Raw genomic sequence first — 72089 nt, 5'->3', positions numbered from 1 at the left:
CCTTCGGCTCCCCTCCCCCGAGGGGTCCAACCCCTCCTCTGAGACCCAGTCCCAGTCACCCCAAGGGTGTCTTTCAACCCTCTTTCCTGCTCCCCCGAAAAATACTTACAATCCTTTTTCTTCTTTGGGCTTTCATGCACAAGAATTATGGAGCTAAATACGACAGTTTAGGGAGCATTTTCCCTTTCCTTGGCTTTATTTCTCTCCTCCTTGTCCACGGGGTATTTACATGCATCCACTGATTCAGACCTGTCTCGGTTTTAGAAGACAGGTGTCTGCTAGGGAGGGCGGGAGCCTCTCCTGGAATAAAAATGTAGACCCCCTCCCTCCGAATTATTATAATTCTGAAATTAAGGCCTCTCAGGCAGAGATTTGGGAATAGGAATAACAGTTCTTTATTAGTATTTATAACAAGGCAAACAAGCAACAATAACTACAGCATTAGCAAGAAAACAGAACCAGGAACCCTGTGACAGCCTTTTCGGCTGAGACAGGAAGGGATGAAGGAGAGGCTTTGCTTCACAAACCTTTTCGGGCAGGCAGTCCCGGTGCTCCTGCAGGGCTTTGAGGAACAGACGGCGGGAACAGCAGGGATGAGCAGAGATTCGGGGCCGGTGGCTGAGGTATATTAGCAGCTCCGTGGCAGTGGCTGACACTGCCACACGTCCCCGTAGGATGGGGGTGCGAGTCCCACCAGTGAAGAGGGAAGAAGGAGAAGAAGCAGCAGCTCCGTCTGGGTGATAGCGAAATTCCCTTCTCTCCACCGCAACAGCTCTGCTCGCCCCAAGTGTCCTTCTCTGAAGCTGAAGAAGCCTGCCAAACTGTCCCCTACCTCCCCTTTTCCTGCCCCCTTCCCTCCCTGGGCCCAGCCAAACTCTTTGTCTTCTCTCAAGCACTCACCAAGTTCCTGCAGTTAGGTTTTTCTCCGAAATTAATGGGTAAAAATTCCACAGGCAAGCCAGAACTACAAAAAAACACCTAACCCCTAACAACACTAGAAGAAATGGAACGGGGTCTGCTGAAGTCGACAGGGCACACCTTTCCCCCCCTCAGGATCTCCTGGTGGTCTAAGAGGTGAGGTGTTTATCCTGGAGCGAGCACCCAATTTTGAAAAACGACATTCACTGTTCTGGTAAATTTTAAGAAGTTTAATAAAAAAAAAACCAAAAGAAAATAGGTGACAAAGACAATGAAGCAAAGGGTTAAAAACAGCTGGGTGCTTGGCTCTCTTGCCAAGAGTACACCTGGTGTTTTGGAAACACCCTTTATATACCAATTCTATTGCACAGACTTTATGCTTATTCAAACTTTTCCAGGAACTATTTTGCATGGCCACTCCTTGGGTCCGCCTTATTAGAGCATACGCATTTCTTGGTTTGCAATTTTAATTAATTTCTTACCATCTTTTGATTTGGGCTTTTGCTCCTTTCCACAGGCAGTGAGTGCTGATAGCAGCCCGGGCCCCATCATCTGTTCACTGGAGGTTATCCTAACAAGTCAGGCAGTTAAAACATACTATATTGACCTATGCCTAAATTCTTGCTAATAGCAGAAGAAAAAGAAAAACCTACATTCACACAGCAAAGCTGTCGCCCTGAAAACTCAGCTTCTGAGCTTGCTGACATGGTTTTCTAAAGACTTTCCCAGGACAGTAACTGTAAACATAGATATGTGTACATTCTTTCTCTTACACATCTTGTGATGGGCATCTCTCATGGCCAGTGCAGTGAGAAAGTGTTATCCTGTCCATCCAATCCCTGGCCGTGGTCAGAAGCCTATAAATCCTAGGAGGAAAAATAAACTCTCTTCCTTTCACCGCACCTCGACCTGTGTCCGTGTGATCTATTCATCTTCAGCTGCAACACAAAGCCATTCTAACATTTGACATATATAACATTCATCTTAATACTTGCGAAAAACCAACATCACAATATGCATTTGTAACACAAGGAAAGAGAATAAAATACCTTCCCCTAAAGTTTTCCTATAGCCCCCACAGAGGAAGCTGCATGATAAATGCCTAGGCCTGCATAGGGACAACAGCATCCTCACAAGGTAGCAACTGCAGAATCAGCCTTAGGATTAAAACCTGCCAATTCTAGCTCTCCACAACAGACCACAGACTGGTGGGGGGGATCCCCACAATGTAGGAGTTGCAGAATTGGCTTCAGAACTGAAACCTGCCATTTCTGGCTTTTTACAACAAAACACACAAAAAGCAGAGGGGTGTGGTCCCCTTCAAACTGGAGCCTTTCAGCCCTGCACAAATCCCCATGTAGACGAATTAATTAAATCCCCATATTCATTTACTACAATTTCCACAATTCTCTCAGAGTAAGATGCATTCAAACTTCTGAACCTACAGAAGAAACCACAATTTTCACATTTCCTTTGAACAATCAAAAATCTTTTTGACCATTTCCCCCAATCAGGGATAAAAATTAAGGTGGATCGAGAGGCCCCTGTGTTTACTAGGACACACACTTCCTCTCGATCTGGACCCACCTTAAAAGTTAACAAAGGCTCCAGGTTGGTAGGTCCCTGGTAGAATGGGAGCCTTTGACACCCTTAAAAATCCATTTCCACTATCCTCTGGACTTCCTCCTCTTGAGGGTCTAGCTGTTTTTGCAGACATTGTCGTTTTCAGTGTCCCTCTGCCCTGCAAATAGTGCACTGGTTCCTCCCAGCTGCTGTTTGGGTCGGCTCTCCTTTGTAGAGGAGGGAATGCCTCTGCTACTTCCTTGTGGCTGACCCTGCCCCCTCTGTCTCAGGGGACCCCTTGGGCCCTGTAGTTTTTCTCCCTTGGGCCGGAAAAATTCTCCCATCACCTTCGCCTTTCCTCCTTGTGCTCACTCTATTTACCACACACCATATACCAGAGATGGTCCCTGTCATGCCGCATTGTCCAAACAGCTCCTCCCCACTCCAGCGCTCCTGGCGGGCAGGGCCAGCAGCACCACAGGCAGCCGGGGCATCCCGCAGCCTCATGGGCCTGGCGGCCACTGCCACCCCTGCCTGGGGCTGGAGGGGTCAGGCACCGTCCGGCACTGAGTCCCAGCAGCCCCACAGGCCCCCAGCCCCTGCTCCTGGTCCCGCGCCTCCACGCCTGGTCTTGCTGCTCCTTGCTTCAACCATATCTCTCCACACTCCCCTTCAACCAATTCTGTTCCAACACAACACGATCCATCCATCCCCTGTTGTCAAGACTCCTTCTTGACTCCCCTTACTGCCCCCCTTGGCATGAGGTGTCAAGACCCCTTCTCGATTTTCCCTTATTGCCCCCTTTGGGCATCTATATCCTTAATTACCTCTGGGAGAATGTGTAAACAAACTCCACATTCTTCCAAGGGATTCTTCAGCGATATTTTGGATTGTCATCCCTTTTGCCGGGGCCCCTTCCCAACTGCACCCTTGCAACCCTCCATGGGTGCCCTGTTTTACCTGTGCTACCCTCCATGGGTGCCCTCTCAGGCTTGCTTGTGCTACTCTCCATGGATGCCTTCCCAGGTTTGCTCCCCAAAGATCCCATTTTACTCACTGGTGAGATTAGCAGTGGTCCTTTGTCACTGTCGGACACTAAATGATTCACACAGATGCAGCTCAAGGTGTGGTGAAAGAAGAAGTGTTTATTTGTTCTTTCAGTATTTATAGGTTTTCAACCACAACCAGGGATTGGATAGTCAGGTTACCACCTTCCAAACCCCACTGGCCATGAGAGATGTCCATCAAAATACATATCTTTAATGGAATGTATAAACACCTATGTTTATAGTTACTTTCCTGGGAAAGTGGCTAGAAATTATGAAAACAATATCTAAAGTCCTGATTCTCAGGGTGACAGTTCTTCCCTGCAGAGTCTTCATGGACCGCCCTGGTCCGCCACTTGTCTGTCTCCTGGACAGTCTTGGGAACCCAATCGATCGCCTGGTGTCGTCCGCCACCAAGGGCAGCTAATCACCGAAACTGGGTGAGGCGCGCCTTCATCTCCGCTCTCTGCCAGCCGCCCCGGACGGTGGAAATATCCCTAACTGGACCCTCCATTTTGTCAGGAAAATTAACCCACAAACACCCGAAGTTTATGTCCAAAAAGGAGACAGAGGAATCCTTTATTTTATTTGAATAACGGGAGAAGCAATAGGGCATTCCTCTGGAGTCTCTCAAATTTTGGAGGACGCAGCCTCCTTTTTATCCTAATTTCCAGGCCACATGTCCCTTTCTCTTTCCCCACTGGCTGAGGTACTTGAGAGGTACAGACTTCCCGGAATGCCTGATACCCAAGATTCCCCTCTAATGTATAACCCTCCCTCTTAATTTTTAATTCTTATAGAATTTATGGTGTTTCCCCATTGTATCTTTCATCTTTCAATATCCAATATCATTTACCAGCAAACCTACAGATTGTTTGTAAAGGCAAATATCTTTATCCATTTATCAATCAGTGGAATCCTTCCCATTGTTTTTTTTATAGCTCAGTGATAGTTTCATCTATCAGCAGACCCACAGCTTGTTTGTAAAGACAAACCCATCATTCCTCTCAAAGGCTTTGCTGAAGTCCAGGTAGACAACGTCCACAGCCTTTCCTGCATTCACCAGGCTGGTCACCAGGTCATAAAAGATCATGTTGATCCAACACAAGGTGCCCCTCTTAAACCCATGCTGGCTGGGTCTGATCCCCTGGCCATCCTGTAAGTGCTGTGTGATGGCACTCAGGATGATCTGTTCCATAATCTTGCCAGGCACTGAGGTCAGGCTGACTGGCCTGTAGTTACCTGGATCCTCCTTCTGGCCCTTCTTGTGGATGAGTGTCACACTGGCCAGTTTCCAGTCATCTGGGACCTCCCCACTGAGCCAGGTCTGATGGTAAATTATGGACAGTGTCTTTGCAAGCTCATCTGCCAGCTCCCTCATTACCTTAGGATGAATCCCATCCGGTCCCATAAATTTGTGAACATCTAAATATTTCAGCAGGTCTCTGACTGCTTCCTCCTAGATAACAGGGGGGATATTCTGCTCCCTGACACCATCTACCAGCCCAGGAAGACAGTTGTCTTGATGACAACCTGTCTTTCTGTTTTAAACTGAGGCAAAGAAGGTGTTAAGTATTAGGCAGATGCTATGGTAAGGTTACACTGTTTCTGGTGGTCCTTCTCCAGCTGGTTCTTGCTTACAAAGAAGCACGAAAAGTACAGTTAGAAATAGGAAAGCATGTGTTTTAGTTGCAGATAATACATATCCCTTCTGAAAAATGTGGTTATGCTGCTTATGTTGGTTTTCTGTGGAACAGCCTCAATCCCATCCCTGTGGGTTTTTCCTCGCCCTGATAATTTCTTCTGATAACTCCTGTGGCACTTGGTCCAGTGTTGTCTGATCATATGTATCCCATCCCATTAATGATGTGCTGTCTTTGGATCCCCGAATACAAGTTTCTGTCAAGATTTTTACTTGTTTAAGAACAATTTGAAATAAATTTTTGTGTCATGCACTGGTTACAAATATTTTTCCTGCCTGCTCAATTCCCCCTTGGTGTAAACACTGCCTTTGCCATGTGGTGAGCTTTCTTGCCCCTGCTAGGAAAGAAGTCTTCTGGAGGAGATTGTTCCTGTTTGGTCCTCAGTTCTTCATGCTTTCCCATCAACATCCTGCCAGATACACAGTTATTCATTTCTCTTACATAGTTCAAAGTGTATGTTACTTCTCAAAGGTTTTTGTGCCAAATAATTTGTCTGGGGCAATTCACTAGAATCCTACAAGACCCACTGCTGGCTTTCATTGCTGGTTTTAGTGTTTGATATCTGGGTTTTGTTGTTATTCACTTTTTTCTTCTGACTTTCATTTTTCCCAATGGGAGTGCATATATTATCACAGTGCTTTTCTATTATTGTTGCTTGCCTTGTATACTTAGCATTTTTTGAATACATCAGCTCACCCCATGTCACAGTATTGTCACAGTACAGCTGATCTGGACTGGACAAAGTAAATCTGACCATAACACAAATCCAATTCAGCCAGCCTAGTTCATGCCTGAATATGTCCCTGGATAAGTTATAGGGGACCCTCAGCCAGACCCATTCAAGCTGAGAAGAAAGCACACCACTGGCCAGGAAGCTGGGCAGGGAGAGAGTTATCAGCCAATGGCTGTCTAGCCTGGGAAATTTGAATTGGGTATTTGAGTTCTGAATAATAAACAAGACTGTTTGTCTCATGAGCACCTGGAGCATGAGTCATGAATTTTGTCTCCCCACCCACGACTGGCATGTTACAACCCCAGCCTAGCATGTTAGACCACCTGAAAGGACCCTTAGCACCTACTCGGGTGCCTCAGGGGAATGTGGCACATGGATACATGGCTATCTCACACTAAGTGTATGTTTTTGGGGTTTCACTATTAACTGTACCCATTGTGAAGAGGTAACACCAAGGGAAGTTTTCTCCCAACTCTTCATCCAGTTCTTTGGGCCTACCCCACCAGGTTTTGAAGGGGTCAAATATTCTCTAGATGCTAACCCTATTACACAGTGGCTTGCTGTAATTATTATGAGAACTCCCTCCATTCTTGTCCCCGGTAAAGATGTGTCAGCCCCACACAGACCACGGGGGGGGGGGGGGGGAATCTTATATTCAGCATGAACTTAGGTATTTAGACAAAGGAAGCTAAATCTTGCAGGATGTGGTCCTGGGTTTATTGTACTTGAATCGCCCGGGGCAAGAAAGAGAAAGAGGTGTCTCGGGTGCTCTCTCTTAAACTAGGGGTAGGGGGAGGTGAAGAGATACAGGGGGTAACAACCAATGGGATAGAGAAAAGGAAAGGGAGGCCAGGAAGGGACTAACATTATACAGAACCAAGGGTGGGTTTTATCCTCAGGGACATACCATATATCTTAATGCACTGCAACAGTGGCTGGTGCTGCTAATAGGCCTATTATGTTTAGCATTCAGAGATAAGGTGAGATTGCCTTGTGCAACTACTCTAACATCTACCCCAGAGACTAGGGATGCTGCCCCAGAGCCTGACACTGCCTCACAGCCTGACACTGCCCAACAGCCCACATCAGAAAGGAACCACTTGTATTGCATGGGGGTAATGGAGAAGATACCTCAGGCACTGAGGGAATACACTTCCCCAGCTAATGGGAAACCCTCTCCTTCCCTCAAAGAGGGAGAGTGATGGTGGAGCTGTGGAGCCCTCAGGCAGTGCAACAGTCCAAATTCCAGCTGAACCACAAGGGCAGACATAGCCAGCAGTAGTAGCCCCTGTGCAGAGGAGGAAGTATAAGGCCAAATCAGTGCACCCAGTTAATGGTGATGGGGAACCAGGACCCTCGCAAGCAGCAGGGGAGCGGGAGCCTGAAATCACCACTGAGTCCCTGTTGCACACCAGTCTCCGTAATCTGCAAAAAGATATTGTGCAAAGGGGTCGTGAGGCTTATTGACCTGGTTACTTCAGGTTTGGGACCTTATGGGTCCAGGCAAGCAACTGGATAGTGGTGAAGGAATTTGGGATCCTTGACCCAGGAGGTAGGTATTGATCCTGTGTTTGTGAGGGAGCCAGGGCCCCTTTCTCTCTGGGAGAGACTTTTAATGAGTGTAAGAGAGAGGTTTGTTTACAGAGACAGAATGCAGGAGTACCATCATAGAATTCCCTGGAAAACCATTGAGGAAAGGATCCAACACCTGAGAGAAGTGACAGTATGAGAGGTATTCTTTGGAAGGGATGGACAGCATGATAATGACCTTGACAAGGTCAGGTGCACAGGCAAATGTTGCAAAACCTGGCAAATCTAGGGCTGCCCCAATACTCCAGCTTCATTGCAATGATTAATGCCAAGGACAACTGAGAAACAGTGGGTCCTGTAGCCAACAAGCTCAGGAATTATGAGAGTATAGTCAATGGCCCGACACATGCTCACGTCTCTGCTGTGGTTGAGAGTCTCAGAGAGGACATTAGGGAGGTGATGGAAGAGGTGAGGAAGAACAGCTCCCATGTGGCACCAGTGTGAGTCACAGGCCCCAACGTCAGAGCCCGATGCCCCCCAGCTAGAAAGAGGGGATACAACCCACGAGCTGACTGGTGGTTCTTGCTATGTGACCATGGGGAAGATATGAGAAGGTGGGATGGAAAACCCCCTTCTGTCCTGGCAGCATGGGTGCATCAACTCAAGGAAGAACGCACTAACTGAGGGAGTTCTGCTAAAGTGAAGGTAGCCTCAGCCTCCTGTGACTGAGCTGCTAGGTATGACAGAAGGGAGGCGGATATGTCGGATCCCCCTGAAGGAACCTCTAGAATGTATGCCCAAGGAGGGAATGAAAACCAGGGCTAGAGGGGCCCTGCCTGTAGCCAAGTAGAGACACGGGAGAATGTTTTTTTTTGATTGTGTGAATCCAATGGCCTGGCACATCAGAGCCACAGAAATACAAAGCTTTGCTCTATACTAGTGCACAGTGTACCCTAATGCCATCGGGACATGTGGATGCAGAACCCATTTCTATTGCTGGGGTGACAGGGGGATCACAGCAGCTGACCCTGTTGGAAGCTGAGGTGAGCTTGACTGGGAAGGAGAGCCAGAAACAGCCTATTGTGACTGGTCCAGAGGCCCCATGTATTCTGGGAATATATATCCTCCGGAGTGGGTATTTCAAAGACCCAAAGGGATTCAGGTGAGCTTTTGGGATAGCTGCTGTAGAGGCAGAGGGCATTAGGCAATTGAACACTTTGCCTGGACTGTCAGAGAATCCTTCTGCAGTTGGACTCCTGAACACTGATTACTGATCGCCACCTTTACAGTGAACTGCCGGCAGTATCAGACAAATCAGGATGCTGTGATTCCCATCTACAACATGATCCGTGAGCTGGAGAGGCAAGGGGTGGTCAGCAAGGCCCACTAACCCTTCAACAGCCCCATTTGGCCTGTGGGCAAGTCTCATAGGGAATGGAGATTGACTGGACTATCATGGCTTGAATGAAGTGACTCCACCACTGAGGACTGCTCTTCTGGACATGCTGGAGCTCCAGTACGAGCTGGAGTCCAAAGCAGTGAAGTGGTATGCTGTTGGGATGTGACACTGGTAATTGGGTTCTTTTCCCCAGGACTGAGAATGACAAGAGAGAGGCAGTTTTCTCTTGTTCAGACTTGACTGTTTATTCTTTCCTTATCTGTATTACATATATACACAGTACAAGGAGCTACATACACTAAGACAGAGAGGTGCAAAATGGCTAACGAAGAATCTCTTCAAGGTCCTTTATATGTCTATTTGTTCAATTAAAAAATGCCAAGTAAATTATTTTTCTTAGTGACCTGTGTGCTGCACTGCGGTATTTTCTATCCAATCATTTATTATTACCCAAAAATTCCTAGAAGAAGAAGAAGGAAGAAGAAGGAGAAAGGGACAACACCTTAAGTCCTCCATCTTGTTTCTTATTTTCTGAAATAGCTTAAACCTTAAACTCTAACTTTCTTACCCAGTGACTTAAGAAAACTCTTAGACACTCACATTCCCAGTTTCTATACTTAACTTTAACAGCTGTCTCCATGGTGTTATGTGAAACTTAGTGTTCTCTTGGGTGTCAGAGCCAGGCATCACAGATAAGGGCACACATTCTGTACTTCTGACCCCAGCAGTACACCGTTATTGACGTTGCTAGTGCATTTTTCTCCATTCCTTTGGCAGCATAATGCAGGCCTAAGTTTTCCTTCACTTGGAGGGGCATGCATTATGCTTTGGAACTCACTGCCCCAGGGGCGGAAGCACAGTCCCACCATTATCCATGGATTGATCCAGACAGCACTGGAAAAGGGTGAGGCTCTGGAACATCTGCAGTACATCGATGACATCACTGTGTGGGGAAACATGGCAATGGAAGTATTTGAGAAAAGAGAGATCATCCAGATTCTCTTGGAAGCCAGATTTGCCATCAATAAGAGTAAAGTCAAGGGACCTGCTATTATAACTTTGTCCCCAGCCCCTCTGTTACCACTGTCCACCCCACAGTGGGCAGGGAGGCAGGGGAGGTAGTTTTAGCTTGCCAGAGGAGACCCTAAAAATGAGGCTCTTTCCCTTTGCTGAGATGGCAGTTGCAGTATTATTTCTTGGGATCTTTCAGAGTGAAGTTGCAAGGGGGAAAGAGGAAGAGGTATCGAGAGGCACCCCTTTTTCAAGGCAGGGGAAAGGGGTGTGGGGGAATTTACACAACCAATAAGGGGAACTGGGGAGAACAAGATAAGGGAAAGAACTTACAAGTTGTCCTGGGGTGACTCGATGATACTGGTATTCCCAATCGTCTGGTTTATGTTATATATTAAGTTCTGCACCTTTAAGACTGGCTTTGAGAGCAAGAGAAGGGGAAGAAGAAGCGCGCAGTTTGTGTTAAAGAAAAACATCACTCCCACACATCTCGCTCCTGGACTGTGGTGTCTGCAGCACGGACAGACAGCGGGACAGAGCTTCTCTCTGGCTTTTTAGTTAGCTTTAGCTAGCTGAGGCAGAGGAGTTCCCTGGACCTTTGTTTTTTTTCCTTTTCTTGGATCTGTGCAAACCTGCTCTGGACTGAACACCCAGCCAGATCCCAGGAGCTCACGCCTTTGGCCCACCGGGGCCTGGGCCTCGGCACTTTTCCAGCGCTGAAAGGACTGATAAGAACCTGAGCAAGCCGAGCTACACCACATGAAAAGGACTTTTCTTCCTAGACTTGACATCCCATAGAACAGCGAGAGGTTTTATTATTTAATATTATTCAATTTCTGTTAAATAAACAGCTTTTTCCACTTCTCTCCAAGGAATTTTTTTTCCTTTCCCAGACCAGTTGGTGAAGAGGGGGCATTTCCCTGGGGAAATCCCCATTTGGAGTTTTCCTCCCTAATTTGCCCTAAACTAGGACAAATACAGTTTTTGGCGCTCAGTGCGGGGCAAGAGAAAGTGGAAAAACCAGTACGGATTGTTGGTTGTATTTTTAGTTGTATTTATTCTATATCGGGATAAAGCAGTCAGTAACCATGTTGTTTGGATACATACTATCTCTCGGGCTGGAGGCCTTCATGTAGATCTGGTCCCTAGAATTTTTTGAGGTTTTAATACCTGTCTTTTCTCTCTTTCACAGTAGAGGGGCTCGGATTAGAATGGTTATTGTGCTGGGCTTGGTGATAATTATTGATAGGAAGTTCATAGAAAACTGAAGTTTCTGTCAGGTATGTTTGGCTTATGGTTTCTTCGCCCGACCCTGCCTCCCAGTCCCAGTAGCACATTTGAAGAGTTTATTAGTAACTGTACCCAGTTTGTTAGAAGAAGAGCAGAAAATGAGGCTTTTCAGCCTTTTCTTTCCTTCTTCTCCTTTAAATCTGTTGTCCCTCTTTGAAAATATCCAGTTTCCCCTGAGTGTTAAAGATACCACTTTCCTGGTCACTTTCCTGGTAGTTCAGCTGTTGAGCTTCCTCTATATGGTCTGCAACTTCTCTAGAGTGAGGGCTGAGATATCCAGAGGAGCCAACGAGACCCCTGCCCCAGAAGTAGACTCAGGTGTGGGATATCCTGAGTGGTGTAGAGAATGGGAGAGAATGGGCCGAACTCTGAAGAAATTTTCTGATCCCCCAGCCTGGGAATTTTCACGTGAGCAAATTCAGAACTGAGATGAAATAGGGAAATATCTGGAAGAGAATTGTTATGATGATTCTAGGGAGAAAAATCTCATTGCAATAAGCTGGGCCCTAGCGTACGCTTATTGCACGGCACTAGATACTGTAGGGCAGGCAGATAAATCAGCAGCTACCCCAGTCACTCAGGCTGCAACCAAGCTAGCAGCCAAACCAGACAGTGAGCCTAAGCCAGCAGCCAAACCAGACAGTGAGCCCAAGCCAGCAGCCAAACCAGACAGTGAGCCTAAGCCAGTGGCCAAACCAGACAGTGAGCCTAAGCCAGTGTCTGTTGCTCCTACTCGAGAGGCATGAAATTCAAAACCAAAACCAATCGGCCAGTAGATGATGATAATGGTGATGCGGGGGAAGGACCCTCAAGACCAGCAACTGATCAAAAATCAGAAGACACTGGTGAACCTTTCTCCCTGAAGGACCTTCGTGGCCTGAGAAAAGATTACACTCGACGACCTGATGAATCTATAATTAGTTGGTTAGTCCGTCTGTGGGATGCTGCAGGTGAGGTGTCCTGGGTTGATGATGTTAAATTGTATCCCCATTCGTCCACCTAACCCAGACACAGGTTTTGTATTTTTAAAATTCCATCTGAGAGTAAAAGTGAGTGGAAAAGAAGCACCGAGTCTGTTATCAGAGACTGTACTTGCTCCCCCCCCGCATCGGGAGTTTTGACTACAGCACAGACAGACAACAAGACACAGATCGCCTTGGCTTTCCAACTAGCCAGAGCAGAGAGGTCTTCCTGGACTGTTTTCTTTCCCTTTTTCTGAAGCAAATCAAACCTGCTCTGGACTGGCGAATCGGGGGAGCACCGGGAGCTTGCACCCGTGGACTAACCGGGAGCCCAGCCTGGGCAGCGGCATTTTCCAGCGCCAGAGGGACTGATAACAGAGCGAACACCCACAGGAAAGAGACCCTCTGAAGTTTGTCATCTCTTCTGAAGGGCGAGAGGTTTTGTAATTTGATATCATTCATTCTTGTGCTGGGTAGTGCTGTGCCTGTGAAATAAACAGGTTTTTTCCACTTCTCTCAGAGAAATCTCTTCCTGAACCGGTTGGGGGGTGGGAGAAAAGGGCCACGTGGGTTTGCTTCCCTGGGGGGGCCCCCATTAGAGGTTTTCTCCCAAATTTGCCCTAAACCAGGACAAATACATTCATTGGCGCCCAGCGCGTGGCACAAGAGAGTGGAAAAACCCTGTACTGATTGTATTGAAGTGGCAATTACTTTGTATTGGGATAAGATAAAGCAGTCCCTAGCCATCCAGCCATGCTGCTTGAATTAATAATGTCTTTTGGGGTGCAGGCCTTCATGTGTTTCTGGTCGCTAGGCTTTTTTGAGGTTTTAATACCTTTATGGTCCCTTGGTTTATTTTCTTATCCACAACTAGCCCCGGTATTGTCCCTAACACATAGCTTTTACAGTAGAGGGGCACGGATTAGAATAGCTATTGGGCTGGGCCTAGTGATTATGATTTCCAAGAAGTTTATTCAGGTGCTGCAGTCTGTTCCAAATATAAAGGATTCATGGGTATGGTTATGCACCCAGTTTGTTAGAGGAGGAGCAGGAAATGAGGCTTTTCAACCTTTCCTTTCCTTCTTCTCCTCTGAATCAGTTACATCACTATTAACGAGTGTTCAGTTTCCCCTGAATGTTAAGGAGACCATCTTTCTGGCATTTAATCTGGTAAGTTTCCTCTATACAGTCTTCAGCCTCTCTAGAATGAGGGCTGAGATTTCTAGAGGGACTGATGAGACCCCTGAACCAAGCATGGAAAATCCTGAGTGGGGTGGAGAATGGGAGGATATGGGCCAAATCCTGAAGGAATTTTCTGACCCTGTAGGTTGGGACTTTCCACATGAACAAATTCTGAATCCAGCTGAGGTGGGGAAATACCTGAAAGAGAAGTGTCAGGATAATTCCAAAGAAAAAAAGATCATTGCAGTAAGCTGGGCCCTGGCATATGCTTATCACACATTGCTGGATACTGTAGGGCAGCAGACAGGAGAAAAGGGACAGGGAGATAAATCAACAGTTACCCCAATTACTCAGGCTGCAGCCAACCTCCCAGTTACAAAGCTGGTAGCTAAACCAGACAGCAAGCCTCAACCAATGGCTGTTGCTACTAGCACAAGAAGTGGAAAGTGCACAGACAAAACCCATCAACCAGTGGATGATGATGATGATGCAGGAGAAGGACCCTCAATGCCTCCTGACACAAAACCAAGAGTCAAAGCAACTGGCACAAGATCAGAGGTTAATATTGAGTCCTTTTCCCTGAAAGATCTTCGTGGCCTGAGGAAGGACTGCACTCGACGACCTGATGAATCTATAATTAGTTGGTTAGTCCGTCTGTGGGACGCTGCAGGTGAAGCTACAGTTCTGGATGGCACTGAAGCAAGGAATCTGGGATCCCTGTCACATGATCCAGTTATCGACCATGAGATGATGAGGGGGGCTAACCCTCTCAGTCTCTGGGCACGGGTCCTTGAAAGTGTAGCTCAAAGATATCTGTGTGTAGATGAGCTCTACATGCAGCAAACACAGTGGAAAACCATCGAACAAGGGATCCAACGCCTGAGAGAAATGGCAGTGGCAGAGATTGTGTTTTCAGATGAAATACCAACTAAGAATCCAGACTTGGTGCCATGTACATCCGTGATGTGGTGAAAATTGGTACGACTTGGGCCACAAGAATATGCATCTGCTTTAGCAATGATGAAACGGGATGAAAGGGAGGAGACGGTGCTTGATATGGCGAAGAAGCTTCGAGCATACGCAGATGCCGTGCATGGCCCCACACATACAAGAATCGCAGCTGTGGAAACACGTCTGCAGAAATTAGAAGATAAGATAGAGGAGAATCACAAGAAACTTAGAGATGAGATTAAAGAGGACCTTCTCCAAATCTCAGCAGTACAGATCAGAGGTCCTGGCACTCAACGCAGGCGTTCCCCAGATCGGGAGAGGAGGTATACTCCACGAGCTGAGCTGTGGTTCTTCCTGCGTGATTGCGGAGAAAACATGAGGAGATGGGATAGGAAATCTACTGCAGCTCTGGCACAACGGGTGCGTGAATTGAAGGAGGAGAAGAGTCACAAAGGAAGTTCCACCAAAAGGGAAGCAGCTCCAGTTGCACATAGCCGAACTGCCAGGTATGATGATGATGACATGTCCGATCCCCTTGAAGGAACATCCAAGACATATATCAAAGGAAAGAAGGATAACCAGGCTTAGAGGGGCCCTGCCTCTAACCAGGTAGAGGCTAGGGAAAATCGTGGTTTTTGGACTGTGTGGATTCGTTGGCCTGGCACATCAGAACCACAAAGATATGAGGCCTTGGTTGACACTGGTGCACAGTGCACGCTAATCCCATCAAGACATGTAGGGGCAGAATCTGTTTCTATTGCTGGCATGACAGGGGGATCACAGGATTTTACCTTGGTGGAAGCAGATGTGAGCCTGACTGGAAATGAATGAAAGAAGCACCCTATTGTGACAGGCCTGTTGGGGTTCAAGCAAGGCTGGTACCCTGGCTGGAGCCAGCACGGCAGCTATTCCCAGCTGCTCGGTCCATATCCCACTGCATCAATGTGATGGATGGCGAAAATGCCGATTTATTGCAGGGAAACTTAGCATTTTATAGCCTGGGGTCACTGTGTTACTCCCATCTACATACGTCACACCTGGGTGCTATTGGCTAATTAGAAAAGGACTTACTATCCTAAAAAGAGGGGTGGGTTACTAGCTTTCCGTTCCATCCCGAATTCTTCCGCAGCGCCAGGCCCTAACTACAACACAGGCCCAGAGGCTCCATGCATTTTGGGCATAGACTACCTCCAAAGTGGGTATTTCAAAGACCCAAAAGGATTCAGGTGGGCATTTAGAATAGCAGCTGTGAAGACAGAGGGCATCCAGCAACTGAACACCTTGCCTGGACTGTCTGAGAATCCATCTACAGTAGGACTTCTGAAGGTGAAAGAACAGCAAGTACCAATTGCCACCTCAATGGTACACCGCCGACAGTATAGAACAACTCGAGATGCTGTGATCCCCATCCACAAGATGATCAGAGAGCTGGAGAGCCAAGGGGTGGTCAGCAAAACCCACTCACCCTTCAACAGCCCCATCTGGCCTGTGTGTAAATCTGAAGGAGAATGGAGATTGACTGTGGACTATCGTGCATTGGATGAAGTGACTCCACCGCTGAGTGCTGCTGTGCCGGACATGCTGGAGCTCCAGTACGAGCTGGAGTCCAAGGCAGCGAAATGGTATGCCACTATTGACATTGCTAATGCATTTTTCTCCATTCCCCTGGCAGCAGAATGCAGGCCTCAGTTTGCCTTCACGTGGAGGCGAGTGCAGTACACCTGGAACCGACTGCCCCAGGGGTGGAAGCACAGCCCCACCATCTGCCATGGACTGATCCAGGCTGCCCTGGAAAAGGGTGAGGCTCCAGAACATCTACAGTACATAGATGACATCATTGTGTGGGGGAACACAGCAGCAGAAGTGTTTGAGAAAGGAGAGAAAATCATCCAGATCCTCCTGGAAGCTGGTTTTGCCATCAAGAAGAGCAAAGTTAAGGGACCAGCTCATGAGATTCAGTTCCTGGGGGTAAAGTGGCAAGATAGACGGCATCAGATTCCTACTGATGTCATCAACAAAATCACAGCAATGTCTCCACCAACTAATAAGAAGGAAACACAAGCTTTCTTAGGTGCCATAGGGTTTTGGAGAATGCATATTCCTGAATACAGTCAGATTGTGAGCCCTCTTTACCTGGTCACTCGGAAGAAGAATAATTTCCATTGGGGCCCTGAGCAGCAACAAGCCTTTGCTCAGATCAAGCAGGAGATCGCCCATGCAGTAGCCCTTGGCCCAGTCAGAACAGGACCAGATGTGAAAAACGTACTCTACTCTGCAGCCGGGAGCCATGGTCTGTCCTGGAGTCTTTGGCAGAAGGTGTCTGGTGAGACTCGAGGCCGACCATTAGGATTTTGGAGTAGAAGCTACAGAGGGTCCGAGGCCCATTACACCCCAACAGAAAAAGAAATTTTAACAGCCTATGAAGGAGTTCAAGCTGCCTCAGAAGTGATTGGCACAGAAGCACAACTCCTCCTGGCACTCCCACTGCCAGTGCTGGGTTGGATGTTCAAAGCAAAGGTTCCCTCTATCCACCATGCCACCAATGCCACATGGAGCAAGTGGATTGCCCTCATCACGCAGCGCACCCGTATTGGAAACCCAAATCGCCCTGAGATTTTGGAGATAATTACAAACTGGCCAGAAGGTGAAAATTTTGGTCTCACTGATGAAGAGGAGCAGGAACAAGTGACACAGGCTGAAGAAGCTCCACCATATAACCAGCTGCCAGCAGAAGAAACACGCTACGCTCTTTTCACTGATGGTTCCTGTCGCACCGTAGGGATGAACCGGAAGTGGAAAGCAGCTGTATGGAGCCCCACACGACAGGTCGCAGAAGCTGCTGAAGGAGAAGGTGGATCAAGTCAACTTGCGGAACTCAAAGCTGTTCAACTGGCCCTGGACATTGCTGAAAGAGAGAAGTGGCCAAAACTCTACCTCTACACTGATTCATGGATGGTAGCCAATGCTCTGTGGGGATGGCTGGAAAGGTGGAAAAGGGCTGACTGGCAATGCAGAGGAAAGCCAATCTGGGCTGCTGATGAGTGGAAAGACATCGCTACCAGGGTAGAGAAACTGTCTGTGAGGGTCCGTCATGTAGATGCCCATGTCCCCAAGAGTAGGGCTAATGAAGAGCACCGAAACAATGAACAGGTAGATCGGGCTGCAAAGATAGAGGTGTCAAAGATAGACTTAGATTGGCAGCACAAGGGAGAGTTGTTCCTAGCTCGATGGGCCCATGATGCCTCAGGTCATCAGGGTAGAGATGCCACCTATAAGTGGGCACGAGACCGAGGGGTGGATCTAACCATGGACAGTATTTCCCAGTTTATCCATGACTGTGAGACATGTGCCACGATCAAGCAGGCCAAGCGGTTGAAGCTGCTATGGTACGGTGGGCGTTGGTCCAAATATAGGTATGGGGAAGCCTGGCAGATCGACTACATCACACTGCTCACGATGGTAGAAGCCACCACTGGATGGCTGGAAACCTACCCTGTGCCTCACGCCACTGCCCGGAACACCATCCTGGGACTTGAAAAGCAGGTCCTTTTTGAGGCATGGCACCCCTGAGAGGATTGAGTCAGACAATGGGACTCATTTCAAGAACAGCCTTATAAACACCTGGGCTAGGGAGCATGGCATTGAGTGGGTGTACCATATCCCCTACCATGCACCTGCTGCAGAGAAAGTGGAGAGGTACAATGGACTGTTAAAGACTACCTTGAAAGCGTTGGGTGGGGGATCTTTCAAAAATTGGGAGCAGCATCTAGCAAAGGCCACATAGATAGTTAACACCCGAGGTTCCACCAACCAAGCAGGCCCAGCCCAATCTGAGCCCCTGCATATAGTAGACGGAGACAAAGTCCCAGCGATACATCTCAGAGGTTTGTTAGGAAAGACAGTTTGGATCAATTCTTCTTCGAGCACAGACAAACCCATTTGTGGGGTTGTTTTTGCTCAGGGACCGGGTTGCACATGGTGGATAATGCGGAAAGATGAAACAACACAATGTGTACCTCAGGGAGATCTGATGGTTGGGTGAAGATCATGAATGAATGTCCTTGTCTGCATATAATGTATGTGTTGTAGAGTTAAAATATATATGTATATTAATTTTGATAATAAGTTGACGATATGGGGATAAGGGGTGGCATGTCCTGGGGTGACTTTATGATACTGGTATTCCCAGTCGTCTGGTTTATGTTATATATTAAGTTCTGCACCTTTAAGACTGGCTTTGAGAGCAAGAGAGGGGGAAGAAGAAGCGCCCAGTTTGTGTTAAAGAAAAACATCACTCCCACACATCTCGCTCCTGGACTGTGGTGTCTGCAGCACGGACAGACAGCGGGACAGAGCTTCCCTCTGGCTTTTTAGTTAGCTTTAGCTAGCTGAGGCAGAGGAGTTCCCTGGACCTTTGTTTTTTTTTCCTTTTCTTGGATCTGTGCAAACCTGCTCTGGACTGAACACCCAGCCAGATCCCGGGAGCTCACGCCTTTGGCCCACCGGGGCCTGGGCCTCGGCACTTTTCCAACGCTGAAAGGACTGATAAGAACCTGAGCGAGCCGAGCTACACCACATGAAAAGGACTTTTCTTCCTAGACTTGCCATCCCATCGAACAGCGAGAGGTTTTATTATTTAATATTATTCAATTTCTGTTAAATAAACAGCTTTTTTCACTTCTCTCCAAGGAATTTATTTTTTCCTTTCCCGGACCAGTTGGTGGGGAGGGGGCATTTCCCTGGGGAAATCCCCATTTGGAGTTTTCCTCCCTAATTTGCCCTAAACTAGGACACAAGTCTACATTTTTGGGGGTACATTCTTTGGGTCATACCATTTTTCCTAACTGTATTATATCTCACCCTTTCTTATTATATAAAATTTTTGTTGAAGGGTTGTGAGATCATTTTGATACCGATCATGAGTTTGTCCACCAACCGTGATTGACGGGCCGGTCCAGTTGCTTCCAGTCCGCTAGCTCTATGTGGATGGTCTCTGAGGTAGTAGATACTAATTTCTTGAGAGCTTTTAAAACTAAACAACGGACAATCCCGAAGGCTAGCACGATTAGAAACAGAACAACAAAAAACAACAAGATTGCTTTGATTATCGAGATCCACCATCCTGTGAGTCCCCAGCCTTTGAACAGCTCACTAAACCAGTCCTCGGCTTCTTGCTTCACTTGTCCGATCAAGTTCTTCATCTCTTGGAGGGCTCCGTGGACGTTGGGAGCTTTTGAGGACAGGTTTTGGCAGCAAAGTCCTTCAAATTCCTGGCATTCGTGTCCATTCAGCAGCAGCAGAAAATCTATTGCAGCTCGATTTTGGAGTGTGGCCTGTCTGGTAATCTCCTCATCTTCGAGGAGGGAGATGAGGGTGACTGATGTCAAGTTGGCCTGTTTGATCACCCAGCACTCAAGCTATCATAATTCATCTAGTGCCTTGGCAGCTGCAACCCATGGAAGAAATATGGATGCAGCAACCCTTTTTGATTTTGCCCAATGTAATATATCCAAATCACAATTTGAGTCTAAAATATCAGTGCCTCTTTTGTGGATTTCATGAGTCGAATTGCTTTCCTAGTGTCACTCTATTAGGAACAGCTGGGATAAAGCAACACAGACTCTCATGGAGTTGGTTAGGAGAATATCTCGTAGTTTATTACTTCAGTTCTGTTTTATAGACTGATCCGTGGAAAGTACAGAAAGGAAACTCTCATTGGGCAGCAAACCACTACACCACCATCACTGGTCAGTGGTGCACCCTGACTTTCTCCTGCAAAGAAAACAAGGGACAGACAAACAGTACCTGGCAAGGCTGTTTTCTGTCTCTGAGAATTGTTTTGAATACTCCCATGAATTTCTCAGGCTAGCTTCTCAGGCAGGACTGAGAACTATGTGGCCTGTAATTTCTACAGGCTCTCTGTTTCAGAGTTAGACACAGAGTCCACATCCTAGTCCATCTAATAATTTGGGTTTGGTTGGGTGCAAACAGGGACAGCCTCCCAAAAGTGCAAGGCCCCCCACGAAGGCGAGATGGGATTCCTGCCCATGCTTTATCTCCACATATCAGAAATATACCTTTAGGGAGGATTCTTGGATGTGAACGATGAGGATCGTCTGCTATGGCCTGACTTAGCGTACCACACCATTGTTTTGCTTTGTATTCTTTTGGATACTGGATTATGTGATTGTAGTTTTGTGTCTGGCAGTAAGCTGTAAAGGAAGTGAACAGAAAAGGATGCAGGGGAAGAACCACATAGCTTTAATTCTTGGGGCTCTTTATTAGCTCTGGGCAGTACTGGTAACCACTTTTCTATAGGATTTTTCACTGCCACAGCTCACCGTTTACGATTTTCATGTGTTTTATGACTGTGTGTTTTAGGCATTGTATTAAACTTGGTATCACTGAAACTGGCTGTAAATTCTTCAGCCTGCAGGGGAATTCCTACCAGACAGGTAGACATAGGGTCTTTTGCTGCTGCAGTGGACAGGCAGATAGTCTTGTTGAAGTGTGTGTGCCAGGGTCACCCAGATGTTCTGTCATGGCTGAGGGACGATCGAGGCAGTGGTCAGGCTGCTCAGAGCAAGCAGGATAGCTGAGGTAAGGCCCATCATGGGTTTGAGTGTGAGGTAGGTTATTTCTAAAAGAAAAGAAACAAACATTTTTAAAACACATTCACAGTCAATGTAAGCAGGTCAGAGAATAGCCAGAGGTTAGGAAAGTTTCTTCTTGTTTTTCCCGGCGGCGTCTTCTTTTGGAACCCACTGCCACTTGTCTCTTTTCTTCTTCTGCTGGGGCTGGGTTTTTGGGATCAAAAGGCTTTACCCATTTTTGAGGAATCCATCGGGGGCCTGCAGGGGGGGATACACACGCGTAACCACGCCCCCAGGTGACAAGTTCATAGGGGCCCTTGGTTTGCCAAGTTTCAGGGTCCCTGATTAAAACCAGTGGACACTGTGATAATTTAAACTGCTCACCACTGTTAAAACTCCGAGTCACAGGAGGATTCATGTTTTCAAAAGAACAGTTCAGGAAATTGATAGTAAACATAGCTTTACAAAGCTTTTGTTGTGAAGACATGCACACTGTTCCTCTACCCTGCCTGGCTAGGACTTGTTTGAGTGTCTGGTGTGTACGCTCAATCACAGCTTGACCTGTGGGGGAGCGGGGGATGCCAGTTTTACATTCCACTCCCCACTGCTGGACAAATTCCAGGAACTCCTTGGATTTATACACTGGGCCATTATCTGTTTTAATTTCCTTAGGGATCCCCAGCACTGAAAACGCCTGTATTAAGTGTTGTTTGGCATGTACAGATTTTTCTCCTGCATGAGCAGAGGCATACACTGCTCCTGAGTATGTATCAATGCTCACATGTACATACTTGAGGCGACCAAAACTGGGGATGTGAGTGATATCTGTTTGCCACACCTCACAGCTTCCAAGGCCTCGGGGATTAACCCCGATGCCTAATGATGGCACTGCCTGGAGCTGGCAATTGGGACAGGTAGCCACAATGGCTTTAGCCTGACCCTGTGTCAGCTGGAACTGACGCATCTGTCCTGGCACATTTTGATGGCATTGCTGATGACTTAACTTTGCCTGTTGAAACACATCTGGGAGATGTGCCTTTTCAGCTGGGGCAGCAAGGGAATCAGCTTTCCGGTTCCCCTCAACGATTTCACCTGGCAAATCGGAATGCTATCTTATATGCCTCACATAGAAAGGATGTTCTCGATTTGAAATCAAATAAATCAGTTTTGAGAGCAATCTATAGAGATGTTCGTTCTTAATGTCCTTGAGAACTGCCTGTTCTGCTCGGGACACCACTCCTGCTATGTAGGCTGAGTCAGTAACTAAATTAATTGATTCTGAAAACTTCTCAAAGGCTCTTATGGTCGCAGCCAGTTCAGCTATCTGGGGTGATCCTTCTACAAACTCAACATCAGCTTCCCAAAGCTGAGTCTGTGGATTTCTCCAAGTCATCACCGACTTGTGAGAAGTTCCAGATGCATCAGTGAACACTGTGAGAGCTTTGAGTGGCCGTCGGCTCCTTTTCTCACAAGGAATGAGGTGGAATTCCTCATGAAACAATTTGTGTGATGGTGCATGGACCAAAATTTGCCCACTATAGCTATCCAGAGCAAAGTGAAGATTAGCATTGCTCTGCAGCAGGTGCTCAAACATCTCTTTGGTCAGTTTCTCAGGGGAGTGTTTGCCTTCTCCAGAGAGTCTGACTGGAAGGTGAATACACATAAGGTCACAACCTGCCAGTTCCTGCAGCCTTATCCTGGCCTTTTGGATCAGCTGAGCCATCAGCTCTTGTGGCTTGGTGATAGTTTTGGGTCGGTGATGGGAGAGGAAAATCCATTCTATTATTAAGAGTGGATCTCCCTGCCCCTCGGCCCACTGGAATATCAACCCATGTAAGTATGGTAATTTCCCCAGGACAATAAATTTGAAAGGCAGCACAGGTTTGAAGCGATGTGCCTGTCTTTCTGTCAAGGCCCTTTGTGCTTTTTCAATTGCAGTTTTTGCTTCTGGAGTCAGCTCCCTGGGAGACAGTAACTCTCTCTCCCCTTTCAATAAATTGAGCAGGGGGCTCAGGTCTTCATTAGTGAGACCTAGCCATGGTCTGACCCAGTTTAGTGACCCGCATAGGGAATGGAGATCTGCTAGAGTTTTAGGATTGCCAACAATTTCCAATTTTTGTGAAATAACAGTCCATTCACTTATCTTTAAGCCCAAGTATTTCCAAGGTGGCATCATTTGAACTTTGTCTTCCTGCAATTGGAATCCAGCAGAGGTTAAAACTTTAACCACTAGGTCAAGGGTGTCTTGCAGCATGTTGTCATTGGGACAGCACACTAACACATCATCCATGTAGTGCAAAATGATGGCATCTTTTTTTTGCACGCACTGGGGACAGCAGACCCCACATACCACTGGCAGATGAAGGGGCTCACTTTCATCCTCTGAGGTAGTACTGTCCAGTGGTACCGTTTCATTGGGGCTTCCCTGTTAATTGTGGGAATGGAAAAGGCAAACCGTGGTGCATCTTCTGGGTGCAGGGGAATTTGCAAAAAACAGTCTTTAATATCTAGCACTGCTAGTAGCCAATTTTGTGGTAACATAGTCGGGAATGGCATAACTTGTTGAAGAGACCCCATGTCCTCTATTTTTTTGTTTATTTCTCTCAAATCCTGAAGGCGGCGCCACTTATCCTTCCCTCGCTTTTTTATTACGAACACCGGGGAATTCCAAGGGCTGGTTGTTTCTACTATGTGTCCTTTGTCCAATTCTTCTTCTACCAATTCTTCTAGCGCTCCGAGTTTCTGTTTGCTGAGAGGCCACTGGTTCACCCAAATTGGATTATTATCTACCCAAGATAGCTTTTGGACTGGACGCTCTACAGTGGCCTCCATCAAAAATCCTGAGGTGTCTCAGGAATTGTTAATTTTATTCCCCACTGGGACATGGTGTCTCTTCCCCACAGGGGGCACTTGTAATCAGTGACAAAAGGTCAGACACTAGGTAACCTACCCTCTGGGCCTTCAATCTGGACAATAGCTTTAGAGATTTTTGCCAGTTTCATCCCTCCAACACCCTGTATTTTTCCTGCCACGGGTTGCAGTTCCCAATGTGAGGGCCACACTCTTTCAGGTATGATAGTCACATCTGCCCCAGTGTCAATTAACTCTTCTGCATGGAGATGTTCTGATTTATGTGTTAGGTTACACCCCATAATGGGTTTGTCTTCACCCACCACTTCTGCCCAGTAGATTCCTGGTTCTTTGTCATCTACTGGGACATCTGTTGGAAAAGGGATCACCTGGGCTATTATTTGCCCTTTGGCTACATAGAAGGGTGGTTGAGGACATCTTGCCAAGAGAGTGAGGTGTGTTAGGTCTCCCTTAATTGTCATGGGAGCTACCTCAATCTCTATTGGTGTGTGTGCTGCATCTCTAATAACAAAATACCTATTATCCAGTCCAGCCAGGTCTTGTGAATTGTCTTGCAAGTCCACTCCAATGACAGTCCAACGATTAGATCTGAAACAAAAAGCTTTAGAAATTACAAGTCTGAATCGCTTTTGCGGTTGCCAGATCTTATTAGGCAAATGTTCCCCACAATTATGTTTCTGCAGCCTCTCACCTTGCTCCCTTTCCTCCCCTTTTCCCATTAAAATAGAGTCTTTTTTCTGTTTCAGGTCTGTCATTTTTATGTCTCTGTGCTTGACAGAAAACCGCTTAGAATTCAGTTGTTTTTTGATTTGCTACAGCTTCTTTCTGGTGTTTCCCTTATTGATGGGTTTGAGGACAGTTCCTTGCAAAATGTCCTGGCTTCTTGCACTGGAAACAGATGATGTGCTGCAGCTGTTTGGGTGACATCTGTGACTTGTTCATCCCGGGTGTTACAGCTGCTACAGTCCTTGGGTTGAGTGGTCCTGGTTGTCATGTGCACTGTACAGCTCTGCTTTCTTGGCACACATTTGGATCATATCTGCTATGGTAGGTGGAGGATAGATGGGCTGATTTAGAATCACTTTACGGCAGGCCTCGTTGGCATTTCTTTGTGCCATTTCTTTAATCAATTCTGCTTGTGCTGCTGGTTCTTGCACTTGCTGTTGTATCGGTAACCTTAGATGATCTACAAAATGTAAGAAACTCTCTGATGGAAATTGGTTAATATTAACATAACTGATTTGGGTTTCTAATGTAGGTATTTTATTGTAAGCTTTTTCTGCTACTTCACTAATTTTATCTAAAGTAGGTTTTGTTAGCACTTGAACCTGATCTTCAGGCTTAGACCACCTTCCCTCCCCACATAGGTGTTCAAAAGTAATATCATTATTTTCTGCATCTTTTGCATTTTGTATGCTTTGCTTAAGTTCATCTAGGAGGTCCTTTAACGACCTTTTCCACAAACTTTCACCAAAATTAAATTCAGTAGGTATTAGGAGGCACCTGAAGAAATCTTTGATGTCAGCAGGAACTAACTCCTGAGATTTTAAAGTAGCTTTAATAATTCTTTTTAATATTTCACTTTTTTTGCCAAATTCACGTTGTATTTTACATATCTCTCTGATATCATGGTAAGCGAAAGGCTGATATTCCCTATTAGTTATTTTTTTACCAGTAAATATCACAGGTGCAGATGTAGGTATACCCTTATCTTCCCCAGAGCCTGTATCTCCGGGGTTTCCCTGCCCAACCCCACCCCCACCGGGCAATGGGAGCTTTGTCTCACCCCCAGGCTGGTGCAGGGACTTATCTGCCTCTGCAGGGGGCCCAGGGGGCCCTGCCTCACCCCCAGATGGGTGGAGGGTCTCACCCACACCGCCACAGGGGCTGGGCAGGGACACATCTCCCCTCCCTGGGGGCGCAGGGGCAGGACACCCCTTCCCCCGCCCCCCCACGGGGGCAGGGCCACCCCTCTTAGTCCCCCCCTCCCCGTGGGGAGAGGAGGCAGGGGCGTTGAGAGCAAGATTGCAACATTTTGGGGTGTGTTTGTAAGGTGATGCCATGCTTGAGCAGGATATTGCAGGAGGGAGGGAGATGTGAGAAGGAGAGGAGGGGTTATGGGAGGAATAAGGGAAATGGGCAGAGTGAGGTGGCCAGAAAGAGTCATGGGAAAGTGGTGGGAGATACGAGGGGGTTCCTCCACCTGTGTAGCTGGCACATGGCCAACTCCACCTTGGATTTTAGGCACATGGAGGCCCGGGGATTTCATGGTTGGAATATTAGGGTAAGATTCTCTGATAGTCAGCACAAGGCTATCAGAGCTGGGGGGCTGAATGAGACACATGGCTCCAGAAATGGCACTATTACACTGCGTTTCTTGAGTTTCTGGAATTGTTCCATGTATCTTTTTCAGCACAGGAGCAGAGGGTATGGGTAAAAAGGTATGGGATACTGATGAAGGCTGCAATGGCTGGTTTTTTATGTCTTTTTCTCTGTTGATCAATTCTTTTTGAATTGTAAGAAAAATTGGGAGATATTTTGAAGCATTTTTTCTCTTTCCTCTATTTTTAGAGTGAGAATATTGCAAATTTGATTCCATGTAGAGATAGAATTTAGTTCTGACCAATCTATGTGTGGATTGTTATGAGATAACCACACTGTGAAACATTTTAACTTTTTTCTAGAGATTGTAATATTTATAGTACTTAAAAATTCTTGCAATTTGGATTCTAATTTTGGTTGGGGTGTAGACGTGTTAGATCCCATGCCTGTTATTAAAATTGTGTTTTCACAACTCATTTTTATCTTGTTTTACTGCAAAGCAACAAAGCGGTGCAAAGGCAGGCTTTTTTACTACTCCCCCCACGCCCACTGGGTTGAGGTAAGCTCTCGCGGCTGTCGCTGCTGTGCCACGCCGTTGTCCCGTGAAACATTCCACGGCCGGCACCGCGCGGGGGGACCTCGTGCGCCACGGCCACTGGGGCTGCTGCCGCCAGTCGTCCCGCGCCGCCTGGCCTGTGCACTGCGCCTGGTTGCGCGCTGCGCGCTTGCCGCCGCCCCGGCTGTCCCCCGCTGCCTGCAGGGACACATCACCACCACCGGGTTGGGCACGCGCTCAGCTGATCCCCGGCTCGACTCCCACCCCGCTTCTACATTGGCCTGCTGGGCCGGCCAGTGTGACTCACCACGCTTACGTTGCCAAGCAGTAGAAAATGCCTCCTGTGTGGATTGGGTTCCTCTTGGCATGAGGAAGTTACCAATCCAGTCCTTGTAAACTACAATTTAACTTTTCAAGGTAGCTGAGGTGCCCAGGCTTGCGAAACACCTGTGTTTCCAGCTGGTTTTAGGGGGTCGAACCCAGCTTGGATGCCACCTGCTATTATAACTTCGTCCCCAGCCTCTCTGTTACCACTGTCCACCCTGCAGCAGGCAGGGAGGCTGGGGAGGTAGTTTTAGCTTGCCAGAGGAGACCCTAAAAATGAGGCTCTTTCCCTTTGCTGAGATGGCAGTTGCAGTATTATTTCTTGGGATCTTTCAGAGTGAAGTTGCAAGGGGGAAAGAGGAAGAGGTATCGATAGGCAGCTCTTTTTCAAGGCAGGGGAAAGGGGTGGGGGGGAATTTACACAACCAATAAGGGGAACTGGGGAGAACAAGATAAGGGAAAGAACTTACAAGTCTACATTTTCAGGGGTACATTCTTTGGGTCATACCATTTTTCCTAACTGCATTACAACAGGGACCTGCTCTAGAGTTCCACTTCCTGGGAGTGAAATGGCAAGACGGATGATATCAGATATTCACCAATGTAATCAATAAGATCACAGTAATGTCTCCACTGACCACCAAGAAGGAAATGCAAGCTTTCCTAGGTGCCATAGTTTTCTGTAGAATGTACATCCTCAAGTACAGCCAGACTGTGAGCCCTTTCTGCCTGGTTACCCACATGAACAATGATTTCCCTGGGGCCCTGAACAGCAGCAAACCTTCATCCAGATCTAAGAGGCGATCGCTCATGCGATAGCCCTTGGCCCAGTGAGGACAGGACCAGAGGTGAAGAATGTGCTCTACTCTGCAGCTGGGAGCAATGGTCTTTCTTGGAGCTTTTGGCAGAAGGTGCCTGGGGAGACTCGGTGTTGTCCCCTTGGAGTCTGGAGCCAAAGTTACAGAGGGTCCGAAGCAAACTACACCCCAACAGAGTAGGAAATCCCGGATGCCTATGAAGGAGTGCAAGCCGCCTCATGGGTTATCAGCTGTAAGAGCCTACAGAGAGATGGGGACTTCAGATGGCTTTTCTTTCTAATGCTGTTTATTCCATAGATTAGGTTACAGCAGGGGGTTGTGGGTCGGCCTACAGCTGCTGGCTATAGGCAAGCCATGTGTCCTGAAGCCCCTTTGGTTCTGGTTACAATGCATTATATCTTTCTTTTGCTGTGCATATTATTACATAACAACCAATCAGCATCATACACAATACCTTTACATTTACATATATCCTATCAAATCTGCTAAGATTACCATACTATGTTAGTGACTAATTAATCATCTGAGTTAGTAATTGTTATGAACGCACTCAAGAGAGTGCTATGGTAAAAAAAAATATTAATTACAGCAAGCAAGCAATAAGCAAAAATCAGCGCTGGGCGGCAGGGGAGTCTCTGCTCCATCGGCTGCCGCGCTTCCGATTTCCGTGTTCTCCCTTTTAAGTGGTCCGACTTCCGGGTTACGTGTCCTTTCTCGGGTGTCTCTGCGCATGTGCCTCCGGTCACTGGTGGTCGCTTTCTGCCTTCTGGTGGTCGCAGGATGAAGATCAGGAGTCTTCCTCTTTTGACCTTTCCTCACTGTTCTCCTTTTAAGGCTTATCTGAGTGGCTTAACTTTCTGGAATTCAAGAGAGCTTGCAAGGCTGTTCTTATAATTATACAGGCGTCAGCAGCAGCCTTCAACCTCATCCCTATTACACAAAGCATAGTTTTGCAAAGCATCGTATCTTACATGTTTAGGCGAACAAAAGGGTCTCTATTTACTACAATTCCCCCATTTTTCTATTGCTTACTTTTGTTCGTTAAATCTTTGTAGTTCTCTTTTACTTAACTCTAAATAATCTTCTGTCTCTTCCCCATTTAAGGCTTCATATTTGGCTCGTATTAGCATAAGGTGAGCTGCTTCTAACCTGCTTCTCACAATGCTAATGATTTTGTTAAAAATACAAGGTCCAAACATAAGTCCTAAGATTAGTAAAATTAGCGGTCCTGCTATAGTGGATAGCAGAGTTGTTAACCAGGGAGAATAGTTAAACCAAGATTCGTACCAGCTTTGTTGCATTTCTTGCTCTCTTTTTCTCTTTTCCAGTCCTTCTCGTAATTTAGCCATGGTTTCTCTTACTACTCCACTTTTATTTACATATACACAACATTCTTCTCTAAGTGCTGCACACAGGCCTCCTTGCTGTAAAAATAATAGATTTAATCCCCTTCTGTTTTGTAAGGCTACTTCAGCCAACGAGTCTAGGGAGTCTGTGAGGTCTTTTATAGATTTATCAATTCTTCTTAAATCTTCATCTACTGAAATTCTAAGCTCTCTGAATCCCTGATGCTGATTCATTAAGGATGCTACACCTGTTCCTAATCCAGCCCCTCCTATACCTAGCAATACGGCTACTGTTAGTGCCGTGAGGGGTTCTCGTTTCACCAACTTTGAATTTTGGTATTGTGTATACATATATTCTTCAGAATGATAAATAATCCGGGGAACTATTATAACCTGTATGCAAAATTCGTAGGTTTCATTAAAGGCTGTTATAAAAACACATGGGGTTATTCCTAAAATGTTACAAACCCATTTAGTATTAGGTGCTGGAATTAGCCACTGAGCTGGCTTACGAGGGTCATTAATCTGTAGTTTTGTTTGACATAAATGAATTTTATCTGGGGGCACATTTCCCACACATTTTCCTTTTCCAGTGACTCGAGATAATGTTATTCCTGGGGTGTCTTCTCTTCCTGATTTCCATGAGCAGGCGGCAGGATTAGTGCCGTTTGCTCTTTTTGGTTCTGCTATGGAGCCTATGGCCTCATAAAAGGGTGGGTTAATGTTATAGCATAACCAACATTCTCTAGTTAAATTTGGGTGTGTGTCATTTAACACTTTAAAGGTAGCTTGCAAAATTTTCCAAAGAGTCTTGTTTCCATATTCTTGGGGTGTCCCTATCGTGGTTGTTATTTGGGTGCTATTTTCTAGTTTTTCTGAATGGTTATTTTGATTCCTTACGTTGGGGTCTACGGCTCCCCACACCACTGGATTCGGTCCAACAAATCCCGAATCATGGGGAACTACTTCTTTCTTTATAAGAATGTGCACTCCCCGATCCCTTCCGGGTTCCCACACCCTGAGACCCCAGGTTCGTCCTAATAACCACCCAGGGTCTTGGGATTGTGTTATATTGATGTAGTGAAATTTGCAAGTCCCATCATATGTTACTGCCCCCGAGGGACCTATCCAGGGCTTTATGCATCCGTGTGGACCCCTTTCAACCTTTAGATACTTATCTGGGTTCTGTACCTTCCACCCCATGGAAATTGTCTCACAGCCCCAATATTTACAATAAAATTCGCCAGGGTAATTACAATATCCTCTGCCTGGATTAGAAGCTGGGCACATATATAGTACCTTATACCCAGGCGGTTTATAACTAGTACCCTTCCACTCAATGAGAGAGTCTAGTGTAACTTGAAAGCCAGGGGCTTCAGAGGTGATCTGTGATTGGATAACGACCTGGTCTTCCCATCGGATTAAGGACCAATTGAAGGGCTCGTGAGTCTTGCTTGTACTAATATTAAATGTGCTAATTAAGATTATAACTGTTACTGACTTCTTTAATGAGCATTGGCTTCCCCTACTATAACAGAGGCTTTCCCTTTGTGAGGTGTCAATTTGGATTCCCCAGTAATTACTTCGCTGGGTTGTCTCATTCCCACTCTTGTGGCATTTCCAGAACCATGATCCTTTGGTCCCATGTATATTGGAATGCTTCCCTCCACGGTTTTTTACTCCTCTGCCTCCCTCGTCGACCCGGTTGCCTCGGGACACGGGGTGTACCATCTTCTCGACAGCAAGAGTACTCTTCAGGAGGGGAATTATTTCCTCTTTTATTAATTCTTTGTATGTATTTTTCCCAACTTTTATGCTTTATTAAAGGGGTATAACACCCTAATTTCTGGAGCCACCGTCTGCACAACCCAGCTACTATATTTGCTACAAAAGGCGTAGGTTCGTTTGGATGATAACAATAATACAAGGGATTGACCCCTTTTGAGTAGATGGCCCACCACTTCTCTGATCCCTTTTCAAATTCTCCTGCTTGTATTCTAGTTACTAGAGCCCAATCAGTGAGATCCCTCTGGGCAGTGTAGCAAGAGTTACACACGCCTCTTGGTGGGTAGCCTCTATGACAGTGGGTCCACCAGAGTTCTTCACATATTATACATTTAAAACAGACAAAAGGGTAACAATTTTGGCATAACGTACAGCCTATTTTAACACCTCTATTATATATTTCCTCACCACTAGATGGAGGTATCTTATATTCTATATAAAAGCCTTTATGGAGTTTATTATTCATAAGTTTCTAAGCAAATTAATAGTTCTGGGATGTTATTTTGTTCGGGATATCTTAAGTCTCAAGTCCCCAGCCGGGCTACCCACTTCTCAGTTATTAGATTTTGGTGGTTTCACAGGTCCTTTTATTCGACTCGCATGTGTCCAGCCTTTTTCCGCTGTTCGAACTGCAGAGTCAGTTGTTAGTAAGACTTGATACAGCCCCTCCCACTTCGGTGTTAGGGGATTTTCTTTCCAACTTCTTATCAGCACCCACTCTCCGGGTTGTACCTGGTGTAATATAAAATCCAATGGTGGTCTTTGAGCTAGCATCCCTTTTTCCCACAATGCCTTTTTAAACTTCATTAATTTTATCAAATACTCATTGATGTATTGATCACTCACATTTGGATGTGTTTGAACTTCTTCTATATTATAGGGCATACCGTATAACATCTCAAAAGGGGAAATTCCCAAATCTGCCCTTGGCTGGGTTTGAATATTCAGAAGGGCTAGTGGAATACACTTGACCCATGATAGTTTTGTTTCCATTACTAGCTTAGTAAGTTGCTTCTTTATTTCTCCATTCATCCTTTCCACTCTCCCAGAACTTTGAGGGTGCCAAGGGGTGTGTTGTTCCCACTTTATTCCTAATGCTTCTGCCACTTCCTGAGTTATTTTTGATGTAAAGTGGGGACCTTTATCAGAGTCTATTGTCTCTGGTACTCCATATCTGGGGATTATTTCTTCCAATAACACTTTTACAACTGTTCGTGAAGTTTCCCTAGATGTTGGGAAAGCTTCTACGAAATGGGTGAGGTGGTCTACTAGGACTAGGAGATATTTAAACCTTCCTACCTTCGGTAGTTCTGTGAAGTCAATCTGAATATTTGCAAAGGGTCTTTTTGCCAGGGGTCTCCCTCCACACTGTAATTTTCTGAGATTTTTCCTATTCGTTTGTAATCATGGGAGGCAGCTTCTAGTAATTTGCTTAGCTAAATCTCGAATACCTGTACTCATATACCTTGCGGCAAAATAGTCTGTCAACCCCTGTGCTCCCCAATGTGTCTTTTGATGTATTTTTTCTAATATCCTTTGAGCTATGGCTTTTGGTAGTACTTCCCGGCCATCTGGGAGAAACCATCTCCCCTCTGGGTTTTCTATTGCTCCCGTCTCTGGGAGTTTTAACCCCTCTTCTTTAGTAAATCTACTTCTTAAGTCACTATCTTTATGTTTCAAAATTTCTTCATACCCCCCTGTTTCTTTTAGGACCATTGTTCGTAATGCTGCTCGTTTCGCTTCCTGATCGGCGGCATTATTTCCTCTACTCCTCAAATCCATTCCCTTCTGGTGTCCTTTCAAATGAACTACTGCCAACCTTTTGGGCCTTCTCAGGGCTTTTAATACTGCAATTATAAGTTTTTGATGGACTAAATCTTTCCCTTGAGAGTTTATTAAACCTCTTTCCTCCCACAATTTACCGAACGTATGCACTACTCCATAACTATATTTGGAATCTGTATATATTGTCCTCTCCTTTCCTTCTAGTAGTTTCAATGCTCTTAATACTGCATATAATTCACAGGCTTGGGCTGACCAAGATTTGTCTAATGGACCTGATTCTAGGACTTGCAAATCAGGTCCTCGTACGATGGCATAGCCTGTTTTCCTCCTTCCTTCTATTACTCTGGAGGACCCATCCACAAACAACTTTTCTCCGCTTTCTAATTCCTCTTCTTCCAAGTCAGGTCTAATTTTGGTTTGTTCCTCAATTGTAGTTATACAGTCATGTGTCAAAGGTTCGCCTTTGGGTTCTCCATACAAAAATGCGGCCGGGTTTTGTAAAGTAGTGGTCTCTAATATTAAATTTGGGGCCTCAACTAAAATTCCTTCATATTTTAGGAGTCTAGCATCTGAAATCCACTTATCCGCCTTTTGTTGTAACACACTCCAAATGTTATGGGGGGACATTACCTTCAAATTGCTATTAAAGGTAATTTTCCTAGCTTCCTCTACTAATAGGGCACATCCTGCTACTACTTGCAGTCAAGTTGGCCAGCCTTTACACACGGGGTCTAAGATCTTTGATAAATATCCTATCAGCTTCTTTTTCCCTGCCCACTCCTGAGTCAGGACTCCAAAAGCAATTCCATTTTCCACATTTACAAACAAATAAAAGGGTCTTCTCAAATCTGGGAGACTCAAGACAGGAGCATGGATTAGACTTTCTTGTAATTCCCGGAGTTTTTCTATATCTTCTAAACTCCATTTCATTAATCCCTCCTGTGTCAATTTATGATATAAAAATTTAACTTTGCTGCTATAATTTTCAATCCACTGTCTACAGTACCCTGTTAACCCCAAGATTTGATGTATCTGTCTTTTATTTTTAGGAATCGGTAGTGACAAAATTCCTTGTACCCTTTCAGGGTCTTTTTCTCCCCTTTTCTAAGATAATGGCCTAAATATTTTAGTTCTTCTTCTACAAATTGGAGTTTTGTCTTGGATACTTTCAATCCCTTTAAACCCAGGAAGTTTAACAACTTAATACTTTCTCTCCTTACGTCTTCTTCTTCTTTCCCAGCTAAAAGCAAGTCATCTACATATTGTATCAAGGTCACTCCTGGGTCTGTCTGATAATCCTGTAAAATTTGCTCCAATGCTTGCCCAAACAGATTTGGGGACTCCGTGAATCCCTGGGGCAATACTGTCCATCTCAATTGTTGTCTCCTCCCCATGTCTGGATCTTCCCATTCGAATGCGAAATAATCTCGGCTAGCTTCATCAAGAGGGCAGGCCCAAAATGCATCTTTTAAATCTATAACACTGTACCACAAACTGTCAGGTCCCAGCTTGCTTAGTAAAGTATACGGGTTTGCAACTACGGGGAATCGTGCCACTGTGCGTTTATTAATCTCTCTTAAATCTTGTACCAAACGATAAGTCCCATTTGGCTTCTTTACTGGCAGTATGGGTGTGTTAAAAGGTGACATACATGGTTCTAATAGCCCCTTACTTAACAATCTGTCAATTTCTGGTTTCAACCCTCTTCGTCCCTCAAGTGACAAGGGATATTGTTTTATTCTGACTGGGATTTCTGGGTTTTTAATAGTGACCGAGAATGGGGTTATCTTCAACTGTCCCACATTCTCAGGTGTATACCACACTTCTGGGTTTATTTTGTCTTCATCTTCTACTCTTAAGGAGCATATCTTTATCTTCAATTCTTTATCAACTATATCTAAATGTATACCCAATTCAATAATTAAATCCCGTCCCAACAAATTATAATCTGCTTCTGGTACTAACAAAAAATTCCCCAACCTAATTTTTGACTCTGATTCTATCATCACATTTTTAATAACCCCCACTTCAAAGGGTTCCCCCTTTGCCCCTACTACCACAGTAGTTTCTTTGGATATACTACATCCTTTAGGTAAAAACTGAATTGTTGATCTCTCAGCTCCAGTATCTACCAAGAATGTTATTTCTTGGTGCTGGGGACCCACTTTTAACTTTATCAAGGGCTCTTTCTGATGTTCTCGGGTCCCCATGATAAAGAGCCCCTGACCCCCCTAATCTTCTTTAAACATCTTTTCATCCTGGATTCTTACCCTACATTCTTTCTTAAAGTGTCCTTTCTTTCCACAGTAAAAACAAACTTTAGTGTTCTGTCTTTCCTTTGAATCTCTGATTGGTCTCTGTTGTTTCCCTTTCCAGGTTTGATCTCTACTTTCTCTCACAGCAGCCACCATCATCTTAATTTGCCGCTTCTGAGCCTCCTCTTCTCTCCTAATATACACTTTTTGTGCCTCCCGCAAAAGCTCATCCAAACCTCTGTCTTGCCACCCATCCAATTTTTCTATCTTCCCCCGGATATCCTCCCAGGCTTTTGCCACAAATTGTGCTTTAAGCAATGCCTGCCCCAATTGGGTGTCTGGATCCATTCCTGAATATAGTTGAAAATTCTTTCTTAGCCTTTCTAGCCATTCTGTAGGAGTTTCATCTTTCTTCTGTCTCTCATTAAAAGCTTTATTGATATTATGACCCCTCGGGACTGCTTCCCTAATTCCTTGAATTATAATAGTCCTCAAATCCTGCATATGTACTCTGTGCGCTGGATTTTGGTGATCCCAATGGGGATTTTGGAGGGGCCATTTTACATCTGCCAGTGGTCCCTGGACATGCTGAGCATCCCAAATGCGCATTCCTTCCCTTCTAATCATGTTTTTCTCTTCTGCCGTAAATAAAATATTTAAAATAGATTGTAATTCCTCCCATGTATACATATTGGGTCCTAAGAATTGATCCACTCTTTCTGCAACCCCCAATGGGTCTTCCAGCAAATGCCCCATTTCCTTTTTGAACTCTCTGACATCCCCCGAACTGAGAGGGACAGATATAAACCCTATTCCAGCTTGGGGACCACCCATTGGCATTTCCCTTAATGGGAATAGGTTCTCTTGTTTCTTTCTAGATCTACTCCTGGTAACAGGTCCCATATCTGGCACGTCTAAATCCTCCTCCTCGGGGTTCGGAGCGGGGGGGACCCGTGGAGGAGGTGGTGGTACAAAGGGAGGGGGAATTATCAAAGTATCTTCTTTCCGAGGTTTCTTTTTCTTTCCCTTCCCCTCCTCCGAATTCTCTGTCAGCTTAAATATAAAAACCTCGGGATTTACTACCCAGATCTCTGCATAAGCACTTTCCTCTGAACTAAAGGGGATCTTTGTGTTTACCCAGGAATTTAACTTTTGTCTAACCCAATCTTCGGTTGATCCAAATATAGGCCAAAATATATTCTTTGAAATTTCCTTTCCTCCCCATACTTCTACACAGTAATGAATCATTTTCACCTTATCTTTATTTTCTGTTCCCGGGAAATACTGCCAATTTTCTAACATATAACCCAACAGACTATCTCTAGGTACCGGAGGGAGTTTAATAGATACAGGGGGCTTGCTTTTCTCCTGCCCCATTCTTCCGGAGTGCCTTCCAAATCACACAGTCTCTTCCGCTTCCCCTTGTTCGTGGCCCACGCCCTCGCGGGCTAATGGGAGACGCACTAATGAAGGGTCTGCTCTCACTTGGGGAATCTGGCTGCCAGTTCCCCTCTCACACACACACCACGTCGCCGCACTCCGGGATCCCGACCCCGACCGAACGGTTCCCCGTTATACTCACGCGTCCCGCGTCTTCGTCCGGACTCTGTGCACAGATTTTAAGGGGTCGACCGGTCTCCCTTTTGCTTATTGCTTTAATTTTAGGTTCGTCGGTGCAACCGAGGCAGAAACCGGCCCTCCACCGGGCCGCTAAATAATAGCGGGGCGCCCCCCGGTAGTGCCGAGAATCTGTCCTACAGATTGCATCCGAGTCACGGGCACCAAATTGTTATGAACGCACTCAAGAGAGTGATATGGTAAAAAAATTTATTAATTACAGCAAGCAAGCAATAAGCAAAAATCAGCGCTGGGCGGCAGGGGAGTCTCTGCTCCATCGGCTGCCGCGCTTCCGATTTCCATGTTCTCCCTTTTAAGTGGTCCGACTTCCGGGTTACGTGTCCTTTCTCGGGTGTCTCTGCGCATGTGCCTCCGGTCACTGGTGGTCGCTTTCTGCCTTCTGGTGGTCGCAGGATGAAGATCAGGAGTCTTCCTCTTTTGACCTTTCCTCACTGTTCTCCTTTTAAGGCTTATCTGAGTGGCTTAACTTTCTGGAATTCAAGAGAGCTTGCAAGGCTGTTCTTATAATTATACAGGCGTCAGCAGCAGCCTTCAACCTCATCCCTATTACACAAAGCATAGTTTTGCAAAGCATCGTATCTTACATGTTTAGGCGAACAAAAGGGTCTCTATTTACTACAGTAATTACATGTTAAACTTTGAAACTTGTTTTGCAGTGGAAAATTCTTTTTGCTTTGGTAAACAACACCTTTCTGTCTGCCTATGCTTTTTTACTTGGTAGCAAACATGCTTTGTTTGAAGATCACCTAACCTATTGGACTTTAAGCCATAAAACTTCCTTCTAACGGACTAAACCTTTGCTCTAAACCTTCCAACTTGACTAAACCTTTGTTCTCTCAGCTGTTTCAGCAACAACTATCCCTAAAAACATCTTTTTATATATCAAAGCTTGCTTTCATTTCTAGACAACCTTCTGCTAAGCAATCATATCCATAAAACTTTTCTGTTAAATTCTCATCCTTCCCAACAATCAGCATGGAAGCACAATTCCTCCTGGCACCCCAACTCTCAGTGCTGGGGTGGATGTTCAAAGATTCCCTCTATCCACCATGCCACTGACACCACATGGAGCAAATTAATTGATCCTCAACACAGCATGCCCATATTTGAAACCAAAATTGCCCTGGGATTTTGGAAATAATCACAAATTGGCCTGAAGGTGAAAGCTTTTGTCTTACTGATGAAGAGGAGCAGGAACAAGTGACATGTGCTGAGGAAGCTCCAGCATGCAACCTGCTGCCAGCAGAGAAAAATGTCATGCTCTTTTCACTGATGGTAATTGTCGCATCATAGGGATGAACCGGAAGTGGAAAGCAGCCATATGAGGCCCCATACGACAGGTCGCAGAAGCTGCTGAAGGAGAAGGTGGACTAAGACACCTTGCTGAACTCAACGCCATCTAGTTGGCCCTGGACATTGCTGAAAAAGAGAAGTGGCCAAAGCTATACCTTTACACTGATTCAAGGATGGTAGCCAATGCTCTGTGGGGGTGGCTGGGAAGGTGGAAAAAGGCCAACTGGCAGCATAGAGGAAGACCAGTCTGGGCTGCTGAAGAGTGGAAAGACATTTACACTCAGGTAGAGAAGCTGCCTGTGAAAGTCTGTCATGTAGCTGCCCATGTGCCCAGGAGTCAGGGTAATGATGAACACCGAAACAATGAACAGGTAAATCAGGCTGCAAAAATAGAGGTGTCGCAGACAGATTTGGACTAGCAACACAAGGGAGAGTTGTTCTTAGCAATATGGAAAACATGTATGCTTATGAAAATTCAGAATTTTAGAAGTATATAATGTGCTTAAGCAGGTAGAGGAGAAACAAATATATAGCTTATTCAGCAATTTTGTAAAAGTAGGAAAACAAGTTAGAACACATAAGAATATAACTTATTAGAGAGAAACAACTTCTAATACATAAGAATCTAGTTGCTAAGTAAAGGCCATAAAGATAAGATATATATTGTAGAAAGTGAGTAAAGCAGGACTCAGGTATTGTAAAAACCTGACAAAGCAGAACCTGTGGCTTGAAAAACCAGCAGGAACCATGCTCCTGGTTTTGGCCAAGACAAATTGACTTAGGTGTCAGGAAAATTAATCCACAAACACCAGAGGTTTATGTCCAAAAAGGAGACAGAGGAGTCCTTTTACTTTATTCAAATAACGGGAGAGGCCATGGGGCATTCCCCTGGGGTCTCTCAAATATTTGGAGGACACAACCTCCTTTTCATCCTAATTTCCCAGCCACATGTCCCTCTCTCTTTCCCCATTGGCTGAGGTACTTGAGAGGTACAGACTTCCCGGAATGCCTGACACCTAAGATTCCCCTCTAATGTATGACCCCCCCTCTTAATTTTTAATTCTTATGGAATTTATGGTGTTTCCCCATTGTATCTTTCATCTTTCAATATCCAATATCATTTACCAGCAAACCTACAGTTTGTTTGTAAAGGCAAATATCTTTATCCATTCATCAATCAGTGGAATCCTTCCCATTGTTTCTTTTATCTCTCAGTGATAGTTTCATCTATCAGCAGACCCACAGCTTAATTGTAAAGACAAACCCATCATTCCTCTCATAGGAGTTAGTCAAACCTCCACTACGCCTGCCCAGAGATGGGGGTCAAACAGCAGACACCTGAGGAAGACTCCTACTTCATCAAGAAGACCCCTGCCCACGATCACCAGAAGGTGTAGCACCACAGAAGACTAGTTATAATATGAAACACCAGAAGTCGGAGAATAGGCAAGGAATGAATGAGCGGGGAAGTATAAGCTTGTGTGATCAATGTGTATTTAAACCTGTAACCTGTCTCAACCAGGTACACATGTATAGTAGAAAATCCCCCATATGTCCCTGCTGCTGTCAGCTGCTAGAAGTAAAACATATCTTTACAGTTTTAATTGTAAAGTCCTTATTCCGCAACACACTAGCTTGATGGGCTCATGATGCCTCAGGCCACGGGGCAGAGATGCCACCTATAAGTGAGCACAGGACTGAGGGGTGGATTTAACCATGGACAGTATCTCCCAGGTTATCCATGACTGTGAGACATGCTCCACGATTAAGCAGGCCAAGCAAGTGAAGCCCCTGTGGTATGGTGGGCAGTGGTCCAAATATAAGTATGGGGAGGCCTGGCAGATTGATTACATCACACTGCCTCAAACCCCCCAAAGCAAGAGTTAAGTGCTCACAATGGTAGAAGCCACCACTGGATGGCTGGAGACCAACCCCATGCCTCACACTATTGCCCAGAACATCATCCTGGGCCTTGAAAAGCAAGTCCTTTGGAAGTATGGTACTCCTGAGAAAACTGAGTCAGACAACGGGACTCCTTTCAAGAACAACCTTATAAACAACTGGGCTAGGGAACATGGTATTGAGCATGCCCAGCTGCAGGCAACAAGGCTGGTGAGAGGCTTGGAACACAAGTCTTATGAGGAACGGCTGAGGGAGCTGGGGTTATTTAGTCTGAAGAAACGGAGACTCAGAGGTGACCTTATCACTCTCTACAACTACCTGAAAGGTGGTTGTAGTCAGGTGGGGTTTGATCTCTTTCACCAGGCAGCAACTGACAGAATGAGAAGACACAATCTCAAGCTGTGCCAAGGGAAATATAGGTTGGATATTAAGAAAAAGTTTTTCACAGAAAGAATAATAAAGTACTGGAATGTAGCAATGCATCTGAACAACTTAGACCATAGTGTGCCCCAGCCAAACTGTCTGTAGAATTTCTTATCAGACCCTCTGGAATTCCTCAAGGTTGCTGAAACTTAAATTGTTCTGAAATAAGAAAGAAGACACTGAGAAACAGAAAAACAAGACCACAAGAACCAGATAACAGAGGACGTTTGAACACCTGCACTATGACTAATCACAAAACCTGAGGAGTGTGTGCTGAGTGCGTGGACAAGACAGGGGCACCAATCAAGTAATGCGTGATTGCAGGAACAGTAGTTTTAGAATCTATAAATAAGTGCATAATGTAAACAATAAATGTCTTCTGCTAAATCATATTGGTTCATTGATCAGAAGTCCTGAGCTCCTGCACTGGAATGGTCTGCCTGGGGCGATGGTGCAGTCACCATCACTGGATGTGTTTAAAAAAAGACTGGATGTGGCACTCGGTGCCATAGTCTAGTTGTGGTGTTAGGGTATAGGTTGGATTCAATGATCTTGAAGGTCTTCTCCAACCTAGTGATTCTGTTGAAATCTGTTGTTGAATGGGTGTACCATATGCCTTATAATGCACCAGCTGCTGGGAAAGTTGAAGGGTGCAACGGAATGCTAAAATCCACCTTGAAGGCACTGGGGCAAGGGGACTTTCAAAAACTGTGAGCTGCATTTAGCAAAGGCCACCTGCTTCGTTAGCACCAGAGGCTCCACTAACCGAGCTGGACCTGCCCAATCTGAACCCTTGTGAACAACAGATGGGGATAAGGTTTTGGTGGTACATATGAAGGCTGTTATGAAAGACTGGATTAATTCTGCCTTGAGCAAAGACAAACCCATCCATGGGGCTGTTTTTTTTCAGGGACCAGGTTGTACCTGTTGGGTCATAAAGAAGGATGGAGAGACGCAATGCATACTTCAAGGAGACCTTATTTTGGGGTGTGTCAGGGACTGAAATGATTCATGCCTTAAACATTTTTATAGAAGTGTTTTTCCCATTATAACAAAAACTGTATAAAGAAGCTACAACCAAAGAAGCCTCCTGTTGGGGTCAGAGGCACAGAAAATAAGCCCTTATCTGTGGTGCCTGGCTCTGACACCCAAGAGAGTACTGAGTTTAGCATAACACCATGAAGACAGCTTTTAAAGTTAAATAGAGAAACTAATAGCGTAAATGTGTAAGTTAGAGTTTTCTTAAGTCATGGGGTGACAAAGTTAGAGCTTAGGGTTTAAACTATATAAGTGAATAAAAGACAACATGGAGGATTGTTGTGAAGTGCCTCAGGGAGGCAAAGAGTTAGTTTCAGTTAAGCATTGTGAAAGGAGAGGAATGGCTGTAAGCCATGTGTGGATTTTGACCCCCTGTGTTGGGGGATGGGTATGTGAGCCCTGGATGAAGTTACCCCACCCCAAACCCCTTGTGAAGGGCGGCCCAGGAGTTCTGATTGGGTTTGAGTCCCTGGGGGTTTCTCCCTTGCTGTGTTTCTAGTGGTCCCTGACCCTGAACTCCACCCTCAAAGGTGGAGACCCTCAAGAGTTCTGTCCCTCAAAAACCCCTGCTTGGCCTCTGTTCGGGGCTCTCTGTTCTGGATCTGAATTTTTTCCCATGCTGAATAAATGGTTTCATGAACAGAAGCCCATCTTGTTGGTGTTCCATGCTGGTCCCCAGAACCCTGCAGCTTCTCTGGACGTGATCCTGCAGTTGCGGACTACAACAGAGGATTTAGGGTGTTGTCCCTTTCTCCTTCTCCTTCCTTCTTCATCTAAGGGTTTTTGGGTAATAATGAGTGATTGGATAAAGAAATCTGTGATGCAGCACACAAGTGTCGGGTCATTAGGTCACTAAGAAAAATAATTTACTTGGCATTTGATTATTGGACAAATAGATAAAAGATCTCGGAGAGATTCTTTGTTCTTCATTTTGCACCTTTCTATCTTAGTGTATGTAGCTCCTTGTATTCTGTATATATGCAATATAGATAAGGAAAGAATAAACAACCAAGCCTGAACATGAGAAAATGGTCTCTCTCTCATCACTCTCAGTCCTGAGGAAAAGAACCCAACCACCAGTGTCTCCGCAACATTTTGGTGCCCAACATGTGGCACTTTGGACTGAGAGCCCTTTTGAAGAAGGTAGATAAAGGCTGAAGAATTCCCTGGGGAGAAAGAAGAATTCAGCCATCTCTGTGAGCTGGTAAGAGCTGGAAAAGCCAGAGCCAGATGCCTGTAGGGTGCAGGATGGACCACGAACAGGGGAGCTGAGATTGAAGCTGACCCTAAGGTCAGGTAAGCCTTCAAAAGGGAACTGAAAAATGGGAAACACAATGTCCAAGCCTGAGAGGGAGGTTTTGACTCTCTTGGAAAATATGGTCAGGGAACACCCAATCCCTGTATCTGTGGATGTGTTTAAGAGCCTATTGTCCTGGATACAGGCAGAATTCCCTAACATGGATCCAGAGAAAAATTTTACCCCAAGCCTGTGGGACAAGATAAACATGAGAATATATGAAAAGGCCACTCTTAAGGACCAGTCAGCTGCCAAGCTCCTGTCGGCTTCCAGAGTAATTTATGAAGTCATTTCCACTAAGTGGGACTTTGAAACCCAGGCGGGGGACACTATGGATCCAAACACAGGATGGGAGATCCTGATGATAAAGCCAGAAGAGGCTGGGTCTGCCCTCTCTCATTCTGTGGAAATCGGGACATCCCTGACTCAGGAAACAACGCCCTGAGCATTGGAAATCCTTTCAAAGGATGAAATCACAGCGGTAAAAGCCAGACAAGACACTTTATCCCCTATAAACCCGGTGGAGAAGGGAGCCGAGGGTGGAACTGCAGGGCATACTGAAACAGAGAAATTAAGAATTAGGAATCAATTATAAAGAAATGCTTGACTAGAAGAAGGGGCTACAAAGCCCGTGTGAAATGCTGACTGCTCCCATAAGAGCAGAAAGAGAATAAAGAGTGCAGGATGAGATAAGGAGCTGGAATACGTAAACAGGATGCAAGGATAAATGCGCCCATAGGATGAGGGGGTTCCATGGATTCTTTTGGACCCCTAAGCCAGAAGAAATGGAAAGAGGGGGGGTCAAATAATTGAAAGGAGCATGTGCAAGAAGACAAGGTGAAAAGTTCAGCTGAAGGAAAATTGCTGACTTCAGCCCCAAAGACCCCCAGACGACCACCAGTGACCAACAAGGAGCAGTGCGCAGCTGCAAATAGGCGTGGAACTAATTTTAATACAAAGCAGGGACAGGCGGGGTTAGCAAATGAATATGTATTAGGTGTACTGTGTAACCCTAGTTTGTAGAGAATAAAAAGGGATAAACAAGTCTCCAAGGTGTGCATGCTTTCGGAGGAGATATCCCCATGCACCTCAGCGCTGAATAAATTCATACCTACTCTTATAACTACTCTGCGAGTTATAGAGTTTTCTATCCACATATCAATACTGGCTTGAATAAAGAGGAGGCGGGCTCTTCCCAGCCAGCTGCGGGACTCTTACACACGGCAGAGTCGGCACAAGCCTCCAAAATACCCCTCTTGGCGAAAGGGATGGCTCGGCCTGAGAAAAACCCAGTGAAACAGCCACGGAGAGACTTGGGGGCAATTCCAAAGCGTAGACTGCAATCTCATGCTGTCAATCCATCTCCCAAGCCGCCTAAACGGGGTTCCGAGGGTTCAGAACTTTTGCAAACTTATCTGAGCCTTGTCGGTGCTGCGCATGCGTTCGGAATGCTTCTGGAGGCTGAAGAGGGAAGAGGAAACCCCTTGGCCTGCGCGCCAGTGACTGCACCCTTTTCCGGTCCTCGGGGGGGTAGAGTGGGCAAGGGGATGGCCGGTCCTACCCACCCTGGGATTACACGAGATGGTCCAGCCTGCCCCGGAGCGGCGCGGGACCCTGACGGGCACGGCAGCTCCTGTGCCCCGCCAGCCTGGGCTGTGGTTTGAGCCACAGCTGGCAGTCAAAATGACTTCAGCAGTGACGCGGACACACTCAGAGCCCTTCACCCCGCCTGTGCCACCGCCTCCTGGCCAGCCCTCAGCGGAGGCGCTCCTTCTAGCCTCTACTGTGCCTCTGCACCGCCCATTGATGACAGCGGAATCGCCCAGTACATCAGAGGCAGGTGTGGTTCCTTCCTTCCTTGCCCAGCCCAGCGCGGGGGGGCAGACGGGTGGACAGGCGGAGCCACCGCCCGTGCCGTCAGCTGTAGTGTTGCTGCCATGGCAACCGCCCTTGAAACAAGAAGCAGCCGCGACTGAGCTGACAGCCACTGCAACGGCCTGACAAGCAAAGCAGCAGCACAAACCCCTCACCAGCCTCCAGTACCGGCCAGCAGCAACAGCATTACAGCCGAGCCAGTGTTGCCCAGAGCCTGCAGAGTCGAGACTGCTCACCAACACAGCTGCAGTTCAACAACAATAGCAGCTTGAAGAAGCAACAGCTTCTCTACCACAGACAGCTTCGCTGGACACTACACAGAGTTGAAAAGCTTTTGACCACAGCCTTGCCAACATACAATTCCTTCAACCCACAAATCCCACAGCACACATGGACCCGGGGATACAGGACATGTCGACATGGGGTCCAGCATCCCAGGAGCTGTTCCAACAGAGCAACCAAGAGGCAAAAATCAAACAGGAGGGAGAAAGCTCACAAACAGATAATTCGGGCTTCTCATTCAAAAATGCAAATGCTGAGGACATTATAAAAATCTCAGCTGGTCAAGGTGTCCTTATGAATGCACCCCTGTTCTCTCAAGCTATACCAAACTTCTGGGGGATGGGAAACAGCACTCCAGGGCTTGGCACAACTACTGTAAGTGCTTGGTTTGGTCCTTCGTCCATGGGACAACCAGTCAACTCCTTCTCTCGTCCAATCCTGTTGGTCACATATCTGAGAGAGTTCCTTTGGGACTTCTTCCTCCAGCTAAAGGACTGTGTAAGGGACTTTCTTATGACTTCAGATGGCAACTCAACCTCTGTAAATAATCCCTATACCCCTCAGTCAGTGCCATTTTATGATCAATAAGATGTCCAGCCTCCTATTGGAGCGCCACCTGTGGTGAATTCTTATATTGCACCTTCAACATTCTTTAATACAATACCACAAATGATGACTTGCTTGCCCTACAGAGGAGAGATCAGTGGGATGAATAATACAACCTTCAGGCCAAGAGAAGATGTGATGTTAAAATGCATTTATGTAACTAACTCAGAGAATGGTGTAAGATAATTAGGTAGTTCCTCAAATTTGTAGACTGAGTGATAACAGTGACAAAAACCAGAACCCAATTTATTGACTCCTTGTTATCAGAGAGTGTAAAAACAACAGGATGGAACCACGAGAAGAAATAAAATGTATTGGTTTATGTTGTCATGCAGTTAGGAAAAATGGTATGACCCAAAGAATGTACCCCCGAAAATGTAGACTTGTAAGTTCTTTCCCTTATCTTGTTCTCCCCAGTTCCCCTTATTGGTTGTGTAAATTCCCCCACACCCCTTTCCCCTGCCTTGAAAAAGGGGTGCCTGTTGATACCTCTTCCTCTTTCCCCCTTGCAACTTCACTCTGAAAGATCCCAAGAAATAAAGCTGCAACTGCCATCTCAGCAAAGGGAAAGAGCCTCGTTTTTAGGGTCTCCCCTGGCAAGCTAACCTACCTCCCCTGCCTCCCTGGCTGCTGTGGGATGGACAGTGGTAGCAGAGGGGCTGGGGACAAAGTAATAATATCAGGTTTAATCTACAAGATGGCATATAAACAAGTCAAATGTTAAAACCAAGCAAAAGAACATCTAAACTCAAAAGAATGTTTGAATATATATAAATTCTTATTAATATACATGTATCCCCTGTAACATAATAGTATATAAAGAAGATTGTTTTAAGATAAGCGAGTGCTTTTGGCAGATAGCCAAGCACCCCAGTGCTGGATTTTGTCCCTTTTATCCGTTATTAAACTTTTAACATTTTAAAGAGTGAACTTTGTTTTTCACATTAACCCATCGGATTCTATGCTTTTGGGGAAACCTTCACCACCAAGGCCAGCTGGAGACGATCAATGAAACATCATTGGGATCCATAGAGTGGTGATATTTTCCTTATTCTCTCTCTGTCACTTTCTTTCTGTTCCCCTCACCTATTTTCTATCTCTTTCTTTTCTCTCTCCCTCTGTGTCTCTCATATTTACTATCAAATAAAACTCATACTATTCACTTTGGCATATGGTCTCATTTGCACCTAAATTCAGGCGGAGGCATTTCTAATAGCTTTAATAACCAGATCATGACAGGGTGAACTGTCACACTGTGCCTTTATCCAGATCTAGAGATATATATGTATATAATTAGGGTAATGCATGTATGAATATAATTTAAAAGTTTAAGTTTGATGGAACATGTTGGTATGAGAAAAAATTTGGTGTGGATGTGTTGGATATTTGATTTTACTTTTTTTTTTCCTTTCTGTCAGGGAATTTTGTCCCATCTATTGCCAAAGATATAACAACCAATACCTAGGAGAACAAAAAGATGTGGCTGAGAGGAGGAGGAGGGGGAAGGGTGCATCTGGCTACCCTCCTAGCTGGTGGGGGATTTCTCTTGGGAAGTGAAGAGATACTGCGAGATTTTGGCTGGGGGATGAGGGGCTGAGCTCAGCTCCTGGTTCTCTCTTGCTCTTTGTTATAGATAGGTAATGTGATGATTTGCTCTCACAATTAAATGATTAATATTATGTGTATGTTAAGAGTAGTTTTGTTGATATATGGTTATGTTATTGTAGTTTATTGTTTGGATACCCTCTGTTCTCCCCATAGTCCACTTTCCTCCCCCCCACCCCCATATTGTTGCCACCGAACAGCCTTGGTTGTCAGGGTTGTCAGGGACAAATGTGTGAAAAACTAGGTTCACATATTTTTTTCTATAAAATTTAAAAAGTTTAATAGAAAGACAATTAGGAGATAGAAATAAAGTAAAATATACAAATATGGCCTGGTGCTTCAGCATTCAGCCCAGAGAGCACACCTTACTAACAAAGGATTGTCCCTTAAAAACAGAACCCTATTACATATTCATAAATTCTCATACATGATTCAAACATTCCTCTTAAGTTTTAGATGTTTCTTTGTTTAGTTTTAACTCGCTCCCTTCCCAATAGATCAATCTTCTTGGCTCCATTGAGTCTCACACTCCCTGATAACAGAGGTGCAATAAATTCCTCCCTTGGAGCTCCGGTCACTGCTGTCTTCATTTGGATAGGATAATCTAAGAATGCAGGGCGGGTTTCTGGCTATCTTTTTCAGTCTCTAGGTTATATAAACAAAAGTAGTTTTTGCTTTAATTCCATGCTATAGCCTAACATATATATGTATTATACCACTATTTCTAAGTTTCATCAATAACAGAAATATAAGGAACTATATTAATACAACAAAGTTTTCTAACCTTATGCATATAACATTCATTTTAATATTTGTGAAAAGCCAATAATATAATATGTATCTATAACATGTGGAAGGGAGAGCGTGCACATGTGCCCCTTTCATGAGGCAGTTGGGAGTAGGGAAGACTTGTTGCTGGGGACGGCATGACAACACCTCACCTCCAATCAAGTTGCAAGAAGGCCTCCACCAATGGATGACAAAGAAGTCTTGACTGGAAGATTTTGGGAGGGGTCAGGGTTGGCTGATGCAACATCAAGGGTATAAAAGGTGGTGCCCCTATTTTGTGGATGACCCTCTGGTAGTCAGCCACACTCCCAACACTGTCCCTTTTTCTTTATTGAGTCCTTTGTTGTGTTTGTTGAGGATTAATAAACCTTTGAAATTTTAAAGTGAGCAGTCGTTTCTCACGCTAGTAAAGAACTGTTATTCCTTTTCCCATATCTTTGCCTGAAAGCCCCGTAATTTCAAAGTTATAATAATTTGGAGGGAAGGGGGTAGTATTTTCCATTCCAAGAGAGGTTCCTGCTTTCCTTCGTAGACATGTCTTTCAAATCAGGACATTAAATAACTGTAACCTAGTGGAGTAATTATTCTCTAAATTTTTCCAGTTTTATCTTGAGATTTTAGCAAAAAATTGAGTTACGTGAAATTAAGTCATGTTTTTTTCAAGCACTAGCACAATCATTAAGACAAATTTATGAAAGGAAAAAAAGTATGTTATTTCCCTGGTAGACAAAACTGCAAAGAGAGCTTGGAACAATAACTAGCTTGAAATTGCATTTTCCATCTCTCTCTGATTACCATTGTGTGTAGGCACTCTGTTGTAGATATTAAAGTAACTTTTTAAAAAACTCAGCAATTATTTTTAAGAAAACCAACCTGCAAGATTAAAAATCACCCTAAAATATTTTTAATGGTTTTGAAGAAGCCAATGCTTAGGCCCTCGGTAACCATCTATAGTTCCAAGTCAAAGAGCTGGACTAATTGAGCTTTGTTTCTTGTTCAGACTAGCAGAAGAAAGGATTTCAAAATAAGAATAGCGCATATTGACTTGTGGCATTTTAACTGCACTAAACATGTCTCTGAATGGCTTGCTTGGTCAGGAATTTCTGCCATCTGCATTGGGAAATAATTTTCAGAGTCAAAGTGAATGTTTTTCTGATCCTGTAGAAATTTATAACCTATAATTCAGTGAAAATGTTTATTATTTAATGTGTTCCTAGGGATTTGTAATTTGTGGGGTAAAACTGAAAGCCAAACTAAAGCCAAATGGCTACAGATGTCTATGTATGGGATAGCTCATTTTCAAGTTAGGTGATGCCTTTTTCTCTGGTCCTAGAATTATGAGCCAGACAAGGTTAAAGGAATAAAAGTGGTTTTACCTCATTTAATAAGGATCCTTAGGTGCACAACCTGTCAAGGTGGAAAACCCCAGAGAATGCACAGCTGGTATACTGTATATACAATTTTTATAGACCTTAAAATTTAGCATATCTGACAAGGATCTCCCAATAAGAAGCTTTAATGATTGGAGTGACATCTCCCTGTTCTAAAGTATTCCCCCCCCCCCGATGGGGCTTGAACCTAGTTTACAAAATATGTTCCAGAGAGATGGTTGAAGCCTTGGTTTCTTAAGATAGCGTAGGGCTTTCTGGCCTGCAACTGTGAGGCCTGTGGGATGTTTGGTCTTCTTGCCTAACAGAATAACTGGACTAAGCTAAAATATCAGTCTAAAAAATTGCAACTATGTATGCTAAGAATACAAACAATGCGAGAATACATAAAAGGTATATAAAAGAAAAGGTAAAAAATTATCATGGCATCAAAGACATCTCAAGACTCCGAGAATCTATGCTGAAAGAGGTGACTGAAAGCATTGAAGAATCCCAGAAGGGGCTAATGTGTATGTCTCAAACACTGATAGCTAGATGGCTGTGGACCTAACCAAGGATTTCTGGTAATAACATGTAGTGAGAAAGAACAAAATATGTCTGGAGAAAAGGGGCCACACAGAGGTAAGGGAAACACTTCTCTGGGCCAAACATCTGTATTCTCGCTCCCAGAGATAAGCATAACACAGTACTGTGCAAATACAGGAATGTGGCTAAGAAGTGTGCATGGACTGTAGGGGGAGATCAAGGCCACCAAAGACCCCCAAAGCCCTCTGACCCATTTCCAGAAAAGTCTGAAATAACAGACGGCATGATAACTAACTTGCATAGAAAGTGAGAAACCGAACTTCAGAGAGGGGAAAACTTATTTACAAAAAGCTACCCCTATGTGGCAGGGTGTGCCCCCCTCTCTCTACCACAGATGGCTGGTGCAGATAGGAGAGATAACCCAGGCGGGTCAAAGGCCCAGCAAGGAGTCATCTCCTGGTGCCAAAATGTCTGCAGCCTCACCAAGAATCAACATCTTGGTATGGAGAGCAGATGTGGGAAGACATAAAAGAAAATAAATATTAGTGACCAAAAAGGCCCTCTTACACTATAAAAGACACAAATTATCACTGAGGTAGAAGCCTCTTACACACTCCCTGGAAACATGTGAGGCAGCTTCTCCTCAAAGCATGGACACATCTTCATGGTTACTTTTCTGGAAATTGAGAGCAAAGGATTTTGATGTGTGCCCCATCAGCAATTGGATGGTAAGATACATTGAATCGTAATCTATACTGTTTCTTCACTAGCTGTAATATAAGTACTTTTAGTCATGCACTATATGTTATCTACTAGTTATTTTTCTTTGTTTATTCCTGTGTAGTCTGTTTAAAGTCTTATGTCTGTTAGTTTTATGACTATTAAATAAATAATTCATTCTATAATAGACCTAATCTGCCATTCCTAAAGAACTTGCAAATGAGAGTGGGTTTTGGGGTGCTAGCTGCCCCAGTAAGGCTACTGCCTGCTGCCAGAAGCCTGGGAAAAAGGCAAGGACTTATATAAATTCCCATATCCATTTGTAACACCCTACCAAGCCTGAGTGGTGCTCCCAGGACCCTGGACATCCCATTGGCTGGGCTGACACTGGAACCAGGACTGGTGATCTCTTTTTCTTTCTCTTTCTTTCTCCCCCCTGTTACCGCTGAAGATGAATAGATAACGTGGACACAGGTCGAGGTGTGGTGAAGGAAAGAGCAGAGTTTATTTTTCCTCCCAGGATTTATAGGCTTCTTACCATGGCCAGGGATTGGATGGTCAGGATAACACTTTCTCACTGCACTGGCCATGAGAGATGCCCATCAGAAGACGTGTAACAGAAAGAATGTACACATATCTATGTTTACAGTTACTCTCCTGGGAAAGTCCTTAGAAAACTATGTTAGCAAGCTCAGAAGCTGACTTTTCAGGGCGACACCCCCCTCTTTATTTCATCTCTTTCTTTCTTTCTCTTCCCTTTCACCCTACGTCTTTATCCAAACCCTACTGCTGTATGCTTATATAGTAGGTCAGGGACTAACATACCAATTTCCCTGCCAAGTGTGTAATTTACTTGTAAAACTTCGTGATTTTTTTGTGGATGCTCTGACTTCTGTTGTTCCTGTCAACCATGAGCATTTATAAGTCTTGGGTGCTTCCTTCCCCTTAATGGTGAGATGTCATATTTTTGGCACCACGGACAGTATGCTGTAGTTGAAAAGGGTCTGTTTGGGATACCATCACTCTACCCATGAATTCCTGACAGGGAGTGGGTTGGGATGTGACAATGGTGGTTGGGTTCTTTTCCCCAGGACTGAGATTGATGAGAGAGAGACCTGTTTTCTCATATTCAGGCTCAGTTGTTTATTCTTTCTTATCTATATTACATATTTACAGAGTACAAGCAGCTATATACACTAGGGTAGTAAGGTGCGAAATAGAGAGAGGAAGAATATCTTCAAGGCCTTTTATGTGTCCATTTACCCAGTAATCAAATGCCAAGTAACTTATTTTCTTTAGTGACCCAATGACCCAACACTTGTGTGCTGCAATGCAGATTCTTTTATCCAATCACTCATTATTACCCAAAAACCCTTAGAAGAAGAAGATGAAGCAGGAAGAAGAACAAGAAAGAGACAATGTCCCAAATCATCCATCTTGTATCTCACATATTAATATAACTAAAACTCCAAACTCTTTTTCACCCAGTGATTTAATACAATTTTAACTCACACACTCACATTGCTAGTTTCTTAACTTAGCTTTAGAAGCTGTGTCCATGGTTTTAGGCTAAACTCAGTGTTCTCATGGGTGTCAGAGCCTGTCAGCACAGATAAGGGAATATTTCCTGTGCCTCTGACTCCAACATCTCCCCCTCCTGTTTGAACCAAGAACACTTCCTTAGCAGCCTTGTCTATCATTCATCTGATACTTTGAATTAGGGCACAAAAACCAAAAGGACTATGATGATAACTAACACAAATATACTTATCCTCATAAGTTCCCTCCACAGTGGTGCAAGGTTCAACCAACTAAGCAAACCATCCAACCACAATCCCTTTTCAACTCCCAAGCATGGCTATATCCTCCTTCAATTGTTGTATGCTCTTGTGGATAGACTCTGAATGCTCGGACAGATTCATACAACACATTCCTTCAAATTCTTCACATCCATGTCTATGTGCTAGAAAAAGAAAAATCAATGGCTGCTCTGTTTTTCAGAGTTGTGTGTCTCACACTTTGAACATCAGTTAACAAATTGCTCAGTGCGAGAGAGATGTAACGGGATTGCTTGCATAGCCAGCAGCCTAGTCGATCCAATTGCTTCAAAGCTGCCACTGAAGCTGCCTGAGGTAAAAGGAGAGCTGTTACAAATCTCTGCCCAAAATTCCATGAATTAAAACCATCATTGTAATCCAGTGTGTATTGATCTACAAACCTCTTCCCTCTGCATCTCTTTTCTTTTATCATTTTTACATTAGGTATCAGCAGAGTTTTCCAACACTGCATGGACCACCTTTAATTTTTGATGGAATGGTGGGCCAAATTCTGTCTCCACAAATAAATAAAAGATCTTTGTGGTAATTGCAATGGAACATGGTTGGGTGGTGTGACTACAACTGATGTGAAATTGCACCAAGATGTCGCGGTTTTGTACACAGCATAATTTGGAGTTGTTGGGGTCAGAGGCATAGAAAATAGGCCCTTATCTTTGGTGCCTGGCTCTGACACCCAAGAGAGCATTGAGTTTAGTCTAAAACCATGGAGACAGCTTTTAAAGTTAACTAAAGAAACTAATGACGTGAGAATGTAAGTTAGAGTTTTCTTAAGTCACTGGGTGAGAAAGTTAGAGTTTAGAGTTTAAACTATATAAGTGAATGTCCTGGGTTGATTATGATGTTAAATTGTATCCCCATTCGTCCACCTAACCCAGACACAGGTTTTGTATTCTTAAAATTCCATCTCAGAGTAAAAGTGAGTGGAAAAGAAGCACCGAGTCTGTTATCAGAGACTGTACTTGCTCCCCCCGCATCGGGAGTTTTGACTACAGCACAGACAGACAACAAGACACAGATCGCCTTGGCTTTCCAACTAGCCGGAGCAGAGAGGTCTTCCTGGACTGTTTTCTTTCCCTTTTTTGAAACGAATCGAACCTGCTCTGGACTGGGGACTCGGGGGAGCACCGGGAGCTTGCACCCATGGACTACCGGGAGCCCAGCCTGGGCAGCGGCATTTTCCAGCGCCAGAGGGACTGATAACAGAGCGAACACCCACAGGAAAGAGACCCTCTGAAGTTTGTCATCTCTTCTGAAGGGCGAGAGGTTTTGTAATTTGATATCATTCATTTTTGTGCTGGGTAGTGCTGTGCCTGTGAAATAAACAGGTTTTTTCCACTTCTCTCAGAGAAATCTCTTCCCGGACCGGTTGGGGGGTGGGAAAAAAAGGGCCACGTGGGTTTGCTTCCCAGGGGGAGCCCCACTGGAGGTTTTCTCCCAAATTTTGCCCTAAACCAGGACAGTGAATAAAAGACAAGATGGAGGATTTAGGGTGTTGTCCCTTTCTCCTTTTCCTTCCTTCTTCTTCTAAGGGTTTTTGGGTAATAATGAGTGATTGGATAAAGAAATATGCAGTGCAGTACACAGGTGTCGGGTCATTGGGTCACTAAGAAAAATAACTTACTTTGCATTTGATTATTAGACAAATAGATACATAAAAGACTGGAGAGATTCTTTGTTCTCCATTTTTCACCTTTCTATCTTAGTGTATGTAGCTCTTTTTATTCTGTATATATGTAATATAGATACGGAAAGAATAAACAACCAAGTCCGAACACAAGAAAACAGTCCCTTTTCATCAATCTCAGTCCTGGGGAAAAGAACCCACCTACCATTGTCACACTGACATGGAGTAACATCTGTAACTTTGTTTTGTTTTGACACAGGAGAACCGAATATTATACAAAAATCCATTCTCACTGAGCCAAGGATTTCCAATTCTTGGGGTTCATGGGGTGCCTTAGGGAGGAATTTGATCCAGATTTCCCATCCTTCAGTGGGATTTAGAATGAATTATGAAAGTTTTGGAGGGATGATTTTTGAAACTGGCCAATTGTCTACTAGCAAACCGACCAAGCAAGTCTAGAATGGTTTCCCTGGACCTGAGTGAGTCAAGAAAATGGCATCCAGGCCCTATGCATTGGCCAGAGTCACCCAAATATTTTCTTTTGGTTGACTCACAGGAAGGATCGTGTTACTTAAAACAATCAACGAAGTGATAAGGCACAAGGGTGATAACTGGTTTAATTTCATGTTCAATGGCCTTATTTCTTGTGTGAGATTATGAATCGTGATACGACCCACACCACGCTTTTACAAACGAGGTTTTACAATATTAATAATTTCCCACGCTTTTTTACTTAAAACCCAAAGTTCACTGCTTCTGCATGTGGGATAAAAGATGTTCATCGTCAACTGCAGTCTCGATGCAGTTCATGTCTATGTGCTCGCTTCTCTGTCCCAGGGGTCGTCTGCTTGTTTCTGTGGTCAATTTGGCTTCACGTTTTTCGCTGGAAGCTACTTCTGCCCTGAACCTGTGGACACACAAGCATACCCTTTGCCCCAGGTTATTAATTGAAAAGGACCTTCAATCTGTCCTGTTTCTGGATTTTTGATCAGAACCAAAAGATTTTCCTTTAATTTCACCTGTGTACTGTTGGAAAAATGTCTTATGATTGGCAGAGTTGATTCTGCAAAAGAACTGTTCAGAAAATTTAAAATATATAAGGTTTTGTTAAATCACATTTGAGGCATAGCCTCTGCCTCCCCCCTTTTTTGTTTTTAAAGATGAGGTACCTGTCTTTTTGTTACGAACATTGTCATGGTTTTAAAGCAGTAACTAAAAAATTACTTATTTCTTGCTGTGAGATATGGATTAGAACAAGAGCAAAACAGGCTTAAAACTTAAAAGGAAATAAAGAAAGTTTATTAACAAAACTACAAGAATAAGAACACCATTCCTGGCCAATGCACCAGGGGTGGAATGTCATGGGGTGACTTTACATTTAAGATAGCTTTGGGAGCTAAGGAAGTTGAAGCTGCTGGTGGCTGATGGGAGTCTTTTCTCCTGACCAATTATCGGTCATTTCTAAGAATTGACAGCAGTTTTAACCGTTGAAAAGTGAGATCAACTTGTGAACACCACCTTAAATGTAAAGCCAGAGTTCTCTTGTTCTCTTTTTGGTTTCTGGCTTCGGAAAAGGTAACAAAGCTCTGTCTCAGCCTTTTCCCCCCTCTCCAGGCTGGACAAGGCCACAGAGGGCGGGGGGGGGGGGGGGGCAGAGAAACAGAGCTGGCCAGCCTGGCTTAGTTTGTAGTTTCTGCTGCTGGATTGAAACCTGACACTATGAACATCTGCAGCTTTTCCAAGACTTTAATTCTCTTACTACCTGGATAAAACATACAGATTACTTTTTCCCAGAGACAGAGAGAGACAATCAACATGAAGAAGACAGTGAAGAAAAGAGTTAAGTTTTAGATGGAGAAGAGAGAATAAAGAGATGCTTTATAAGCTGAAATATTTTTCTGTTAAAGCTATGGAGATGGACAATAGTGTTCTGAAAAAAAACTGCTTTAATTCATGACAGAGTATATTGAGAGGAATAGAGTGTTCAAAGTGCGGATTTTGAGCAAAAAGTAGAGTGACTGTGATACAGTGAGGTGCTGAAACAGAGTGAAGGGAAGATTTGAGGCCTTGAGGGTAATGAGAAAACTGTTTCCCAGAGAAGCTCAGAGACAGATGAAGAGAACTTTTGCCTTTGAATAACTCATCCTTAAAAATGACATCCCTAGACTCATGGCTCATACACACCTCAGAGTGATGTGAAATAGGAGGAGTGGACTGATGACAGATTTTTTCCCAGGCAGCTGTCATCAGAGAAATAGAAAGCTGTAACAGAAATAGTTTTCTTGTGAGAAACTCCATAGATTAGCAGAAGAAGACTTCTGTTTCTCTACAAAGACTGATGAAAAAACTCTAGCAGGAATTGGGACTGTTTTAAACACCAAAGTTCCAAAGTTTTTTGTCTCTATGTTGTCATGCGAACAAGGGAATGGTGGGTAGTGGGAGAAAAAAGGGTTTTCTGGAAGTTTTATTTTAGTTTTCTTATTCTTGTAGTTTTGTTAATAAACTTTATTTCCTTTTAAGTTTTAAGCCTGTTTTGCTCTTGTTCTAATCTATATCACACAGCAAGAAATAAGTAATTTTTTAGTTACTGGTTTAAAACCACGACATTTATTTGGTGCATTGGCCTGGAAATCGAAATTGGCAAATCTAAACCACTACAAACATGAAAAAGCATCAAAGCAAAACAATATATGTTGTAAACAACAAACTTACAGCAATTAGGAATCAATTAGATAATACACACAACTGACAACATATGTGAAATTAAAAGAGCATTAATTAACGGAAAACCACTCAGACTATTTAGCCGAGTCTTCACAGAAGTATGGCGAATGTAGTTTATTTCTATCTTTAGCACACTTTTATAGGGTCCGACAGGGTCCGTGGGCTTAGCAAGCTACTATTGGTTAATACATATTGTTTTACATTCTTTTCCCGGTACACAATGCCATTGTTTTTCTTTATTCTCGCTGTTCCAGGAGAGTTTCAAGGACACTGCCTTTAATATTGTCGCCTGGATTGAAAGCTGGCTTGTGCAGACAGGCTTTTACTAAAATATCATGACCTTGTTCTGCTAAAATATTCTCTACAACTGATTGCTAAATGTACTAGATACATTATCATCCCAGAGTCTGCAACAGCTTATAAACCTCAAATCAGTGATGAATTGGAAAATTATGTTCGAGTAATAATTATCCAAGCTCACTTCAAAAGTAGATTCAGCTGTTATATTAATAAGGTCACATTGCCAAGTCAAAATGACTTGAATATTCTTTTGATGCAGAAAACATCTGGGTCTGTTGGCAAATTCCCCATCCAGGTAAAGTCAAGGCCTGGGCAGGGCCTAAGCTTTAAACTGGAATGATGTCCCTAACTTTTTTTTTTTTTTAAACAAAACTCTTAACAATTAGAATCTGATCAAATATCCAATATTTGGTTCCCTTGCTAGTTTAACTTCAGAAATATTGAAAAACCATGAAACTGCATTGGATTAAATCCGAAACAAATCTGTTCAAACAAAGGAAAAGGCTAATGAATGAAAGAAACTTGCGTAGGGTTAGCTAAACAACCTGTTCAAAGAAATGCATTTTGCAGTTAGAGAACAAAAATAATAGAACATATGAGAAGCTGGCTATGATTACAGTAATAATACCTTATAATTAATGTTTATCATAAAAAATCCACTAATTTATGTCATACAATGCATACATCAGCAGCAAATGTGAAAAGAAGTCAAGATAACATTTTCAAAACATTCATGCATCAATGACAAAAGTGAAACAAAGTAAAAGCTTTTGAACTTCTTAAGAAAAATTAGCATTTTTATTCTATGTTACTTATGAAAGGCAAAAACAGCAGATATCAAAAATGCAATATCCATAAGCTTTCTAATTTAATTTTTAAGGCACTTCACTCAACATGGGCTTCTCTCTGAAGCTCAATTTTGACTGCAACAGCTTTTGGCTTAGGAATGAATTGAACAGATATATGAATAATTGTCCTGGTTTAGGGTAAATTTGGGAGACAACCTCCAAATGGGGTCCCTCCAGTAAGCAAATTCAAGAGACCCCTCCCCCAACTGGTTCGGGAAAATATTTCCTTGGATAAAATTAGAAAAAATTGTTTATTCAACAGAAATTGAATAATATTAAACAATAAAACCTCTTGCTGTTTGATGAGATGGTAAATCCAGAAAAACTCCTTTTCATGTGATGTAGCTTGGCTCACTCAGTCCCTTATCAGTCCCTACGGCGCTGGAAAGTGCCGAGGCCCAGGCCCCAGTGGGCCACAGGTGTGAGCTCCCGGGGTTTTTCCTGGGTTTTCAGTCCAGAGCAGGTTTGAACAAATCTAAGAAAAAGGAAAAAAAACAGTCCTGGGAACTTCTCTGCCTCAGCTAGCTAAAAACTAACTAAAAGCAAAGAAGGGCCCTGTCCTGCTGTCTGTCCCTGCTGCAGACAACACAGTCTGGAGAAGCATGGAGTGAGTGCCATTTCTGAAAACAAAGTGTGTGCTTCTTCTTCCCCCCCCTTCTCTCTCAGAGCTAGTCCTAATGGTGCAGAACTTAATATGTAACATAAACAAGGCGATTGGGGATACAAGCATCATAAAGTCACCCCAGGACAATACAATCCATTGCCTAATGCAATGCCAGCAATGCAATTTGCAATTCTTCTGATTTTTGCATTGCCCAATCAAAATGTTCCCTTTTCAAAGGCAGTTAAATTGTTCCAAAATCTTTGCCTGCCATTGTCAACAATCTCATTCTTGCCCTGATTATGATCTGTACTATCATCTCTATTGTGAAAATTGTTTTTGGAGACCTGTAGGGTAGAAAAATACATTTGGTTATTACAAATGAATCTTTGCAGAGTCCTATTGAAATATGAGACCATACAATTGCATGTTTTCTCCTAACATGGCAAGGAAAAATGGTTGTGGCATTGCACAACAATGTGCCTGTGTTGCTGCTGGAGACGAATAGATCACATGGACACAGCTCGAGGTGTGGTGAAAGGAAGAGAGAGTTTATTTCTTCTCCCAGGATTTATAGGTTTCTGACCACAGCCAGGGATTGGATGGTCAGGATAACACTTTCCCAACTGCACTGGCTGTGAGAGATGTCCATCATAAGACGTGTATCAGAAAGAACGTACACATATCTATGTTTACAGTTACTGTCCTGGGAAAGTCTTTAGAAAACTATGTCAGCAAGCTCAGAGGCTGAGTTTTCACGGCAACACTCCTGTCTTTGCTGAAGGGTTTCAATGATCCTCTTAAGGGCTTCTTGAGCCTCAGGTGTGAGGGTTCTGGGAGATTTAATGCTGCTTTCTCTTCTCAGTAGATCAAAAAGTGGTGCAACTTCATCATTGGTGATTAGTTTTCAGTCCTTGAGGAAGGACCACCCAATGGTATCTTCATAAAGGTTCTTGTTTGTTGATGCTTGGGACAGAAAATGAAAATAGTGGAGCATCTTTTGGATGAAGTGGAATGTTGAAGAAACAATCTTTCAGATCAATGATCACAAGTGGCCAATCTCTCAGGATCATTGAGAAAGAGGGCCGACAGTGTAGAGAAATATTTTAATAGAGTAAAAGTATGAGATTTTAGTAAAAGCCTGTCTGCCCAAGCCAGTCTTTAATCCAGATGACAATATTAAAGGCAGTGTCCTTGAAACTTTCCTAGAACAGGGAGAATAAAGAAAAACAATAGCCTTGTGTACTGGGGAAAAGAATGTAAAACAATATGTATTAACCAATAGTAGCTTGTTAAGCCCGCGGACCCTGTCGGACCCTATAAAAGTGTGCTAAAGATAGAAATAAATGACGTTCGCCAAACTTCTGTGAAGACCCAGCTGAATAGTCTGAGTGGTTTCTCACTATCTGGTGCTCCAACCAGGAACCCTTTGCGGGCATAGGGAATTCGGCAGACCTGCATGCGGGAAGACGTGGAAGCAGGCCAGGGCCAACGGAGTGGATCTGTGCTAGGAGAGACGCCGGAGCGGGTAGGCGGGCTCTCCATGAGCATAGCTGGGAAAAGCCAAGGGCGGAGGACCTGGGGCGAAGACCGAAGGGGAGTGCCCATCGGCACCTAGGAGGAGGGGTCGCTCCCCTCCCCCTGCCCAGGGCCGCCAGCATGGATGGGTTTGCGGCAGCACAAACTGCTTCTAAACATTATCGTTAAACGAAGCGAAGCAGTCAAGGATATGGACCTTGGAAAGCTCATTCTATGGGCTAGAGATAATAGGCGCGGGCACCTCCAGTTCCCGCTGTTGCCTATTGCAGCGGAAGAATGGAAAGAAATAGGAGATTTGTTGTGGAAGAAAACAATCACAGGTAAAAGCAAGGACACTCTGTCTCTCGGTCCAACTTGGCAGATTGTAATTAATACCTTAAAAAACAGGAAAGCGAGATATGCTCAGGCTGCGAGCACCATAATTCTGCCTGTGTCACAGCAGCAGCTGTGTTTACCTCCCACTGCTAGGTGAGCATTCCTGTCTATGCCGTTCTTGGAGAGAGGAGGGAAGAGCCAGTGACAAGAAAATAAGGAGATGTTCAGTGTTTTAAAATTGATTGTGGACATACAGGGACAAGATATTAACTCTGCCTTTGAAGAGAAGCCAAATTTAGATTGGTTTCCACCCGACCCAGGGGGGCATGGGGAAAACATCGGAACTTGCGCAGAGAACAAAAGCACCCCCCATGGCAGACGGAATGCAGAAGAAGCTCCAAGTCCATGCTGGACAAATATCACCAATTACAGAAACAGCTGAGCAGAAACAGGTGACTCAGTGTTGTGGTTTTAAAGCAGTAACTAAAAAATTACTAGAAAACTTACTTATTCTTGCTGTGAGATGTGGATTAGAACAAGAGCAAAACAGGCTTAAAACTTAAAAGGAACAAAGAAAGTTTATTAACAAAACTACAAGAATAAGAAAACTAAAATAAAACTTCCAGAAAACCCTTTTTTCTCCCACTACCCAACCAATCTTTGGTTTACATGACAACATAGAGACAAAAAACTTTGGAACTTTGGTGTTTAAACAGTCTCCAATTCCTGCTAGAATCTTTTCATCAGTCTCTGTAGAGAAACAGAAGTCGTCTTCTGCTAATCTATGGAGTTTCCCACAAGAAAACTATTTCTGTTACAGCTTTCTATTTTTCTGATGACAGCTGCCTGGTAAAAAATCTGTCATCAGTCCACTCCTCCTATTTCACATCACTCTGAGGTGTGTTATGGGCCATGAGTCTAGGGATGTCATTTTTAAGGATGAGTTATTCAAAGGCAAAAGTTCTCTTCATCTGTCTCTGTGAGCTTCCCTGGAAACAGAAGTTTTCTCATTGCCTCTCAAGGCCTCAAATCTTCAACTATTACTTCGTCTCACTCTGTTCCAGCACCTCACTGTATCACAATTACTCCACCTTTTGCTCAAGATCCACACTTTGAACACTCTATTCCTCCCAATATACTCGGTCATGAATTAAAGCAGTTTTTTTTCAGAACACTATTGTCCATCTCCATAGCTTTAACAGAAAAATATTTCAGCTTATAAAGCATCTCCTTATTCTCTACCTTTTCTGAAGCTTAATTCTTTTCTTTACTGTCTCTAATAGTTTATAAAGTCTCTTTACATGTTGATTACTCTCTTTTTCTTCCTCTGGAAAAAAAGGATTAATCTGCAAGTCTCATCTGGGTTATGAAATGGTTAAAATCTTGCCCAGGCTTTTGTAGATGGTTCTGTGATCTCTGCTGGAGCAGTGGCTGGAGCTGTCTTCGATTGAAGATTCTTCATGGCTGCTCTTGAGAGTGTGGTCGCTGTCTCAGCCTGCCGCAGGTCCAGAGCTTTTTTTCCTTTCTTTACTCGGCAGTCTCTGATGAATTCCATCACGGCAAAAACTGCAGCCGAGCCGGGAACTGGCCTGGCCCGGCCAGAGCCCAGGGCAACCCCCGCAGTCTCCCATTTCCCGGCTGGGAGCTGCTGGGCCCAGCCCAGCCCCCGCCCGGGCCGCATGGCCGGGGCAGAGAACGAGAGGCCAGCCAGAGCTCTGTTACCTTTCACAGCCAGAAAACAAAGAGAACAAGAGAGCTCTGGCTTTACATCTTAAGGTAGGGTTCACAAGTTGATCTCACTTTTCAATGGTCAAAACTGTTGTCAATTCTTAGAAATGACTGATAATTGGTCAGGAGGAAAGACTCCCATCAGCCACCAGCAGTTTCAACTTCTTTAGCTCCCAAAGCTATCTTAAAGGTAAAGCCACCTCATGACACGGTCTCATCAGTCCCTCTAGAAATCTCAGCCCTCATTCTAGAGAGGCTGAAGACTGTATAGAGGAAACTTACCAGATTAAATGCCAGAAAGATGGTCTCCTTAACATTCAGGGGGAACTGAACACTCTCCAATAGTGATGTAACCTATTCAGAGGAGAAGAAGTAAAGGAAAAGTTGAAAAGCCTCATCCCCTGCTCCTCCTCTAACAAACTGGGTGCATAACCGTACCCATGAATCCTTTATATTTGGAACAGACTCCAGCACCTGAATAAACTTCTTAAAAATCATAATCACTAGGCCCAGCCCAATAGCTATTCTAATCCGTGCCCCTCTACTGTAAAAGCTATGTGTTAGGGACAATACCGGGGCTAGTTGTGGATAAGAAAATAAACCAAGGGACCATAAAGGTATTAAAACCTCAAAAAAGCCTAGCGACCAGAAACACATGAAGGCCTGCACCCCAAAAGACATTATTAGTTCAAGCAGCATGGCTGGATGACTAGGGACTGCTTTATCTTATCCCAATACAAAGTAATTGCCACTTCGGTACAATCAGTACAGGGTTTTTCCACTCTCTCGTGCCCCACGTTGGGCACCAATGAATGTATTTGTCCTGGTTTAGGGCAAATTTGGGAGAAAACCTCCAATGGGGCTCCCCCCGGGAAGCAAACTCACGTGGCCCTTTTCTCCCACCCCCCAACCGGTTCGGGAAGAGATTTCTCTGAGAGAAGTGGAAAAAACCTGTTTATTTCACAGGCACAGCACTACCCAGCACAAGAATGAACGATATCAAATTACAAAACCTCTCGCCCTTCAGAAGAGATGACAAACTTCAGAGGGTCTCTTTCCTGTGGGTGTTTGCTCTGTTATCAGTCCCTCTGGCGCTGGAAAATGCCGCTGCCCAGGCTGGGCTCCTGATAGTCCACGGGTGCGAGCTCCCGGTGCTCCTCCGAGTCCCCAGTTCAGAGCAGGTTCGATTCGTTTCAGAAAAAGGGAAAGAAAACAGTCCAGGAAGACCTCTCTGCTCCAGCTAGTTGGAAAGCCAAGGCGATCTGTGTCTTGTTGTCTGTCTGTGCTGTAGTCAAAACTCCCGATGCGGGGGGAGCAAGTACAGTCTCTGATAACAGACTCGGTGCTTTCTTTTCCACTCACTTTTACTCTTAGATGAAATTTTAAGAATACAAAACCTGTGTCTGGGTTAGGTGGACGAATGGGGATACAATTTAACATCATAATCAACCCAGGACAATGTCCACGCTTCCCACACTTGAAGCATGGCTTCTTGGATAATTTTGTTGCCATGACTTCTGAAGAATTGCCTTGATGAGAAGTCATTTTGAGTACTGCAAGAGTTCTTGTGAGTGTCTCATCTTGTGCTTCTAGGACTTTTCTGAATCTGTCTCCTAAGATATCTGCTTGAATTGCTGTGATGTGCTGAGGCGTGCCTACCTTGCTGCAGGCTTCTGTCATTTGAGGCAAGGTTGGCTGTGGATCAGGCCAGGCACTGATTATGCACTTGCAAGATGCGTTGGCATTTGCGAAAGCAAGACTTTGAATCAGGAGTGGTTTTGCTGCCTCATCACTGCATTGTGTCTCCACTGCTTGTGTGAGACGATTAATGAATGAGGTGAAGGGCTCAGAATTGCCTTGCTTTACTTCTGTGAAGTACCATCTGGAGTTCTACCTGGCTGGATTTGCAAAATTGCTTTTCATGATGCCTCTTTGATGCCCACAATCATTTCTCGAGGCAGTTCTGCAGCCTGATCTTCAAGTTAGTCATGAGGGTCATCTCCTGCTAGATGAGCCAATGAGAGGGCCGCATTTGGGCCTCCAGCATAGGTATTTTTCAATTGCATGAGGTTCTTCCCTCATGCATCCCATAGTATGTATTGCGAGTCTGTCAGGATTGTGGAGGCAATATATCTACAGTCCTAGTGTACTAAGTCATAGTTGTTGAATGTGCCTATCAATAATTGTTTAAAGTATGGAGAGCCTAACCCCTTGTCTTTTATGGCTTGCCTCAAGTCCTTGATGGCATCATGAGTCAAAGGCTCCCATCTAGGATTTTCATTTTACCTGCAATATCTCACTGGTGTAACTTTTCTCTAAAAAATCCTTTTTTTCTTTCTCTGATTCTGCTGCATTTCTTCTCTATTTTTTTTTCTTTTCCTGGATTTCTCAACCTCTTATGGACTGAATTCTTTTGGGATTCTCCCTCGTGGCGAGCTCTGCTTATCTCAGTTCTTATGATTTTCAGAAATCTCCTGAGCTCGTTAGAATTTTGTTTCTCATGTTTATTGGAAGGTCATCAGAAAACTTGGCAGGTCTGTCCGGACTAACTGCACAAGGTTAACTCTTTGCAATCTGGCACATTTCTTTCTTCTGATGGTACAACAAGGCCTTGTGGCTCACTTCGTGTCTGATGCACAAAATGGCCCCGAACTACCCAGTTCTTTTATCTTTATACCTATTTTTACCCAATTAACAATAGACACGTATATTATTTTTCTTAATGACTGTCCTGGGTTGATTATGATGTTAAATTGTATCCCCATTCGTCCACCTAACCCAGACGCAGGTTTTGTATTCTTAAAATTTCATCTAAGAGTAAAAGTGAGTGGAAAAGAAAGTGTAATGAATGCACTCAAGAGAGTGATACGATTCAATCAAAGAGAATTTTATTAATTGTAGCAAGCAAGCAATAAGCAAAAAATCAGCGCTGGGCGACGGGAGCCTCTGCTCCATGTGCTGCCGCGCTTCCGATTTCCGTGTTCTCTCATTTAAGTGGTCCGACTTCCGGGTTTACGTGTCCTTTCTCGGGTGTCTCTGCGCATGTGCATCCAGTCGCTGGGGGTCGTTTTCTGCCTTCTGGTGGTCGCAGGATGAAGATCAGGAGTCTTCCTCTTTTGACCTTTCCTCTCTGTTTTCCTTTTAAGGCTTATCTGGGTGGCTTAGCTCTCTGAAATTCAAGAGAGCTTGCAAGGCTGTTTTAATGATTATGCGAGCGTCAGCAGCAGCCTTCAACCTCATCCCTATTACACAAAGCATAGTTTTGCAAAGCATCGTATCTATATGTTTTGTTGAATAAAAGGGTCTCTATTTACCACAGAAAGCACCGAGTCTGTTATCAGAGACTGTACTTGCTCCCCCCACATCGGGAGTTTAGACTACAGCACCGACAGACAACAAGAGACAGATCGCCTTGGCTTTCCAGCTAGCCGGACCAGAGAGGTCTTCCTGGACTGTTTTCTTTCCCTTTTTCTGAAACGAATCGAACCTGCTCTGAACTGGGGACTCGGGGGAGCACCGGGAGCTTGCACCCATGGACTACCGGGAGCCCAGCCTGGGCAGCGGCATTTTCCAGCGCCAAAGAGACTAATAACAGAGCGAACACCCACAGGAAAGAGACCCTCTGAAGTTTGTCGTCTCTTCTGAAGGGCGAGAGGTTTTGTAATTTGATATCGTTCATTTTTGTGCTGGGTAGTGCTGTGCCTGTGAAATAAACAGGTTTTTTCCACTTCTCTCAGAGAAATCTCTTCCCGGACCGGTTGGGGGGTGGGAAAAAAAGGGCCACGTGGGTTTGCTTCCCAGGGGGAGCCCCATTGGAGGTTTTCTCCCAAATTTTGCTCTAAACCAAGACAAATACATTCATTGGTGCCCAACGTGCCAACAGCTTCTGAAACCTCGGAACCATATTTTGGCAGCATGGGAGGTGGACCGACAGCATGGGATTGCTGTCTACATTTTGGAATTGCTCCTGTGAGAAATGAACTTGTAAAAATTCGTAAAAATCTAAATAAATGTATATAACAATAATGATATAAAATATAAAGTACAGTATGACACACAAGCCCTTCCCAGATCTAGCCACGAATTCCCACTCAAAGGATAACGATCCTAGCCGGCGCCCATCAACAAAAGAATAGACAGGACGCGGCCCATCAAGCTGACAGGAAAAAAAAACTCCTCAAACTGACAAGGACAGGCTCGGTGACCATCAACGGGGAAGAATAGGCAGGACACGAAACATCAAGCCAAAACGGAGAGGCACCGACGAGATATTCATCACCGGACCCGAACACCTCGCCTTGCGGGCTACCGTTGGGGGAAGCCATCAAGTAAACAAAAGGAAAAATCCAGCCGAAATATCCATCGGCTCCAACCCGGATCCAGCCATCCCATCCGGATGGCCTGAACCACAAGAGCCACTCAGAATTTCTTTACATATGAGGAGACTCGGTCCGGACGTCCATTCGACTCTATTCTCCAATGCCAGGAAATCAATTCATACGACAATCAAGGACTGTTGATGAATGGTGCCTGCCTGGAATTTGGCCTCAAGGCTAAAAATCCCTATAAAAACCCCGGACAGTTTACCCTCCTTCGTGGATTTGGGAACACCTATACCTTTGGGTATAGACCCCTGTCCACCCAGCGCTGCGCTGTTTGTTTTATTGTGGTTTTCCCTCATTGTTTATTTTTTATAAAAATTGTTTTATAATAAATTGTTTTTATTTAACCCAAATCTGCCTTTGCATTTATAACAGATTGGTGCCGTGACTCGGATCGGAGAAACTGCGGGGAATCTCGCTGCCCAGGACGGGTACCCCCGCTGATTTTGGCGGCCTGGTGAGTTGAGAACCCCCGTAGTTCATTCCGATATCCGAACCAAATTTAGGCGGAGGTAAAAACCACAATAAAAAGGATAAATCCGGATCGGAGAGCTCGGAAGGCACGGAGCCTTCGGAAGCCGCGGCTTACTTTGCTCGTAAAACGTCTAGTGCGCACAAGGGACACCCACGCAGGAAAATAGCTGTAAGTACTGCTGGTTGAGCGGGCGATCGGGCGAGTGTGTGAGACGTGATCTGATCACGAAGCGAGTGCGGACTTCAAGGTCGCGTTTCCATCCTCCCGCGAGGGAATTGGCCGGCCGCGAAGGAAGCGATACAGAGTGAAAGTTTTTTTTTCCCTCGACACACACTCGTAAAACCTGAGACCAAAGGGTGTCTCGGGAACTGATCGCAAGGTACTTGGAGGGGAAGGGACGTCTTGTCGAGCTCGAGGCTGGTAAACCCTCTTAGTAACGGACCCAGGGAGAGGTCCAGGGAAGAATCAAAAGTTCCGATTACAAGAGACCTCAGCTCAGCTCGCTGAAAGGTGAGTATCGGCAAATTTTGATTCCTAAGTACACAACGCAGAAACTGATATCGACTCACGGAGAAGTCGAAGAAAGGTAAGAATATATTTGCGAAGTATGGGGCAGAAAAAGAGTAAGCTTCAAGGAAGAAGCACAAGAAAAGATTCCTCCGATCAGGGGGAGGAATCACCAGACATCCCACTGGAAAGTCCCTTGGGGTGGATGATAAAACACTGAGAAGATTGTCCCCAGAGGAAGGGGAAATCAAAGGAAAAATTAATACATTATTGTATGGAGGTTTGGGGAGGACAGGAGTTGAGAAGTCACCTCAATTGGCCAGTGTTAGGCACATTTAAAAAATGGACGTGTAACAAGTTGTTCTCCTATGTGGAGAACAAAGTCCCCTCAGATCCTGAGGAGAGGGAATACGCTAAGCTCTGGGTAAATGTCAGAGTAAGGCTATTTCCAATAAAGCAAAAAGAAAAACGTGAGTCGAGAGCTGAGTCCTGGGAACCCCTCGATCACTTACCACCCCCGTATCGAGGACCAGCGGGACCTTCCTCTGCAGATCAAGTAATGCCCACAGCACCCTTGGGCCCCCGAGACCAACCCACTGAGATACGTGTGTCTCAAGCGGGAGAGTCGGGGCCAGCAGCAATGCCGGCAGCCCTTCCCCTTTCCCCGCCTGTAAACACCGTAACCACAGCAACCTCCTCGGAGGTTTTTTCTGCGCAAGGCTGGGGAACACCCTATCCGTCCCTGCCGGTCCGGCCGCCACAACCGGGACCCTCCCATACAACGGAGGGGACTCCTCCCTTCAACCAGGTGGCGGCAGAATTCCCACAATTAATAACAGGGAGGCAACACACAATCACCAATTCCCCTCCCGCAAGTAGAACCCGTTTAAGAGCAAGAATGATAGATAATGAATGGGGAGAGAGTGAAGAGGGGCACCGGTTGTTCCCTCTTAGGGAAGTACCGACGGCCCCGGGAGTGATCGGTTTTGTGAATGTCCCCCTTAACTCTGGAGATGTAAGAGCATTTAAAAAAAGAGATGGGGCGGTTGTTAGATGACCCTCTCGGAGTGGCTGAGAGGTTAGATGAATTTTTAGGGAGTAGCATTTATACCTTTGACGATCTTATGGCAATCCTGAGATCACTGTTTAATCCAGAAGAAAGGGAAATGATTAAACAAGCCGGGATCAGAGACTGGGACAGACGCAATCCACAGGGGATGCCAGGTAACCAGAAATGGCCTAGCGCAAGCCCGAGCTGGAATGCACAGACAGAGGAAGGCAGACAGAACATAATGGATTTAAGGAGCATGATTGTACAAGGTGTAAGAGAAGCAGTCCCTAGGGGCCAGAATATTAGCAAAGTTTTTAGAGAGTGTCAAGGAAAAAAGAACCACCCACTGAATAGATCGAGAGATTACGGCGAAGTTTACAGATTTACTCTGAGACTGACCCGAACTCTCCTGTGGGGGAAGTTCTGTTAAAAAAACACAATTCGTTGCTAAATCTTGGGAGGACATTAGGAGAAAATTAGAAAAGATCGAGGAGTAGCAAGATAAAAGCCTCCAGGAGCTCCTAAGGGAAGCTCAAAAAAGTATACATGAGGAGAGAAGATGAGAAGCAGAAATTGCAGGCTAAGGTTTTAGTAACTGCAGTAAAAGAAATCCAGAAACAAGAACAGATGCAGGGTAAGTTTAAAACACTACTCGGAAAAAGTCGGGGTTCTCACTGGGCAGCCCCGGCCCCACGGAGAGAGCCCCCGGAATGCTACTACTGTAAAAAGGTAGGACACGTTCAGCGGAATTGTAAACAAAGAATAAAAGATGAGAAAATTTTTCAAGAGGATTAAGAGTGTCAGGGGCTCTTTAATTTAGAGACCAGAACATCCAAGAAGCCCTTGATAAAATTAAAAGTGGGCCCCTAACGACAAGAAGTAAGTTTTCTTGTAGATACTGAGGCAGAGAAAAGTACCCTGCAAAAATTGCCATACGGATGTGTGGCTAGCAGAGAAAAAGTTTTTGTAATCGGTGCAAAGGGAGACCCCTTTGAAGTACCTATAATAAAAGATGTAGAAATAGAATCTGAAAATAAAATTTGCTTAGGGAATTTGCTATTAGTAGAAGAAGCAGATTACAATTTACTGGGAAGGGACATGATTGTTGCTTTAAAAATTAATATCTTGATTAAAAATTCTGAATTAGTGGTGAAAATATTTAAGTTGACTCCTAAAAATGAAGAGAAAATAAACCCTGAAGTATAGCATTCAAAGAGAGAAGGGAGTTGAAACAAATAATTGATGACCTCCTAAACGGGGGTACTTTAGAGCCTTGCATGTCTCAACACAACACCCCCATCCTGGCTGTAAAAAAGACGGATGATAGCGTCCGATTAATCCAGGACCTACGAGCGGTAAACGCTAGGACCCGGACTAGATTCCCGGTGGTGGCCAACCCCTATACTTTACTAAATAGACTCACACCAGAAGATGTGTGGTATAGTGTGATTAATTTGAAAGATGCTTTTTAGACTTGCCCTCTGGATGAAAGGAGTAGAGATTATTTTGCATTTCAGTGGGAGGACCCAGATACAAACCGTAAGCAACAGCTAAAGTGGACGGTCCTCCCCCAGGAGTTTGTGGAGTCTCCGAACCTTTTCAGACAAGCTTTAGAACAAATGTTAACCCAATTTGCTCTTGAGGACAGGACAAAGCTTTCACAGTATGTAGATGACTTGCTAATAGCTGGACCGACTGAAGAGAGTGTAAAGAAAAGCACGATTGCCTTGTTAAACTTTCTAAGAAAGAAAAGTTTGAAAGTATCAAAATCCAAGCTGCAATTCACAGAGCCTGAAATAAAAAATAAAATACCTCAGACATTGGATATCTCAAGGAAAAAATTAGACCCGGAGAGGGTAGCAGGCATCCTTGCATTGCCTGCACCAAAAACAAAAAGGCAAATTAGACAAATTCTAGGGCTCTTGGGATATTGCAGGCAGTGGATTGAGGGTTTCAGTGAAAAAGTGAAGTTTTTGTATGAAAGATTAAACACTGACAGGCTGAAGTAGACTGAACAGGATGAGTCTAATTTCCAGAAATTAAAAACTGTTCTTATGACTGCCCCGGTACTAACTCTACCAGATACGAATAAAGAATTCCAGTTGTTCGTGAATGTGAGTAAACAAACAACACAGGGAGTCCTGACTCAGGAATGAGCAGACAAAGGGAAGCCTATAGGCTTCAAAGATCTTAGATCCAATCAGTCAGGGTTAGCCTACGTGTTTACCAGCAATTGTAACAGTGGCTCTGTTAATAAGAGAAGCAAGGAAAATAACTTTTCCTCCCCTAGTAGTTTACACTCCCCACGATGTGAAAAACATATTGCAGCAAAAAGCAGAGAAGTGGCTGACTGATTCCAGGCTTCTAAAATATGAAGCCATCTTAATCAGCTCACCCGGTTTAGAATTGAAAACCACTGCACAAAAATCCTGCTCAGTTTCTATTCAGAAAAATTAGTACATGATTGTTCTAAAATCGTAGAGCTGCAGACCAGATAAGTTACATCAACGCAAACTGTGATTGTTTTCCATTTATACATTTTAAATGTGCTTGTTGTAAACAAATTTGAGTAACCCACTGTTGGGGAGAGTACAAACCTAAGAGACTGTGTACCAATTGTCTGACTAAAGAACAGGAGCTGACTAGCCGTTTCTTAATACTTGTCACCCGGGCGGGGTTTTTAGAACTTGACTCTCCTGAGTGGTACCTGCTTTTTCAAAAGGGGATTAGAGGTAAACTAGACTCCAAAGCAAAAACTTTAAAAATTGAGTGCCAAAAGACAGTCAAGGTACCGAGCAGGACAGACACAATTAAGTCGTCTCGGTGGGCTGCTTTCAAGAGAAGGTACGCCATTAGGACTACAAGGGCCCCTGAAGAATATCCTTGCTGCCGAGAAGATGGTAATCCCCGCCGTATATTTCTATACGGGCGAAGGGCAAGGCAGAGGGATACACCGGTGGGGAATCATGACTGTCCTGAGTCTAGCCGTGTGCTTAGCCGAGAGAATGATTCCCGAAGTACCTCCGGGGGAGCGTCTCCTGGGGAAGTGTGAGCAGTGTCAGACTGCCACAGATACCAGACGAATAGTTAACTACTGTCCTCCGGAACGTTGTTTGTCTAACAGCACTCAGTATAATCTTTGTGAATTAAAGGGGAAGGTCTAGTGTTACCACTCAGGGGCAAGGCTTAAGAACGGGCAGTCTAAAACTCCTATGAAAAGAAAGACTGAAACTTCCCATTTCAGGTATAGGAAAGAAGTGGGAATGATTCCCCCAATTCCAATCTGCAGTCAATGTAACAAAACGGTCTAGATAGGGGGGAAAAGACAATCCACCTTTTTGACATATTATGCGGTTAACCCTTTATGTTACAATAAAGCGAATTTGAAAATGTGTACCATGAGAGGGAAGGTATATTGGGAAAGTAGAAATTTAAAACATGAAAAAAAAAAAAAAAAAAAAAAAAAAAAGGCTTTTTTTAATAATGAACCGATAATCCTTGATTTGTTAAAAAGTAGTGATGACCGGGTATGTTTGCAATTCAACCAAGTGTTCTGCTTCTCCAGAGATGAGGAAGGGGTGGACCCTGAAAACAAAATAAAACAACTAACCCTAGAGTTAAAGAGGCAAGAAGCAGAAGCTCGGAAAAAAAGGCTAGAACAGGAGAGGCTTAACTCTCTTAGTGAACATTATGAGCAATTAGAGAAACAATACAGCAATTGGGGGTTGCCAAACCCCAACCAGAATCTTTTCATAGATCTAATGCAAGAAATAGCCACAGAATTAAGTCTATCTAACTGTTAGATCTGTGGCGGTTTAAAATCAGCTGAAAGA

The 72089-nt window shown here is 44.5% G+C and overlaps 1 protein-coding gene and 1 pseudogene across 1 annotated transcript; one reads left to right on the top strand and one right to left on the bottom strand.

The window, feature by feature from the left end:
• The first annotated feature begins 12908 nt into the window (after positions 1-12908).
• On the top strand, positions 12909-37955 carry LOC148183458 (uncharacterized). The gene is given in 2 exon segments (XM_088061487.1): positions 12909-14611; positions 37922-37955. Coding segments are annotated over 2 exon segments (1737 nt in total).
• A 13901-nt stretch (positions 37956-51856) lies between these two features.
• LOC148183457 (uncharacterized) lies at positions 51857-52847 on the bottom strand (annotated as a pseudogene).
• Positions 52848-72089: the final 19242 nt, after the last annotated feature.

This window comes from Pseudopodoces humilis, chromosome 12 (assembly GCF_049639895.1).
Source record: "Pseudopodoces humilis isolate 2021_Gansu_Grassland_sample_001 chromosome 12, ASM4963989v1, whole genome shotgun sequence".
NCBI lineage: Eukaryota > Metazoa > Chordata > Aves > Passeriformes > Paridae > Pseudopodoces > Pseudopodoces humilis.
This window is presented reverse-complemented; position numbering and strand designations above follow the sequence as displayed.